At 40.3% G+C, this 72089-nt stretch overlaps 1 protein-coding gene across 1 annotated transcript; it reads right to left on the reverse strand.

The window, feature by feature from the left end:
* Nucleotides 1–12700: 12700 nt before the first annotated feature.
* On the reverse strand, nt 12701–13716 carry MC3R (melanocortin 3 receptor; the record flags this gene model as incomplete). Its single annotated transcript, XM_081323349.1, has 1 exon — nt 12701–13716. Exon 1 carries the CDS (start codon nt 13679–13681, stop codon nt 12701–12703), a length of 981 nt encoding a protein of 326 aa, XP_081179475.1. The 5' UTR covers nt 13682–13716.
* Between the last annotated feature and the right edge of the window lie 58373 nt (nt 13717–72089).

Below are 72089 nucleotides of genomic sequence, written 5' to 3' on the forward strand. Positions count from 1 at the left end.
GAAGGATATCCTCTATTTCCAACTGCCTGTTAAATCAAACAGTATATCACTAATGCAAGTGCAATAATTATTATGGTTTGTCACATAGTCGGGAAGATGTTTAGATTGGATTTGGCATTTTTATCCATCTACGGAGTCCTTACCGAGGAGACAGGATAGACAGATGTTGTTTGATGTTGTTCAAGGTACTGCCACAGGATGTAAGCTGCTCAAAGTAAAGCTGCCCTTTGCAGTTTTATTAATGCTACTGGTATCCATGTAGCACTACAGATGTTTGGTTGCATCCAAGCCCACTATTACTGTTTTGCTTTCTTTTGCCTCAGTTTTGCCTCAGTTGTTCTACTTTTATTTGCAGGTCTTTGTATTTTGTGATTTTCTCCAGTTCTTTTTCTTCTATTCTGTTGTCTCCAGATACCGCCATGTCCAGGACCAAATACATGAAACAAAAGTATGGAATATTTTTAGTCTATCAGGTTAGGTAGACCAAACACCTGCCAGTCACAACTGCATAGTCCAAAACTATACAGCCTGATCAACTTTCTTTAAATAAGATATACTGTATTTGAAATCTTGCTTTGTTCTGGAAGGCAAGTGTTTTCTCATTTTACATCAGAAAGTTTTTATTTGCCTTTCATTAAAAACACAATTAGCATATGAACTTCCTGACAGAACAATTAACCAGTGGAACAACCTGCCTCCAGAAGTGGTGAATGCTCCAACACTGGAAGTTTTTAAGAAGAGACTGGCCAGCCACTTGTTTGAAATGGTATAGGGTTTCCTGCCTGAGCAGGGGGTTGGACTAGATGACCTCCAAGGTCCCTTCCAACTACTTCTTCTTCTTCTTCTTCTTCTTCTTCTTCTTCTTCTTCTTCTTCTTCTTCTTCTTCTTCTTCTTATTATTATTATTATTATTATTATTATTATTATTATTATTATTATTATTATTATTATTATTATTATTATTATTATTATTATTATTATTATGAGAGATGGCAGTGAAAGCCTCAATATATAGGTAGCTGTCTGCATATCTCTCTCTCTCTTTCCCCATCCCTCTCTCTCTCTCTCTCTCTGTCTCTCTGTCTCTCTGTCTCTCTGTCTCTGTCTCTGTCTCTGTCTCTGTCTCTGTCTCTGTCTCTGTCTCTCTGTCTCTCTCTCTGTCTCTCTCTCTCTCTCTCTCTCTCTCTCTCTCTCTCTCTCTCTCTCTCTCTCTCTCTCTGTCCTTAAAATCACCTCTAATACATTGAGCCCGTGAAATATTAAATTTGATGCATAGAGTTTAAACTAAGTGCTATTTCACTGAGATCATGCCATTAGGCAACAGCTATTGTCTGTAGAATACCTTACAGCATTTGAAGGCATGCTATTCAGTTTGATAGCAAGTGCTAAAATTGGGGAACTGCCATCCAAAAGAGAGGACGAGTGATTGCTGAGTGTCTACTGCCAGGAACAAGAAGCATTTTCCAAGCCACCATCCTGTTCAAATATAGAGTCATTTACACTGGATTACTACAACTGCTGTATGGCAAATTTACAAGATGGTTTTAATGGTTGCACTCAAGAGAGATCACTGGAGGGTGGTTGGGTAAGGGAAGCATTTTAAAGCAGTTCCAGCTCTATTCTGATTTTTCACAAGATGTTGCTTTTCCTGCGTATCTTTTTATCTGCTTTGTTGTTTGAATGAAATGCATACCTTTTAATTCTTCTCTTATCCAATGCTTCTTCCATCTGAAAGTTGTTGACAAGTAACCATTAATGGTGGGTAGCTTTGGCTTGGTTAATAAAAGGGAGAACTTGGTTAAGTGTGGTGTAACACACCAGGAGATGGTCAAAGACTATAGTGATATATGAATAACTTTGCAAAATAATTGATTTTGGACGGATTATTTTAGAAAGGAGCTTTCCCCATAGAAATAGTCTGTAGCCTTTTAAACATAAAACAGAGACGTCAAGGAGATAAAGCTGTCATTTTCCTATGTTAGAACTACCAAATCTAAGAAACAAATCTCCAGATTATTAATAAATTTCATAAAGGGATAAAAGAAAAGCTAGTTTTTGCTGTTATCTAGTGGTTATCTGGATTTTTGCAATTCAGATATTGTAGCCCAGGGCTTTTCAACCAGTGCTACTGGTACCACCTGTGGTACATTGGCACCTGGCAGGTGGTACACGACCATCCTAGAAAAGTGGTAGCGGGGGAGGGGAATGGCAGCACCATACAAGCCTGAGCAAGAGATGGCTGGAGCTGCAGGGCTGTCAGGGCTCAGCGGAAGTGGCAAGGTTCAATGCTTCTTCAGGGCTGTCAGGTCTCAGTGGAAGCACCAGGATCAGCACCAGGCTCCAGCTGGAGCTCGGCGCTGATCCTGGCACTTCTGAGCCCAGATGTTGCAGCATCTCCAGGGTCTTGTGATTTACATTCAGATAGATGCTTGGCAACTGATTCATATTTATGATGGTCAGAGTGTCCCAGGGTCATGTGAAGTGACCAAAACCTGCTGCAACCATGCAGCAGACGGGGGGAATAAAAACCAAACACCCCCCCACCCCACAACCGCTGCCAATCCTCAACAGAAATGTTCACAACAATGAAAACCTGGGAGAAGAGGAAGAGCGCACTGGGCAGGCAGGCAGGTGTCTTGCTCGGCTGTGGCTTGGGGGGCACTTTTTTCAGTGCCATTGTAACTTTACACAGTCACTAAGCAAACTGTTGTAAGTTGAGGACTACCTGTACTTCATCACTTTTTTTCCTTTTTTTTTGGATCATCAAGTTTTTGACACCTTGCTAGGCGACTGGTGGAACTCGGATGTTGCCATATCCTAAATGTGGTACAATGGGTGAAAAGGTTGAAAAGTCCTGTTGTAGCCTATGTTATTCAGCACATTTTACAATACCTGACTTGTATTATTACCTTTCTCCCAAAGTGGCTATAAAATTAGAATTCTGATTCCAAATTAGAATGTGATTGAATGCATTGAGAGCATTTATAACAATTACAGTCTAAACCAGGGGTGTCAAACTGCTGGCCTGCAGGCCGGATGCATCATGCCAAAAACCATGCCCACCCCAGCTCTGGCAATGGGGAAAAAGTTGTGATACGTCTCAGCACATCACCTGATGTTGCGAGTTTGACACCCCTGGTTTAGACAGCTAAAAGGATACATGGAAGGGATGTTACAGATTTGAACTTTCTTATGCGGTAATGAAAAGCTCAAGGAAATAGAATCCGTTTCAACCTACAGTACGTAAACTGTTTTAATTACTATTGCATTAGTGTTATGCTCTCCTACTTGCATACATGTATGTAAATTCATGTTTAATTGTTTTGGCCAACTGATGCACGTAGATCTCCAGGATGCTCTGTTGATGACAATTGCAAATGTGGATTATGGGATTCCAAGCAAATATCTACCTAGCCTTCCTTTTATCCTTTGCTAGTCTTTTTATCCATCATGTGTCCTTCAAGTTGTCATTTTGTTGACCATTAGGTCCTGGGTCAAACATGGTTTTCTGCATGTCAGTAACCTTGCTTTTCTTAGGGTCACCTTTTGGTTTTTCTGTTCCATCTCTTACTTCTGGTTTTTAGTCCCTGTAACATGTTCCTTCCCCCAGAACCTTTTTGGCTTTATGACAAAAGGTACATCACAGTCACACATTTATTTTATTAAGAACATTCATAATAGTAAAATTGCTTTGAGGCGGCCTCATTAGTTATTGTGGTTATACAAGGATTATCATTGCTGATTACTGATTATTATTTTTGAGGTTATACAGGGAATATCAGTTACAAATACCAGGTGGTAAACAATGCAACGATTGCCTAAAGGCTATTTCAAAGTTTTAAAACATGATGGTGAAACATCTTTCTGTATCAGTTTTGCTATTTTTCCTTCGATAACCAAGAATTGTAAAGAATAATGTTTGCTTCTTAGCAGGATAAATGCTACCAATACAGCAAACCTCTTCTATCTGCTAGTAAAATATTTACGATCCTAGTAAAATAATATAGCAATGAACCCATTTTCACAAAACCCATTTATACTGAAATGTCAGGCTATATTATTCTGTGAAGTTATGATTTGGTGATGGCTTATCTTAATAAATTTTCCATTGTTTGTTTGAGTCTTATTTTCAACACGTCATATTTCATAATACTAGTCACTAGGAATACAGAACCATTATACTGTAAGAAGATTTTGTTTCCATGTAAATCTAAAAACCATTTGCAATAAGCATTCCCCAGGACCCCATTTAGGAAACCCACCCCAAATATACAGAAATGGTGACGTTTCTTTATGACAATCTTTGAAAAATGGAACAAATAGAAAGTAAACAACAAAAGTCATAAATTATCATGGCTTCAGTATTATTTATTTATTTGTTAAATTTATTTGCCGCCCATCTTGTCATGGGGCTGCTACCCCCTATCCCTGTCCACTTCCTTAGGACCAACAGGAACAAGCCTTTCCTAAATCACTGAGTAAGACCTTTCCCCAGGCATCTCACAAGGACTGTACCATGCTTGGAATCCAACTGGGAATGAATTTGAATGATTTTATCCAACAGGTGTTCAACAAATTCCTCTGCATGGTTCTGAAGATGATTATCGGAGTCCCCCTTGCAGCCCAAGAGGGACCGAGAAATTCAGGATGGGGCCAGGAGGTGTCACTCTGCAGCTGCAATAAGAGTGGAGAAATAACCTTGTTTTTGCTGCTCTTGTCACCATGAGGTAGGCCTTAATAGTGGCTCTAAGTCATGTGTATTCAGAGTCATCTTTTGTTTTTCTCCAGTGGTGCTCTAGGTATCTCTTAATCCTTTTCAGTGTTTGCTGCTACTCCTTGAACCAGCAACGGGTCAAGAGAGACTGCATGGGAGCGATCCTGCCCAGAGCCTCAGCCACCTGTGATTCCAGGCTATTACCAGGACTTCTGAGACATCCCCCAGTTTCCTCTGGAATCCATTTGGGATCATCAGTCTTTGGGGGGTGGACCGATTGAATGGGTCCATCGTCCCTGTGGAAGGGGAGGCATAAGAGACTCTCAGTGCCACTGGGGTGTGATCTGATTATAACCGGGAAGATAATGTTAAATTCCCCACCAGATCATGTTGACATTGCTCCAACAAGAATATCATACGGTATCTGGCATGTGACCACTGTCCCAAGTCAGACCCATGATTATCCGTATGCATGCATAGATTGATTTGCTCTGCTACACCCTGGCCAAATGAGGTATGGGAACTATAATTGTGGTGACATAGGAGGCAAACAAATTTAATAAATAATAATAATGATTGTCCTACCAATCACGGCTGGCTAGAGTATTCTGGGAATTGAAGTTCACACAATTGAAAGCATCCAAGGTTGAAAAATGCTGCTTCTTACCCTGACCTATATCCATTCCTGTAGATTTGATCATTTGTACCCACCCCTGTGCAGGGACGCGGTGGCTAAGTGGGTTAGGACGCTGAGCTTGTCGATCAGAAGGTCGGCAGTTTGGCAGGTCGAATCCTGAGTGCCGCATAACAGAGTGAGCGCCTGTTATTCGTCCCAGCTTCTGCCAACCTAGCAGTTCGAAAGCACGTAAAAATGCAAGTAGAAAAATAGGGACCACTACGGTGGGAAGGTAACAGCGTTCCGTGCACCTTTGGCATCTAGTCATTCCGGCCACATGACCACGGAGACATCCTCGGACAAGCTCTGGCTCTTCGGCTTTGAAACGGAGATGAGCACCGGCCCCTAGAGTCAGAAACGACTAGCACGCATGTGCAGGGGAACCTTTACCTTTACCTTTACCCACCCCTGTCTTTTACCCATGCTTCTGCTGTTGGGGAGATCTGTTCAAATTTGTTGGTATGATCCCTAGAATCAAAAATTAAGATAAAGCCAGAATTTCAATCAGCAGGAAAATGGCCCATCCCTGAATTCTACAGAAAACATCAGCATTTCAAATTGTAAGATCAGTTTTTTGTGCATTGCAGGAAAGATAACAATAGGAAACACACATATTCAGCAGCTGAATACTGGTGATAGCATGAGACAACAGAGATCCTTAGCTGATTTTGAACTGTGCCAAGACCCCATGCTGAAGTGTTCTACAATGCTACAAACAACACATCAACAGCAAGAAGTTGCTTGTTGGTGAGAAAAGAAAAAATGGTTAAAATGGTTAGAAGAATTCTTTGCAGCTTCTAGCTAATGAAGAGGAAACACAAAATGCATTAAATGAACTGATTCTGAGTTGGGATTGGAGTGCCTGTCCTAGTATTCAAAATATACTGCTCAAAAAAATAAAGGGAACACAAGATAAGACATCCTACTATTAAATACAGTACATTGTGTTGTTTAAGTGTTCCCTTTATTTTTTTTTGAGCAGTATATAAGTTTCATTTAAACAAGCATTAATATTCATGCCATACTCTAAATTTCAACAGGAATGAGGTGAATATTAATTGACTGTTTCTTTTATACCTTTATAATTCATGCACTGGGGGTACCTTGGGTTGAGCAGTGTTTTAACATCCCAATCTTTCTGAATCTACTTTAAATTCACATGAGACTGATATGGGTCTTCTGTCTAGTCTGTTTCCTACAGATACCAAGACATTACAAGAACATTTAAGGGTCTAGGAAACTGTCTACCATAGAGTGAATGATCTTTGGCGTCAATATCTGAACCAGCAGCTATTCAATATTTGTTCACCAGCAATTACTTCTATGTCTCTTCCTGCTCTTGACAACCTAACAGAATAACAGAGTTTGAAGGGACCTTGGAGGTCTTCTAGTCCAACCTCCTGCTCAAGCAGGAGACCTATACCGTTTCAGACAAATGACTATCCAATTTCTTCTTACTCATAACATGATGTAGGACATTGTGGGGAAAGCTAGGAGAGATGTGGGAAAAGCTAGGAAAGAAATGGAAGGGACAATGGACATAAATATTGATGTATTAGTGGGCAAATCAGTAGGCAGATTATCCCATAAATAGCAACATAGCTCAGATGACAAAACATCTGGGAAGACATGTTTCAAAGTCTTCAAAGCCTTAATTAACTTGCTATAGAAGAAGGTAGGGAAAAACTCTTGCAGTTTTCAGCTACTTAGAGAGAATTCCAGCCACGTTGACCTTATTGCACAACAGTGTTTTGGTATTCAGCATCTTGGACTAACCCAGCCTTATTGGTTTGTCAATGTTTCAATATGTTGTGCAAAGCTAGGAAACAGGTTAGGTCGATGTTTCTCAACCTTGGCATGTTTATACTGTGAGGATTTCACCTCCCACAATTCCTCAGTCAACACTGGGGAATTGTGGGAGTTGAAGTCCACACAACAAAAAGCTGCCAAGTTTCAGAAAGACTGGGTTAATTCATTAGGGACTAGGTTAGGTTAGTATCTGGAATATTTTAATGTGTTGTTTGTAACAGAATAGGAATACTGTAGAATAACAGATTAACAGAGTTGGAAGGGACCTTGGAGATTTTCTAATCCAACCCCTGCTCAGGCAGGAAATGGTATACCATTTCAGACAAATGGCTGTCCAATCTCTTTAAAATTTCCAATGTTTGGAGGAAAGTCATTCCACTGATTAATTGTTCTAATTGTCAGGAAATTTCTCCTTAGTCCTAGGTTGTGTCTCTCCTAGATTAGTTTCCATCCATTGCTTCTTCACGCCTTCAATGCTTTGGAGAACAGGGTGACCCTTTCTTCTTCTTCTTCTCCTTCTCCTTCTTTCTCCTCCTCCTCCTTCTCCTTCTTTCTCCTCCTCCTCCTCCTCCTCCTCCTCCTCCTCCTCCTCCTCCTCCTCCTCCTCCTCCTCATTAGTCCTTCTTTTCATTAAACTAGACAGATCCAATTCCTGCAACCATTCTTTGTAGGTTTAGCCTCTGGTTCTCTAATAACTTTTGTTGCTCTTCTCAGCACTCTTTCTAGAGTCTCAACATCTTTTTTATATTGTGGCAACCAAAAATAGATGCAGTATTCCAATGTGGTAGAAGATTACTGTCGAAGGATACAAGAATGGTAGTATTGGATGTTCTCTGGATTTATTTATTTGTATTTCATACATCTCCCTCAGATGTTTTATGATAATCAGCTTATTTGTATTTTAAATGTTGGGAAAGTTAAATTTTGCTAGAATTAAATCTTGAAGCGTAAACTCTGCTTCTTGCACCTGACATAATCACATTTTAGCTCTCTTATGTGAATGGGTAGTGATTGCTTGGCAATCAGCTTGCAATTACAATTTTGATGTCACAATGTCCTGCAGCCATGTGATCACCATTTGCAACCATTGCTGCAAGCTTCTGATGAGCAAAATCAGCGAGGAAGCAGGAAAGAAGTTGCAAATGGCAGCCATGCAACACACACTGTGGGATCAGCTTAACAACAGCAAACAGAAGTGCTGGATCTGGCACCACTAAGCAGCATGGCCACATGATCCCACACTTTACGATGGCAATCACTTAGTGATGGAAATTCCAGTCCCAATTGCCGTTGTTAATCAAGGAAGGACTATTATATGCATAGAAATAAGTGATAAATATTGTATCACGTCTAGTAGTTCTTTCTTTCAAGTATCCAGGTCCTCCCCAGGCACTATTTGTGTTATGTATGCAGGCACCTGCATAGCAACAGCCACCAGGGGGCGTTGGCCTGAACGGTTTTTGGCGGGAAACAGTTTCGCCGGGAAACCTAGGGCCAACCCCATTGGCTGTCCGCTTACCTGGCTAGGTATTTAAGGAGGCCAGGTAACCCTCATTCCCCAATGGGCCATCCCCTCCAATAAAGAGCTGAACTCACACTCTGGCTGGCGTCTCTTCCTTGCATCGGACCCACTACACAATAATTTTGCTGAGGAGAAACACTATTTAAAGCCCACAAGCCTTATGTGCATGATCCTATTTAATATGTCTGATTGGGCTTTTCTCAGTATCAGTAAAAACAGAAAGATTTTTTTCGACATGGGTGGTTTCAGACCTAGAAGTTTGTCTAGAATCTGAAGAACAGTTCTGGGTGTGTGTGTGCATATGAGTAGTTTTTATTGCATCATTGACAAAGAAAGAAACCATTAAGCCCCCGTTTTGTCTGTAGTCTGCCCAACAGTCCTCTATTTCTGCTCAGTTTTCTATGCTTCTATGTTCCTTTTCCTCCCCTCTGATCCCATTAGCTGATATTAAAAAGTGATTTTAATGATTATATTTAATGGATATGTCATTTGGGCCTTGAAGATGTTTTAGAATTTTGCAACAAAACTTTCACCTCCACGACATCTAACATTTCCATTATGCTGCTTTCAAATGGAATAATTGTTGAAAAAAGATTGCAAACAGGTTTTACAAAACCAAAAATAGATATTTTAAGGGCTAATGTGGTTGTAATGGTTCACTCTGGAAGGATTCAACGATTATAGTATTTTCCTCCCTAGGATACAAGAAAGCCTTTTGAGTGGCTAATCCATTTATAAGATCCTAATATCTTATAAAACAGAGAACACTTGTCAGGTAATTTCAGGCCCATTTTATTTAAGACATTACTACTTTTTTAAGCAGAACTGTTTCAGAGAACACAAAGTGCAATTAATTCAAAGTTGTGACAAAGTCAAATAGTTAAGAACCTGAAGCACAACATCACACTAAGTGAACAACAGTAAATTACACCAACAGAAACTTTTAAGTGACATATGCGGCTCAAATACACTTCGCTCTTCTCCTGTGTGGAATTTTCTTGGGTGCTTTTTCCAGCCAAAAGTAAGGATACAGCTATTAAACCTGAAATACCTTGTCATTAGCATGAACACCACACATTTCTATTCTCAACTAAAATAATTCATAAGTCTTCTAGAACATACATATCCTTCAGGGTGATGAACAACAATTAAAACAAATGGAAAATTAAATTCACTTAAATGAATAGTAAAAGTAAGCAGATACAACAGCTGTACTAGTTGTAGAACTAATGCTTTCTAATGCTTTCCTAGATTTTATCACGTTTAATTAATCTGGTCATCACAGAATCACTAATGCTTTCCTAGATTTTACCGCATATAATTATTTTGGTTATCACAGTAATTGCTGACAGGCTTTTTTTCAGAGAACACCAAAAACATAAATAGAAGGGAGACGCTATTTTAGAATTTCATTTAAAGTAACGTTTCTGTAAAAGATCTTCCCTGCAAACTGCATATTCACTGGTGCTCTCTGAGCTCCACTGTTTTCTTAGAGACATTTCATTGCCAAACTAGGTAACATTATCAGTGCACCATGTGTAAGAAAACAAGCAAGCTCAGAGAGTATTAAGGACTCCACAGTTCAAACCTGAAATATAAATATTCTCTTCAAAGGCATATATACAGATTAAAATTAGAGTCCTTTGTAAGTCACGATCTGTACAACTACCAATATTATCCATAATTCACTTATTGAATCAACCATTTAGATTGATTCAATATGCTAAGCTGTAACAATAAAATAAACCACATGTACGTAGACGTAGCATGTTGAATGAAATGGTGAAATGTTTGAAAAGTACTACAGTAGTTTTCAAAATTAATGCAAACTATAAAACAAATGTAAGCTATTTCCAGGTGATTGTTCTGGTTTTTCCAAAGATGCTCTTGTTAGATGGTGAGAACTGATGATAATAATCAAGTGCACAAATCATACAAAGGCATTAATCTGGATGCTCTTCAGAAGTTTAGATTCAATTCTCCACATTGGCTTGGCTGGTGAGGCCTTACAGGAGTTGAAATCCACAAAAATGAAGATGGCTATCCTTAGGTCCTGGTTTCTTGGACAAGTCTGTTAACTTACTTTATACAAGCTAAGTCATAAAACATAGTTCCCAAAGACAATAACACGGTGGGCCATATCAAAACAAAACTCACTTTATAGGATCTGTGAACTCATTTTACTTATACGTTTCAGAGCCAGAACGCCCCCCCTCTCCCCCCCGGGGGGGGGAGCTTTTCCCAACCTGGTAATCTCAGATGGACTGGACAACAATTCTCATCCTCAGGCAACACATCTGGAAATAAGTCACAATAAATTTGGTGAGGTTGGTTACATATTACAGAGCAGACAGGCATAATTTTGTCCTGCTATATTGAGAGACACAGGTTTAGAATGGGAACAGTTTCTCTTCAGTCACCAAAACTGAACCAGGAAATGTTGACACCATATATAGTATTTGATATCAGCCATGACTCTTAGAAGCTTTCTTAGAAGCTCTTTTCTGCATGTATACTTCAAGATCCTCAGAAGGCTGTCTTTCCATGGGTCAGCCTGGTTTGCAATGGATGAGAGACCACCAGGACTTCCCCAACTATACAATAAACGGGGAAACAGAAAATCACCTCAGAAGGAAGTGATTGCAATCCACCCTCATGTCTTGTCTTGAATGGACTGTAAAGTCCCAAATAGTCCACTTCCATTCACCGAAGTCTTTTTTTTTTAAAAGAATGCATTTGCTGTTAAATCACAATTCTGAATGTACACAATACAAAACCGGAAGTTACGAAAGAAGTTCTTTTCCATCGTTTCAACTGAAGAGAATCCAGAAAGTAAGGGACTGGAGGAAGCACGAAACACACGCACACACAATGCTCTGCGCTTTCTCCTCCGCAGGCTTCGGGCGGGAGGTATGAAGCACCCGGCCCCACGATCCACAACCCGAACCCCTTCCAGCTGAATGCTGAGCCCGGAGAGAAGGAAGGGCGGGGCTACGTGTGCGTCTCGTCCCTCCCCCCACCAGAACAAAATCCGAAATGCTCTATAAGAAATCTAACTTTGTTCTGAAACTGTTCTGCTGCCAATTTCCGTGCTTCTAACGAAAAAAAAAATTGCCTACATAAAGCAGAACGATGTTGGCGATCGGCGCTTGAAATAATAATAATAATAATAATAATAATAATAATAATAATAATAATAATAATAATAATAATAATAATAGATGATGATGATGATGATGATGATGATGATGATGATGATGATGCAATGGTTTGCCGGTGAAATAAAAACAACGATTAAAGTGCGATCCTAAATAGAAAAAACGCTTGATTTCAGTAAGGCTCCAAGCCAAATAAATAGCAGCGGTCCTTCTAACTGTCAAAGAGCTTATTCATAGGTAATAACAAGTCTTAACACTCGGAATAGCAGCTTTATAAAATCAAATCAATCATAAATTAATCCATTTGTATAGAGAAAGGCAGGTTTTCTGTGTCAGGCCCACACTCACCTATTTTTTTTTTAAAAATAATAATTATGCAGAGTACTCTTTAAGAACAGTTTGCCAAGTCTATGTTGTGTGGTGCATCTGTTGAACATCTTATGTAACTGAATATTCTAAAAATTATGGACTTCCTTTTAACGCAATGGGAACATGTCTCTGTTCCTTCCCAATATTTCTGAGTCTGATGTTCTTTTTCTTACCATTACGAATAGTAGGAGACATTCTTGTTACTGAAAGACAGCTGAAAAAGAAGGAAAGAAGGAAAGAAGAAGCCACTTTCTTCCAGTTTTCCATCCTTTCCTGGATCACTGCTAGCAACTGGCAATGGGAGAAAGGTATTTAGGATTTTTGCTTTGGGATAAACCATTTCATGTCTTCACCTTCCCCAATATTACACCTTCTGGACAGGTCAGACTGCAGCCGTGTTCACTCCAAGCAGTCATCATCTGGAAGGCATGAAGGTGAGCGTAGAGTTGAGTTCAGAGCATGCACTGCCCTGCGCTCATGCTGCAACAGTCACAAGCCATTTCCTTGAAGGTCTTTCTCATCTCCAGACTCCGGAAAGCATATATAAGGGGATCAATGACAGAGTTGCACATGATAAGAACCAGGTAGGTGTTGAAGTGAGAAGTATAGCAAAGGCAGTGTGGGTTGGTGGGGCAAGAAATGATGAGGATAAGGTGGAGGAAAAAAGGTGCCCAGCAGGTGATGAAGACACCCAACAGAATAGTAATAGTTACAGCCCCTTTTATGCAGGTGCGTTGGTGGGGGACCCCGTCCACCGGGAGGGCTGCAATGCGCTTGACATGTAAGCGTGCGAACAGGAACATATGAATGTAAAGCAAGGCCATGAAGAAGAGCATGGTAAAGAACATGGTGATGAGGCAAACAATGACCGTTTTGCTCTCGTAATAGGCAATGAACATGATGCCGCAAAAAACGCAGGCGAGCCAGATGACCCCAATGAGTGTCAGAGCCTTCTTCACAGTCATGATACTGTGGTACCGGAGTGCATAGAGAATGGTAATGTACCTGTCAATTGCTATGATCAAAAGGTTGCAGATGGAGGCAATCAAAGAGATGCAGATCATGGAGTCAAAAATGTTGTCCATGTTCTGGACGAAGTGGTCATCGATGGTTAAATAGCCACTGCTCAGGATGGCAATCATGAGGGTTTCCAAGGCATTGGACATACCCATTAGTATGTCTGCCACAGCCAGGCTACAGAGAAAAAAGTACATGGGTGAATGCAGGTTGCCATTCTTGATCACTGCAAGGATGACGAGGACGTTCTCTAGAAGGCTGATGATTCCCAGCATCAAAAACACCTCAGCTTTGATGAAGACTTGCTCGCAGAAGTCACCATCCCCTCTGCTGCCAAAAACTGAACTGTTGACTTCTCCAGTGTCATTGAGCAAGGCAGGCTGAAACCTCAGAATCCAGGGTACTGTTGTGTTCATTATGAAGAGCAGAAATTCAAGTTTACATGCATTTATAGGGGAAAAAAAACCCTTAAAAGATAAAATCCACCAGAAATCCTTCTGTAGTCTTTATTGAATGAGATCAGTTGTAAAAAAAAATAACAATTCCTTATTTAGTGCAGAGTTCTGAATCCACCGATCCAAAGAAGTTAGTTCACTTTGTGCCCAAAGAATGTGAGAAAACAGGAAATGCAAAATTTGAGGAAACAGCAGATATCTCTTTAAAAAAAGAGATAGGGGTTGGCAATGAGTAGTCCCTTTCAAAAGAACCCCCTAGTTGATTTAATGTGATTGGCTTTGTATTCTGCTACTTTGTCTTGAGACCCCCAGTTCAGCCAAGGCAGATCTATCTTTCATCAATAAGAATAGAGCAGGAATAGGAGACATAGACACAGACTTGCATTGGGTTTTATACTTTCATCAATGGAGAGGAAACACTCCTACTTAATCATCTGTGACTCACTGCGACCAGTAAAAAGCAACTTCAGCCTTGACTGACAGTTACCATCGCAGGCTGCAAAGACCTTATTGTTCTGCAATTCAAAACTACTTAGTGCCCTCTGGAGACCAAAGAGGGAATATGTGTACATTTTTTTTAGCCCTGTAGGAATCTGTTATACAGAGAGAAACTAAACAATTATAGAATATAAAGGAGGACATGTGACAAATATATAATTAACAGATAAACATCATACGCTCTTCAGGTGACTGCTGTCAGATCAAAACACGGTGAGGGGTTGCCAAATTTTCAAGATAATATTGCAGCTGCCTTGACTATATAAGCTCATTTGAACAATAACAGTGAGCTTGGTCATTGATATGCTAAACAAAATACATCATTTTGTTTGTATTTGTAGATTGTATTTGCTTTAGCAGCTGTAATTTTTCTAGCACCATTCTCCCCCTCTAACCCTAACCCTCAGACTCTCATGTGCTTTATTTTTATACATGCATTCAGTCAAGGCTATTTGATGCATCTGATCTGCCTTAATCATGCAGTCCCTTGGATACATCACAATTGATGCTGATTTATGTTGACTACTGATTGACTGTGGCAGGCCCTAGATTAAAAAAAAACCCCTGATTCTGAAGCCTTTGGGAGAAAAATATCCACATACTGATGTACAGCAGAAATGATAACTTTGAAAGACATCAGCAAGGCCATTGGTATTTATTTACTTCAGTACCAAAACATTGATACTAACAAGAATATTATTGTAATGAGATTTATTATAGCCACCCACTCCAAAAGACAGATGGTTGGATGGTCTACAACAGGGGTGTCAAACTGCTGGCCCATGGGCCAGACGCGTCATGAAGAAACCGTGCCCACCCCATTGCCGCCAAAGGCGAAAAAGCTCCGATATGTCACGTGACATCGCAAGTTTGGCATGTCTGGTCTACAACATCCAATATATAAATTAAAAGAATTAAAAAACAGCAAAGCATAATTTAATGAAAGTATAAATTGACAAAAATAGCCATAATAATTAAAAAATAATAATTAAAAAATGACAGGGTCCATTGACACATACCAACTGGCCAAGGAACCGAAGGTAAATCTAGAATTTAGAAATCTTCTAGAACTTAGAAATCTTAGCAACACGGTTGTTAAGTGAATCTGGCTTCGCCATTGACTGCCCTTGTTAGAAGGTTGCAAAAAGTGATCACATGACCCTGGGACACTGCAACCAAATATGAGTCAGTTGCCAAGTGTCTGAATGTTAAGCATATAACCATGGGGATGCTGCAATTGTCATAACAGTGAAAAATAGTCGTCACTTTTTCTGGTGCCATTGTAACTTCGAACAGTCACTAAATGAACTGTTGTAAGATGAAGACTATCTGAACATGGGATGGGTCAATTGTTGCCTTGGAAGCCACGAACTCTTGACCACCCTCATGCAATATTATCAGATGCGGGTTAAAGTCCCCATCAGCCTCAGGGATTCCCTTATCAACAGAATCCAGCAGCTCAAGCAAGGATGGTGCTGCTTAGCAGAGAGGGCAAAACAGTGGCAGCACTCCCAACTGTTTCCAGAGGTCCAGTCTCAACCAGAGCAACTCAGAGTCACAGACCTGTCTCTAAGTGCCCTCAACCACGTGTGAATGTTAATAGCCACTCTTGCATCCTCCATGGCCTTGTCTACTGTAAATCTCAAACCCCAGGCAGGCATATTTCAGAGAAAGGCCTACTCAAGTCTCAGCTACACATGCTATGGCAGGGGTCTTCAAACTTGACCCTTTTATGACTTGTGGACTTCAACTCCCAGAATTCCTCAGCCAGGCACACTGGCTGAAGAATTCTGGGAGTTGAAGTCCACAAGTCATAAAAGGGCCAAGTTTGAAGACTCCTGTGCTAGGGCAATACCCTCATCTACAATCAATCTGTGGATGAGGCCAATTTGTTACACCAACATCAAAAGCATCCAGAGCCCAGGGCCACCAAGAATCCAGTTAAGTGCTCCTGAGGGTGGATACTGAGGGAAAGAAGTCAAGATAGAGTTCATGGCAGCCGGCATTGAGCAATAGCAAAAGGCAAATATGAAGTGGCAGCTGACACCTAAATAATAAACCCATTCAATTGGATGGTTGTCCGGATGTAGACTGACCAAGATGTGAGAATGAAGGCAAATGGGATGTGGGTGTTTTTTCCCCTGTTTAAACTTTACTGTGAGGTTCATCATCTTAAATTCAGACTTGTCTTTCTTTCAGATAAATATAGCATTGCTTTATGCTATCTTTCAGTATATACTGCTATCTTCAGTATGAATTATCTTGCATTATAAACCACAAACAAAGAAATAATTGTCCCTATCTCAAGATTTAAACTAAGAGAAGAGAATGGATCAAAGATGAATGTTAGGCGAAGATGAACATCTGTAACTGCTGGATATGCTATAGGGAAGAAATTTGTATGAACTATACAAATTTGTATACTGCATATTTCTTCTTGTAAAACTTGTTAAGCTATTATAAATAGAAGATATTTTAAAAAGACAGATGGTAGCATGATTGCTGGGATCAAAGTGCAGCTCTTTAATGAGAGATGCACATAAGAAGGCATGGGGCAGACATTTTAACTTTTTGGATACCCTATGGATTCCCTTAGGCTGAATATCAGAACACAGAGAGGCACCAGAATCTTACTTGCAAATGAGAGTGACTTGGAAACAAAAATCTACTCAAAAGTAACTCAGCATGTCTGAATTGCCCTAGGCTTGATGAACACCATTTGATTTAGTCTTTTAATTCTATGTACCTAGATGGTCTTCTGGCCAAATTAGATTTAATGAACTCTATCTAAGAAAGAGGAATTACAGGCACAACTATATAAAAATCTCTTGAGACTAACTCAAGTCCAAAAGGATATCTTTGTGGCAGTAGTAAGCCATGAACCTTTACAATTTTTTCTTTTATCCTCCATAACCTTGATTTGTGTAGGCTTGCTTTTGACTTTGGGGCTGACTTACTGGTTAGTCTTCTCCCATCTGGTCATGAATAATTGTGGGGAAAATTATATCACTATGTTTTGCTGCTCCCAACTAGGCCTTAGGACAGTGATGGCAAACCTTTTAGAGACCGAGTGCCCAAACTGCAACCCAAAATCCACTTATGTATCATCAGGTGCCGGGTGGGTGTGGCCAATTAGCTGGGTGTGGCCCATTGGGTGGGCATGGCTGCGGTGGTAATGGCAGACTGGGTGGGACTAAAGTTCAATCAATCAATTCCCACTTTGCGAGATGTTTTTTTGCCCACGAGAAGTTGAAATTGATTGATTGAACTTTTTTTTTTGCACATGGCGGTGGAGGCCTAAAGCGAAAAGGTTTTATAACACTCAGCTGAAGGCCTAGGATTGGGGCAACGGTGCACGTGCCCACAGAGAAGGCTCTGCGTGCCACCATGGCCTAAGGATAAAATACCATGTAGCATGGGACATTTTAGATGTGTTGTTACCAAGCTAGATAACCTCATCAGATCACGGGAAAATGAAATTTGCTGATTGTTTATATATAGCTTGGTTGGGAGTTGGTTCTTCCTTGATTGTTTCTTGATGGAAATGTTTATTCCCCGATTATTGTCTGGTGCTGGTTCCTGCTTTATGTGTTAAAGGGCAATCCCTCAAATTAGAACATTACTCAACATGGGATTTCATCAATGCAGAATGAAATAAAACTGTGACTCCTTCTGATTTGGAAATTCAGTTTCTCTTTCTGTATTCATATTCAACATATGAACTACTTCCAACATTCTTGTCCCATGCTTTATTACTTAGGCGATGAAATTTCTTGATTGTTTTCCCAAGAGAAAACACTGCTGGTCCCTGGTGCATTTTATTCATTGGCCAGGATTTTTTGTATTGTAGATGTATAAGAAGTCCTCTACTTACAAACACAATTGGGACTTGAAGCTTGGTCGCTAAGTAATGTACAAGAGGTAGAATGCTTCCCACCTACAAGCAGTGGCAGTTGAATCCTGCTGGCATTTGGACAGCTTGTAGTCCCCGGTCTTCTCTTTAAAATGAAATCCTTTCTGAGCACTTTTTGAACTCCCCCCTTCATGTTTTTCACTCTGAGGAAGTCACCCCACTTCTAACTCAGTTCAGCCAAGAGGGTACTGGCACATTCACTTATAAATATCACAGTCCCCACTCAGACCAAAAGAGTCTGCAAGGGACAAAATCTAAGCAAACAACTTGCACAATCCACAGCAATAATGAATCTCTAGAGCAGACATGTCAAACACAAGGCCCGGGGGCCAGATCCGGCCCGCGAAGTGGTTTCATGCGGCCCACGAAGCCATCCTGGAAACAGTGAGGTAACGGCCCCCACTGCCTTGGCCCTGGCCCAGAGACCCTCCTTCTGCCAGAGACCCTCAGATCTGTCCCACTCCTGCCCAGGCCCCCATAGGCACCCTTGATGTGAACGATGTAGAGCTGGCCACGCCCACCCAGTAGGCCATACGCACTCTAGCCATGCCCACCCAGTAGGCCCCGCCCACCCTGGCCATACCCACCCGGCCCCTTGAGGGCAACTGCAATGCTGATGCGGCTCTCAATGAAATTGAGTTTGATACCCCTGCTCTAGAGGGAAGCCTGGTTAACTCTTTTAGTGCTCTTGTCAAACTCAAACCAGGCTGGCATCATTAAAAGGCTAGACGACCTAAGAGAAACTTTAGTGGCAACATGTAAAACAACCAAGCCACTAATAAATAGTTTTATTAATTAACCAGGACAAGAATTCCTACCAAGAAATAAGCAGATTGTGCTACCTTCAACCTTCCTACATCCTCACAGCTGCCATGAAGAATGCAGACCCTCAAAATCCAATGCTGTTCTTGATGTGGAGGACTTTTCCATTCCCAATTCAAGTTCTAATAGCCCTCTGAAATGAGCAGAATCCCAAAAATTCAAAACTTCTCCAGTTGTCCTGTTTTATCAGCTGGCTTCTGAAGACTTCAAGTCTGAATCTGCATGAGCTAATGGACAGCTATAGAAATCAATCAAAAAAGTAAGCAAGCTATGCCTCGCTAGGACCATAAAGTGGATACAGACAAATTAGGGCATGCAGTACGGAAAGCCTAAGAGCAAGGAGGCCAGTACAAGGCAAACATTTTGAAAATTCTAATATGGAATCTAGCTGGCTGGTACTGCAACAGAGGCACCAGTTTCTCCAACCCCCTGCGCAACAAGGATATAATCTTGGTGCAAGAAACATGAAAAGTTGATGATCTCTTGCTCAATGGTTACTACTCGGGCAAAGCAGAATCAACTGCAGTTAGAGAGCCAGGGTGTGTGTGAAAAGTGGTTTGGGCATCTTCATATCTACCTCTTTGAGGTCCCTAAAACAAATTACCATGGTTCTACTTCTCCCTTTGGGTACAGGTTCATTGTTACTTATGTCCCATGCCTGAAGTTAGAACAGTATATTGGTTACCTTCTATGGAACCAACGGGGTGGTATGGTACTACATATACTACGGTACTACTGGACTTTAATGCTTGGTTTGAGCCATGATGATTATATAGGTAAAGGTAAAGGTTCCCCCGCACATGTGTGCTAGTCGTTTCCGACTCTAGGGGCCGGTGCTCATCTCCGTTTCAAAGCCGAAGAGCGAGCACTTGTCCGAGGACGTCTCCGTGGTCATGTGGCCGGCATGACTGGATGCCAAAGGTGCACGGAACGCTGTTACCTTCCCACCGTAGTGGTCCCTATTTTTCTACTTGCATTTTTACGTGCTTTTGAACTGCTAGGTTGGCAGAATCTGGGACGAGTAACAGGTGCTCACTCTGCTACGCAGCACTCAGGATTTGACCCGCCAAACTGCCGAACTTCTGATCGAGAAGCTCAGCATCCTAACCCACTGAGCCACCGTGTCCCTGATGATTATATACTCTATGCTAAATTTCACCAGTATGCACCCACTCAGGACTTCAGCTCAGTTTGCAATTCTTTTTCACACCTTTCCAAAATATGCTGGATTCTGGCAAAAATTAATTAATCGTAAAGGAGATTGAACCTATGAAAAGGGTGGCATGATGGTTCAATGGTTAAGAAGCTGGGCTTGTCAGCTGGAAAGCTGACAGCCTGGGTTCAAGATCCAAGTGTCACGCACCAGCCTTTGCCTCGCTCCTGTCAACCTAGCAGTTGGAAAGCCTGCAAATGGGAGTAGATAACAGATCTGCACATAACAGATGCCAGCTATCTCACAGAGCTAGAAAGACCCAGCCATCAGAAAGCTTTCTCTTTCACCCAGGTTGGATTGGCATGAGGCAAGACCAGGAGACAGCAGGCATGGTTCAAGGATGTTTATTAGGGAAGGCACCGGCTTAAAAACACCACCGGGACTCCCGGCTATTTATACACAAACTTGCACAAGCGATAACCAATAACAGTGCGGCTTTCTCCTGCCGCGTGGCTGCGGCCAATGAGGCATGGTGACTGTTGACAGCCGCGAGCTGTCAATGAGCTGCGCCTCTGACCAGCTGGTAGCTTTTGACAGCTTGGTCGCTACTGCGCATGCGCAGCCCCCGGCAACCTGACAGCTGTCATTGAGCTGTGCCTGCATGGCCGCTTTGACAGCTGTCGTAGTCAGCCGGTCACCGCGCCTGCGTGGTAGTAAGCGGCAGCCCGTTTGACAGCTGTCAGCGGGCTGCCGCGTTTTCTCCTCACGAACTTGTGAGAGATGGGAACTTGTTTAACGCACAATTTAACAGTTAATACACAACACAGGTCATGCTCTCCTCTTTTCATTATTGGATGGTAAATATAAAAAAATGCCATGGGCTAAAATGGGTCCCCAACCTGTGGTCTGTGGCCCACTACCGGGCCGTGGGCTGTTGGCCACTGGGCCATGTGAGTGGCTGACTAGTGCATACGAGTGTGTAACCTCACCCCCCCACTCATGCTAAAGTCACAGCATCGCATGGGCGCTAGTGATGCCATGAGCACGGGTGGGTGCTAGCATCACCATGAGCACACCACCACACTCACATTATTGTTGTGTTATACTAGGGGTATTGTCATTGCAAGTGCACACAATCCCACTCGTGCTAGCATTGCGGCATTGCAGCGGTGCTAAAGTCACCCAAGCATCACACAGGTGATTGTGACCCTGTTTGCATCGCATGCATGCTTGTGGGCCCATTTATGTGTGCACACTCTTGGTCCTGTTTGTGTGTGCACACACTTGTGCATGTAAAGGCATATCCACCCTCCTCCTGACCCGGGCTGCCAACCCAAAAAGGGTTAGGGTTAGGGTTAGGCTAAAAGACCTGTCCCCTGCGATTCTGGAGATGTGGAAACCATAGAACATGTTCTTCATTGTTCCCTTTAGAGAGACACTCAAATCGGATTTATCCTTCCTCTGATTAGCAGATCTCCTCAGACTTGGTCTAAATCCAAATGAACTGTCTATTATTATGGCACATGTGCCTAAATTTTGTGCAGATGATATAAGACCCTGCAGATGGGCAAAGTTCCTGCTATACGGATGTAGTCCATGTAATTTTCAACAGCATCATTTTTTGTAACTTTAGATATTTCCCATACCGTATATATATATACAAAAAAGAGAAGGCCAAAGAACATGAGGCAGACCCAGAAGATGAGTGACAACATCAAAGACACACTACAACAAACATCAATTAACAATAGTTGAGGTTGCCAGAAGAGCAAGAACCAGAATTTTGTATCTTCCTTGACACCCAAAGCAGTAAAAGAGAAAGTAAAGATGACATATTATCACATTTTACTTAAATTTTAGATACCACTGTATCTCATTTTTGTAATTTTAGATGTTATCCCATGTTATATAATTTTAGATACTACCTTTAGATAATCTAGACATAGATTGTTCCTTTTGGACTTTGCTCATGGATTCTAGTTAGGTTGTTTTAGAAATGTATTTTATCTTTGTCTTTTTATTTGCTATCTCTAGATTTACAAGTGCTCAGAGAGTACTTATGGACACATTGCTTGTGCTGATTTAATAAACTGACTGAAATTGAAATGGATCTTTGATTCCTGAGTAGTCAAACATTTATTTCTCTCCTAAACGGCTAGCTCATTTTTTTTCTATCAACACTAATGAGAGAAGCATTGCATTTCATGCCATCTTCTAGTTTTGATTGCTCTTCTAAGGACAGAGAATAGAATGTTTCATTAGATTTACTGAATGTGTAACATACAAAACAAATCAAACAGCACCTTCTAGTGACTATAGATGTACATAAAAGTCAGCTAAACTAGGATAAAGTAAAAAAACAATAAAGAGGAATAATTAAATAAGGAACATGTTTCCAATTAAACATCAGGGATGATATCTGATTGCTTAAAAAGCAGGCTTAAGAGGAAAAAAAACTATAGTGTTAATTGATTTTGAAAAACAACATGGTTTTGCTGCAAAAATCCATTTATCTTCTGTTTAAAGTTTTCAGTTTTCAATTTCTGTAAAAAATAATTCCACAGGGATTCTCAAAAAAGTGACCAGATGGCACCCTAAGTCTTACGCATCTCTCCAGTGCTGCTGTGAGATATCAGGGAATAGTCTTGAGTGTTAGCCACTGTGTCACCCGGAACTTTCATTGGAATTTGGCAGTCCTTTCCCTGTATATGTAAAATCACCTAAAATTATGTAGGTGAGAGACATGGTGGCTCAGTGGCTTAATGACAGTGATGATGTCTTTGCTCCAGTGGTTTGAATCCTAGCACTGCATGGTGGGAGGAGCTCCCATCACTCACCACAGCTTCTGCCCACCTAGCAGTTCAAAAGTATGTTCAATGCGAGTAGATAAATAGGTACCACTTCAGTGGGAAGATGAAGCAATGCTTTGTGTGGATGGGTTAGAAACCTGTAGGCACTGAATCTTCCCAGTTGCGATGCCCATTTGTGAGGCAGCTTTACTGGAGGGAGAGGGCTTGGCTGATGCTGCAGGAAAAAGCCAATCATTTTTCTTTCTGGTGTGGAGCTAGCTCACTCTCCTGTGGTGCACCTTCAGAAGTGTGTGAACGTGTATCAAACAGAGCCAGTAAACAGGCAGCCAAACTGCTACTCTGCATTAGCAGAGTAGTCTCCTGGCTAATGTAACAATGTCTTGTGCTAAATAAATAAAACTTTATGTAGGTGTAGTATGTGGCTCTTTGGCCAGTGCTTGTAAATGAAAGATCAAAGTAAAAAGTACATTAAGTTTTTATATTTTCAAACAAAATGAGCACAGCAGGCTTGCTATTTCTTCAAAGAAGCCTTTCTTTACAGCATGATTACATCCATCTTTCCTTAGCAATATGCATTGGTGACTTCAGTGCAGTTTGCACCCAAGTTATTTACAAGACTACAGCCTCACATAGACTCATGAAATTAAAAATGCTAATCTGCTTCTGGGAGATTCAAGCATAGACGACCTGTCACATGCCACTTTTAAAGAAGAAAACACAGACATACTAAATTCGCTCGTCCTTATTGTTCTGCTGATAAGTTACTCACTTTTCCTCTTCCTGTGTTGATTTTTTTTGGAAAAGGAAAATCAAGTTATCAGGCCTAGTGCGGAGAAATTGAGGAGTCTTCTCATTATCTGAACACCAAGGTTTTGTTGAATATTGCATTCCACTGTGCGGTCATCTTTCCAATGCATTCTGCTTTCCTATGTCTCAGTGAAATTCAGAGTGAAAACACTTTGAAGAAAATTCCTGTTGCTGGCTCTTTGGATCAGGAAGCATGAGGCCTACAGAATAGAGAAACGTATATCAGAAATTCCACTACCAACACTCATCTCTGTCTCCTCAATGTGAGCTAAACACCACCACTAAAAGAAATTTGAAAATATTCTGAGCGTGACCTAGAAAACCAGAGCTTTCTACCGCAGTGAAAATCAACTTTCAAGAAACTGGAACACAGATTGTAGAAAAACATGTTAATGCCACATATCTAAAATCTTCCATGTTACTTGGGTTAAGAAGTGTCTTTTCCCTCCTTTTATGTTCTAGAAATAGTTCCTCCTGGCTTAGATCAGGCCATTAGTCATCACTTGTTCATAGAATTCCTATATTTTTATTTCCTCCCTTCAAATGTTATATGTCTGTCCCCCTTTCTTTGGGAAATAACATAGCTCATGTTTCAACACAGAAATTATTTTGAATGCAAAGATCTGGCTTTCTCCAAAGATCAGAGAGGCCAGTATGGTCTAGTGCAGGGGTAGGCAACCTTGGCTCTTTTATGACTCGTGGACTTCAACTCCCAGAATTCCTGAGCCAGCCAGGAATTCTGGGAGTTGAAGTCCTCGAGTCATAAGAGAGCCAAGGTTGCCTACTCCTGGTCTAGTGGTTAAGGCACCAGGACAGAAATTGGGAGACTCTGAGTTCTAGTCTTACCTTAGTCATGAAAACCAACTGGAGATAGATAGATAGATAGATAGATAGATAGATAGATAGATAGATAGATAGATAGATAGATAGATAGATAGATGATAGATACAGAGAGATAGAAATAGAAATAGAGAGAGAGATAGATAGATAGATAGATAGAGAGACAGATAGACAGATAAAAATCTCCATCACTGGAAATCTTTAAGTAGAGACTAGACATTCACCTGTCTGAGATGATATAGATTCTCCTGTTTGAGCAGGGGGCTGGACTAGAAGACCTCCAAGGTCTGTTCCAGATTCTATTCTATTCTATTCTATTCTATTCTATTCTATTCTATTCTATTCTATTCTATTCTATTCTATTCTATTCTATTCTATTCTATTCTATTCTATTCTATTCTATTCTATTCTATTCTATTCTATTCTATTCTATTCTATTCTATTCTATTCTATTCTATTCTATAGATAGATATGCTATCCTTTTTCAGACATTCTAAAATTGTATTTCCCTGATCCACTCTTCTTATTTTGAGTGTTAGGCAGTGGTTGGGAACCTGATTCTTTCCCCACAACACCCTCTGATCATGATACAGTCTATTGTGCCCAGGCTGTCTGTAGAAAGAAGATAAAAAAGAAAAAAAAGTCAAGATCATGTATTTGATCATGTGGGTTGTAGCATCATTTTTACCATAGATATACCCTTACTTAGAGCCCTCAATAACTCCTGTCCCTGAACTGAAAATGGCATTGTAATCACAGAATCATTTCAGAGCAATTCAAAAAGGGTATATAGCTCCATTATTTAATGTTTATCATTTAGCATGGTGTCTTAGGGGAAAAATGGTAGATTTATGCAGTCAGTACTGAAATCTATGAGTTGGTCTAAGCTTAAACTTGAGAAAGAAGATCCCTGTTAATTACTAATAGATTAAATAAAATAGCACCCTTTTTCTGGTTCAGTTTGCAATTATTATTATTTTGTCACACAGCCAGTCAGATGTTCAGACTGGATAGGCAATTTTCTTTGCTATTGAGTCCTTCCCAAGGATCTGGGATAGGCAGATGTTTGATGGTGTGACAGATATCATTGCAGGTTGTAAGCTGTACCATATTAAGCCACCTTTTGCAATTGATCAATGGTGAATTTGTCAGTGCCAATGGTGTTCAAGTGGTGCTTGAATCTTTTTGGAATTGCATACAAGGCACCTATTATGATTGGAACTACCTTTCTGACTACAAACAATGGCATGTCAAAGTAGCAACAATGGGGCATTGGAAGATCTGCAAGAAATATCATTTGCCTACAAGGAAGAACTGGTGGGACCATAAAATGGAGAAAGTCATAGAAAATGAAGAAGTTAAATAGCTCTGGGACTTTAGAATTCAGATAGATAGGCACCTGCCACACAACAAACTTAACAATTGTTGAGAAGACAAAAAAAAGTCTGGATAGTGGATGTGGCAGTGCCTGGAGAAAGCAGAAGAGAAGAGAAAGAACTGGAGAAGATAACAAAATACAAAGACCTACAAATAGAAAAGGCCAGCAAGGGTACTACCAACAGTAATAGGTATCTTGGGTGCAATCCCAAAACAACTGGAGCACCATTTGAACACTATTGGCATGGACAAATTCACCATCAGTCAATTGCAAAAGGTAAAGGACTCAGTAGGTAGACAAAAATGCCAAACCCAGTCTGAACATCTGACTGATTGTGCGATGATCAATAATAATGATAATGCTGCAAATTGAGCAATTGTGGAGAAAGAAATCAATGGTTGTACCAATAGTAATAGGAGCCCTTGGAGCAATACCCCAAGGGGGTATACATGGAAATTTTGAACTTATTAGACCTGAATATCCTGACTTTGCAAAATAACCATCTGAACTGCCTATATACTCAGACATTACCTTAACAGCTTTTAGGTCTTTGGTTAGGACTTGAACTGTTAAGTTCTTACGAGTCTCAGACTGTGAATTGAACATTAAATCTTTAAAAATAATAATAAAAAATGTTATCTTCTCCAGATAAGGGGATAGATAGGGAACTCATCAAATTTGCAGATGACACCAAGCTGGCAGGAATAGCCAACATTCCAGAAGACAGGCTTAAGATACAGGATGATCTGGACAGACTTGAACACTGGGCGCTATCTAACAAAATGAAATTCAATGGTGAAAAAAGTAAGGTTCTACATTTAGGCAAGAAAAACCAAATCTACAGGTATAGTATAGGGGGTACCTTGATCAATAGTAGTAACTGTGAGAGTGATCTCGGAGTCCTAGTGGACAATCACTTAAATATGAGCCAGCAGTGTGCTGCAGCTGCCAAAAAAGCCAACACAGTGCTAGGCTGCATTAACAGAGGGATAGGGATAGAATCAAGATCACACGAAGTATTAATACCACTTTACAATGCCTTGGTAAGACCACACTTGGAATACTATATCCAGTTTTGTTCACCACAATGTAAAAAAGATGTTGAGACTCTAGAAAGAATACAGAGAAGAGCAACAAAGATGATTAGGGGACTGGAGGCTAAAACATACAAGGAACGGTTGCTGGAATTGGGTATGTCTAGTTTAATGAAGAGAAGGACGAAGGGAGACATGATAGTGGTGTTCCAATATCTCAGGGGCTGCCACAAAGAAGAGGGAGTCAAGCTATTCTCCAAAGCACATGAAAGCAGGACAAGAAGCAACAGATGGAAACTAATCAAGGAGAGAAGCAACCTGGAACTAAGGAGAAACTTCTTGACAGTTAGAACAATTAACCAGTGGAGCAACCTGCTTCCAGAAGCTGTGAATGCTCCAACACTGGAAGTTTTTAAGAAGAGACTGGACAGCCATTTTTCTGAAATGGTATGGGGTTTCCTGCCTGAGCAGGGGGTTGGACTAGAAGACCTCCAAGGTCCCTTCCAACTCTAATATTATTATAAAACGTTTATTCATAAAACATGAAACTGAACACTCAAATTGACTGGCACTAATGGTTGACATGGGTTGCTCACAGCATCCTAGGTATCATCATCATCATCATCATCATCATCATCATTATTATCATCATCATCATCATCATCATCATCATCATCATCATCATCATTATTATTATTATATAAATCAGATTAAGAGGAGGAGAACCTACACCATTTCAGACAAGAGGCTGTCTAGTCTCTAGTCTCTTCTTAAAGACCTCCAGTGATGGAATGCCCACAATTTCTGAAGGCAAGTTTTTCCACTGGTTAATTGTCCTCACTGTCAGGAAGTTTCTCCTTAATTCCAGGTTGCTTCTCTCTTTGATCAGTTTCCATCCATTGTTTCTTGTCCTGCCTTCTGGTGCTTTGGAGAATAATTTGACCCCCTCTTCTTTGTGGCAGCCTCTCAAATACTGGAATACTGCTATCATGTTACCCCTATTTCTTCTTTTCTTTAGACCAGCCAAACCTAAGTCCTGCAGCTGTTCTTCAATCCTTTGATCATTTTAGTTGCTCTTCTCTGATCTTCCTTGTTGCTAAGTAGTATTTCTTGATTAGGTCTTCTTTGGTCTTTTTCTTCTTCAGCTTCTTTTCTTTCATCTGTTCTAACTTTCTTGCGTATTATCTCAACTTGCTGATCTTATTTTCCAGTCTAATCTTCCATTTTTGTGGTGCACTGTTTGGTGTTTTTTTCTTCTTCTTTGTTGATTTTGCATCCCAGGTATTTATTTATAACTGCAGCTGTGCTGTACATTAGTTGATTTGTTTCTTGCAGTGAGTTGGTACTTATACTTGATATTGCAGTATTTGCATCTTTTAATGCTTGTGTTAGATGTTTCTTTGGAATAAGCTTCAATGCAGGCAGCCTTGTTCTGATGTTTTTGTGCTGCTCTAGATGCTCATGTTATTCTTTGTTTCAATTCTTTTACTTAGTTAGAGGGCTTTGTTCTTCCTAAGGCAGAGAGGGTTGGTGCCTGGTTTCAAAATAAAAAGTTTTATATCTCTGCCAGATTCTACTACTGCCAACTCCCCCTGGTTTGCCTCTACATTCTGAGTTACTTCTGGCAAGGCTTTGATTTTTTTGCCTTGGGTAAACTTTGCAGTTCTTCCAATCCTGCTTCTCTGAATATTTTATTTCGTATTATAAATCAATGTTGATCTGCTAGCCTCTGCTCTGTTATTTCTGATTCTGGATGTTGTTCTTTCTAGAACTGGTACATTCATTTCAAATATACTCTTCTTGTTGGCCTTGATCTGTAATAATGGATCATAACAGATCAGCGAACACCTTGATGCAAACAAAGTCATCACTAAAAGTCAACATGGGTTTGTCAAAAACAGATTATGCCAGACAAATCTTATTACATTCTTTGACCAAGTGACAAAACTAGTGGACCAGAGGAATGCTGTAGATATAATTTACTTGGACTTCAGTAAGGCATTCAATAAAGTAGATCACAACCTACTACTTGATAAGATAGAAAAATGTGGGTTAGATAGCATTACCACCAGATGGATTCATAGCTGGCTGACAGGCCGTACTCAGCATGTGGTCCTCAATGGAACCGCATCTACATGGAAGGAAGTGTGTAGTGGGGTGCCCCAGGGCTCTGTTCTGGGCCCAGTGTTCTTCAATATCTTCATTAATGATTTGGATGAGGGGATAGATGGGGAACTCATCAAATTTGCAGATGACACCAAGCTGGCAGGAATAGCCAATACTCCAGAAGATAGGCTTAAGATACAGAAGGATCTGGACAGACTCGAACACTGGGCGCTATCTAACAAAATGAAATTCAATTGTGAAAAAAGTAAGGTTCTACATTTAGGCAGGAAAAATCAAATGCATAGGTATAGTATAGGTGGTACCTTGCTCAATAGTAGTAACTGTGAGAGGGATCTCGGAGTCTTAGTAGACAATCACTTCAATATGAGCCAGCAGTGCGCTGCAGCTGCCAAAAAAGCCAACACAGTGCTAGGCTGCATTAACAGAAGGATAGAATCAAGATCAAGTGAAGTACTAATACCACTTTACAATGCTTTGGTAAGGCCACACCTGGAATACTGCATCCAGTTTTGGTCACCACGATGTAAAAAAGATGTCGAGACTCTAGAAAGGGTACAGAGAAGAGCAACAAAGATGATTGGGGGACTGGAGGCTAAAACATATAGGGAACGGTTGCTGGAATTGGGTATGTGTAGTTTAATGAAGAGAAGGGTGAGGGGTGACATGATAGCAGTGTTCCAATGTCTCAGGGGCCGCCACAAAGAAGAGGGAGCCAAGCTATTCTCCAAAGCACCTGAAAGCAGGACAAGAAGCAACGGATGGAAACTAGTCATGGAGAGAAGCAACCTGGAACTAAGGAGAAACTTCCTGACAGTTAGAACAATTAACCAGTGGAACAACCTGCCTCCAGAGGTGGTGAATGCTCCAACACTGGAGGTTTTTAAAAAGAGACTGGACAGCCATTTGCCTGAAATGGTATAAGGTTTCCTGCCTGAGCAGGGGGTTGGACTAGATGACCTCCAAGGTCCCTTCCAACATTATTATTATTATTATTATTATTATTATTATTATTATTATTATTATTATTATTATTATTATTATTATTATGTGAAGTGTCAATACCACTTTATAACACCTTGGTAAGGCCACACTAGGAATACTACATCCAGTTTTGGTCACTATGATGTAAAAAAGATGTTGAGACTCTAGAAAGAGTACAAAGAAGAGCAACAAAGATGATCAGAGGACTGGAGGCTAAAACATATAAGGAATGGTTGCTGGAATTGGGTAATGTTTAGTTTAATGAAGAGAAGGACTAGGGGTGACATGATAGCAGTGTTCCAATATCTCAAGGGTTGCCACAAAGAAGAGGGAGTCAGGCATTTCTCCAAAGTACATGAAGGAACGACAAGAAGCAATGGATGGAAATTAATCAAGGAGAGAAGCAACCTAGAGCTAAGGAGAAATTTCCTGACACTGAGAAACATTAATTAGCAGAACAACCTGCCTCCAGAAGTTGTGAATGCACCAACACTGGAAGTTTTTAAGAATAGACTGGACAACCATTTGTCTGAAATGGTATAGGATTTCCTACCTGAGCAGGGGGACTAGATGACCTCCAAGGTCCCTTCCAACTCTATTATTATTATAAAACTTTTATTCATAAAATATGAAACTCAGTCAACTGAACACTCAAATTGACTGGCACTAATGGTTGAGGGATGCAGTGGCTCAGTGGGTTAGGACACTGAGCTTGTCGATCAGAAGATCGGCAGCTTGGCGGGTCGAATCCCAAGGTCCGCGTAGCAGAGTGCGCGTCTGTTACTTGTCCCAGCTTCTGCGAACCTAGCAGTTCGAAAGCACATAAAAATGCAAGTAGAAAAATAGGGACCACTACGGTGGGAAGGTAACAGCACTCCGTGCGCCTTTGGCATCTAGTCATGCCGGCCACATGACCACGGAGATGTCCTCGGACAAGCGCTGGCTCTTCGGCTTTGAAACGGAGATATATTTATATTTATATTTATTAAATTTTTATACCGCCCTTCTCCCGAAGGACTCAGGGCGGTGTACAGGGCAATAAATATTAAAAACGAAGTACAAAAGTTAAAAAAAACAATTAAATATTATGCCCAATATAAACAGTAATTAAAACCATTAAAACCAGATCAGCACCGCCCCCTAGAGTTGGAAACGACTAGCATGCATGTGCGGGGGAACCTTTACCTTTACCTTTTAATGGTTGATATGGGTTGCTGCCAGTATCTTAGGTATTATTATTATTATTATTATTATTATTATTATTATTATTATTATTATTATTATTATTATTATTATTATTATTATTATTATTATACAAATCAGATTAAGAGGTGTTTCAAGCCCCATGAAGGTGTGAGCTTATTATTTCTTTGTTTTTAATCACTGTATATTTGCGACAGGTAAACACCTTTGCTTGCCCTTGTTGCTTAGCTGAAAATCCTGAGTCCTGTTACTCATTTTTCTCCAGATATCCAGAAACTCCCAACATTTAGTGTGGACCTTTTCAACCTGGGTGACATCCGAGCCAGTATAGCTTCCTGAGATTTAGGTCTGACCATATTTTTTTATGGGAGAGACGCTCTTTGTCTGACTCCTCTGATGAGACCTGTTCAGTATGGTTGAACCTCTGGCAAAATTCTCATTTTCCTCAGAGCACACAAACCCCACAACCATGTCAAGGTAGTGTGTCCCTGAGGTATTATTATTATTATTGTTGTTGTTATTGTTGTTGTTGTTTTTGGTACCCTCAAGTTCAGTTGGTTGCTAACAACTGCCTGGACAGATTCCTGCAGTTTTCTTGGTAAGATTTCCCTTCCCTCCTTCCTAGATTGAAAAAGAATGACTGGCTCAAAGTCACACAGTTGGCTTCATGGCTAAAATGGGACTAGAACCCACCATCTCCTAGTTTCTAGCTGGTTCCCTTAACCCAGGGCTCTTCAAACTTGGCCCTTTTATGACTTGTGGACTTCAACTCCCAGAATTCCTCAGCCAGCGTGCCTGGCTGAAGAATTTTGGGAGTTGAAGTCCACAAGTCATAAAAGGGCCAAGTTTGAAGAGCCCTGCCTTAACCACTAGATTAAACTGGTTCTCATTTTGCAGTCAGTCACTTTTTGATATGACTTTAAAAAATATAGCAGATGAGATCCACTAGATGTCTCTGTTCACATTCTGTATTCATTCCCATAAACTATAAACATTTAAGAAGTTTTTAAAGAAAAAAAACACCCAAACAATGAAATAATTGACTGCATTTTTTCTCTCTTTCCCTTCCTCCCTGCCTCCCTCCCTCTTTCTCCCTCTTTCTGCAATACACGCGAGTTGCACTGCAAAGTATTTCTTGTTTTTTTATTTAAAAAAAAGTGGGACCCAAATCTGGTTGGTTTTATGAAGGTGATTTTCCTGACATCTACATTTTGAATGTTCACTAAAAGAGGGTGTTTTTTTTAGAAAATAAAAGCTATGTTATTGTATGTTATTATGATAGTTTCCAAAGAGGTAGCAAGTATGCCTGTTTTGCAGCAAAAGTAACACCTTTAACTCTAATCAATTTTTTTATAGTGTATATTGATCAAGCCTATTTCATCACCTGAATGAAGTAAATTCTGTGAGATGGGCTTTATCAGGCAGTTGTAAGATGTAGAGGAAAGGAGAAAGAGGTGCTAAGAATAGGCAGGACAAACAAAATCATTTTGGTAGGGGTAATAAATAAAATCAAGGTATGTGTCAGTTCTATGCAGCCGAATAAAAGAATTCTGTGTTTCATCAAAGGTAATAACTCCCTGATTACATGAGATTTATAGCTTTATAAAAGTTTATACTTATGCCATTTTGTAGTTTGGAGAAAAAAAGAATGGGAGGGGGTATGTGTGCTGCAGAAATGCTTTAGAAATAACTAAAAGAAAGAGCCCCAATATTTGACATGGATATTTTAGTATTAAATGGCTTGTTCCTTAATGAAAGATCCCAAGAAATCTTGGTCTCCATTTCAATAGAGATATTGTGCAAACTGTAGATAGATGATAGATAGATGATAGATGATAATAGATAGATAGATGATAGATAGATAGATAGGTAGATAGATAGATAGATAGATAGATAGATAGATAGATAGGTTTAGATAGATAGATAGATAGATAGATAGATAGATAGATAGATAGATAGATAGATGCCAGATGATAGATAGATAGATAGATAGACGCCAGATGATAGATAGATAGATAGATAGATAGATAGATAGATAGATGCCAGATGATAGATAGATAGATTGATAGACGCCAGATGATAGATAGATAGATAGATAGATAGATGCCAGATGATAGATAGATAGATAGATAGACGCCAGATGATAGATAGATAGATAGATAGATAGATAGATAGATAGATAGATAGATAGATAGATAGATAGATAGATAGATAGATTATATATAGAGAGAGACTTTAAATGGCAAGCCAACTCAAACTCCGGGTAACAGAGCAAGGAAAGATAATGGTAAAATGCACTTGGGTTGACTTTGGTAGTTAAGTGTAGCTATGTGTAGGCCATACATATTGAAAATGTGATCATAACTAGTCTTACAGGAGTCCAAATTTAGGCAGGAGTCATGAGTATTGCTTGATTTACTTCAAAAAGCCTAAAGGTGCCGTCCTTCAGAATATATTCAAGATACTGAGGAAAGAAAACATCGGACAAAAGCTTTGCTTTTTTGGAAACATCAGGGGAACACTACACCTTCTTTCATTTCAGGGTTTGGGTATTCAAGTCAGGTTTCATAATTCTTTCTTCCCAGCCTTAAGATGCCAATACTGTTTCCAGTTTGCAGAAGTTTAAGCTAAATGCACATATTTCATTTTTGGGCATTTCAAAAAGTGTTTGGAAATTGTCTGTTTCAGATAACAATATTGCATCCTACAATCTTCCAGGCAGGAGCCAAGTGCATGATATTTGGACCAAAACAAAGGTCTTCTGCTTTCCTTATTGTTTTTGAAGGACCTAAAGGGCTCTTACTTTCAGATAAGATAGTCTGCCTAAGGAAATTATAGGTTTGCAGGAGTATTTGCATAGATCCTTGACTTACAACCACTAGAATTTCCATTGCTAAGCATTTTACGACCTATTTGAGCAGGAATTGCAATCTTATTGGTATGCATATATTGATAAATACATTGAATGGTGAAAAAAGTAAGGTTCTACATTTAGGCAAGAAAAACCAAATGCACAGGTAGCTTGCTCAATAGTAGCAACTGTGAGAGGGATCTTGGAGTCCTAGTGCAGGGCTTTTCAACCTTTTCAGAGATTGTACCACTTTTAGGATATGGCAATATTTGAGTACCACCAGTTGCCTAGCAGGTGGGCATGGCCTGCTCGGTGTCACTCCCTGGACACAGCTGACTCGAGACAGCTGGGTTGGAACAGAACAAGTCGCACCAGCTAACTCAATGTGGGGACAACTCAGTGCCACACAAACTCCTCATCTCCCCAAACTGCTAGCAGCCAAGCGTATGCGCGCGTGCACAAACACACACACTGCATTCCAGGTTTGGGGACTTTTATCCACAGAGGAAGGCAGTGGTGGGTTTCAAATAATTTAACAACCAGTTCTCTGCCTTGCCTTCCCTTCATCTTGGTCGGGGTGGGCTGCTCGGGGGTTGGCTGGAGTGGAGTCAGGAGGTCCCAGTGGGGTGGGGTGGGGAAGGAACTCCTAGTTGCAGAAATGCTGGAGGTCCCAGCTGGGGGGGCAGGAGGGTACGGTTGGGGGCGGGCTTTGAATGCTCCAATACTGGAAGTTTTTAAGAAGAGACTGGACAGCCATTTGTCTGAGCAGGGCGTTGGACTAGAAGACCTCCAAGGTACCTTCAAACTTTATTATGGTTATTGTTGTTGTTATTGTTATGTAGTCCTCAACTTACAATTCATTTAGCAAGTGTTCAAAGTTACAGTGGCACTGATAAAAGTGACTTATGCTCAGTTTGGACACTTACGACTGTTGCAGCACTCCATGGTCATGTGATCAAAATTTGGTTGCTTGGTAACTGCCTCATATTTATGACGGCTGTAATGTCCCAGGGTCATGTGATCAACGTTTGCGACCTTCTGGCAGACAAAGTCTATGGGGAAGCCAGGTTCACTTAACAAACATGTTAGAAACTTAACAACTGCAGGGATTCACTTAAAAACTGTGGCAAGAAGGGTTGTAAAATAGGGCAAAATTTGCTTAACAACTCTTTCACCTAGCAACAGAAATTTGGGGCTCAAAGTCGAGGATTACCCGTACGTTGTCTGAAAATGATTACTATATTTGGATTGTACCTTTTCAGATTTCAGAAGAAGCTCATTAATAGAGTGGGCCTTTTCAAAGTAAATAACTTTCTTTCTTCCAAATAAAGAGGAGAAGATGATAAACAGGAGAAATCTCGGAAAACAGTGATTCTAACCTTCTGCCCAGGAACTCAACTTTCCATCTGTGGGAAGTCTGATTTATAGAAAGAAAAGTCACTGAACTTCATCTGCCGTTGTAGCTGTACACGCAGCCAGTGGTTTACAATCTGAGAACTAGGCCAAGATTTTTGCAGCTTGGAGTCAGATCCTTCTATTGTAGCAATTGAATACAACAGAGTCAGAGCATGGAAGAAATTTTATTTTCGTCTTTTTCTTCCTGTAAATGTTCCTTTAAGCTGCCTCTTTATCTTGCCCTGGAGATTTATAGCCGCTAAATGTATTGTTTGCCTCTCCTTTGTGTGCTGCTGTTCAATGCTACAAGCTCTGCTTTATTTGCTGTGCTGAGCATGCCGATCCTTCCTTGTGATATTACCTTCCTTGGAAATCCCACGTGTCAATTTACTCCTTTCCAGCATCCCAGCAAGTATCCATTAGGCTAGGCTGACTCGGGCGTTCTTTCAAGCACCATGTGCATTTTGCTTTGCTATATGTAAGCTCTTCATCTGGATTTTAGTTAGCTGAGTTTTAATTTTCCTCACTGTGCTGGGAAACAAGATATAGCCAACCAGCCCTCACTTACTGCTCTAGGCTTCTCAATTTTTCTCTCTTCGGCAGTCTCTCTTCACTTGCACTACATAATAGTGGTGGCTAGGCAAAATGAATAAACCACTTTACCAGAGGAACAGAAAGGAGCAGGAAATAAAAAAGTAACTGCTTCAAAATTGTCATGGCTACCATTGCACGCTGGGGGTATCCACAATAACATTAAAAAAAGGGCTGGGCTTTGATTGCACGGTCCTGATGGCCATCTTGACTTTTTTTTGACCTTCTCCCTGTGGATATCTCTCATATATGTGCACGTCTAAGCTGCCACCTACCTTCTTTGACATTCTCAGTGGAAATGTTGCTTGTGTATACATATACAACACACTCCCAGGCATGCACATACAGACAACTGGGGAACACTGTCAGAAGAATAATCTGGGGTTCCAACTTGAACCAGGGTTGCACAAGAATAAATAAAAATGAGATCCAGACAGCTGTGAGGAAAGAAGAAATACTTAGTAGGCTGCCGAGAAATGGGTTACAGCAGCGTATTTTTATAGGGGGAGCTTGTCCGGGGTGTCATGTGTTGATTCTAGGTTGACACTTGAGGGGCATGGGTATGTGCGTATGTTTATTCTTGTGAACATGCAGTACCGCTGGGAGACATAATTTAACTAACTCTTTGTTTGTAGATCTTATCCTTTGATATGTGGATTAGGTCTGAGTAACTTGTTTGGGGGAGGGGCTGAGGAAGTTTGAGACAAGGATTAACCCCTATTTGCTATTTTTACTTGATTAATTTAGTTTCTTGACCATCAATTATCTAGTGGAGACACTGATTCTCAGACTGTTGTAGATTCTGTGATAATAATAATAATAATAATAATAATAATAATAATAATAATAATAATAATAATAATAATAATAATAATAATAATAATAATAATAATAATAATAAAAGTTGGAAGGGATCTTGGAGGTCATGTAGTCCAATCCTGTGCTCAGGCAGGAAACCCTATACCTTTTCAGACAAATGGCTGTCCAGTCTCTTCTTAAAAACTTCCAGCGTTGGAGCATTCACAGCTTCCGGAGGCAGGTTGTTCCACTGGTTAAATGTTCTAACTGTCAGGAAGTTTCTCCTTAGTTCTAGGTTGCCTCTCTCCTTGATTAGTTTCCATTCATTGCTTCTTGTCCTGCCTTCAGGTGCTTTGGAGAATAGCTTGACTCCTTCTCTGGGGAAGCCCCTGAGATATTGGAACACTGCTATCATGTCCCCCCCTTGTATACTGTAAACAGTATAAAGAATAAAATATATTTGGATATAAAACTTCTCACAATGCTTTCAAAGCAGCCATGTTTTGCAAATGACATGGCTGCCTTAATGCTTCAAAAAGAGATGCTTCCTTTACACACTGTGAAACACCTGCGGCTTTAATGTAAGACTGAGCACATGGCGAAGTGATCTCATTCATGTAGCTGTTTGGATGTTTGTGTTTTATCTTTTGCTTATAGAAGTGGTTCAGCATGGAGGAAGGAAGCTTAGATTTGTCACCCTGGATCTCTCTTGTTGATTGCTTTATACTGTTTTATTTATTGTAATTTTAAAATGGTATACAACATCAGTGGGGTAGATGGAGTAAAAAAGACAGTAAGAAAGAAGATTTTTTTTACCTTTTTCAAAGATTTGAAGAAGCTTCATCTATTTCATTAAATGGTATTCTATATTATATCACAACGTCAGGAAAGAGATCTGCTTTCTAGCTGGTTAGAACAGGCCAGACTTCCTATTGATCTGGAAATCCCAAACATGCTTTTTCAAAAGGATTGAAGATGTTTGACAGAGGATCTTCTATCCTGTGGAGGATAGAAGGATTTATATTCCAGAAATCTCTTCATACTCCTGCACCATTTGAAGGGTATTCATACCAAAGCGCATAGCTAGATTTCTATGGAGAATCTCAGTTATCCAGATCATGTTTGTCCCAAAGATGCTCTTTCAAAATCTCCATAGAATACATTGTACGTGTAGACAGTTGGACCTTTCAGTATGGCAAGATTTTGTCTATAGGTAAAAGTAAAGATTTCCCCTTTCCAGTCGTGTCTGCTTCTCATCTCCATTACTTAGCTGAGAGAGCCAGTGTTGTCCAAAAACATTTCCATGGTCCTGTGGCCAGCATGACAATATGCTGAGGCACATGGAACGCTGTTCTCTTCCCACCAAATTGATACCTATTTATCTACTTACATTTGCATGCTTTCAAACTGCTAGGTGGGCAGGACATGAGCCAGACTTAGTCATCTACACTGCAACTCTTCCTCCTGTGTCCTAAGATCATTTTTGTGTATCATTACATGCTCACTGCCAACTGAAACTGATCAGGGACAGAGTTCCATATTTGAATTTGAATTTGAATTTTATTGAATTTATATACCGCCCTTTCCCGTAGGACTCAGGGCGGTTTACAGGGTATATAAAACATCAATACAAAAATTAAGAGCAATTAAAAAGATTAAATTAAATCCCTGAAAAAATATAAAACCCCAGTTTTAAAGCAAGACACGTGAACCAAGAATAAGGGTTTTAAACCCCAGTTTTAAAGCAAGACACGTGAACCAAGAATAAGGGTTTTTTTTGGGGGGGGGGGAAAGTACAACATAACCAACCTTTAGCAGACATGCAACTGAAAAGTGGGCAATCCCACATCTTAGCTGATGGGCAGGTTCCTTTTGGAGAATGCATTAGTTACGTTTGCTCAATATGTTGCTTCAGCAAGAACAGCCACTGCTTTCACATATAAGCTTTGCTTCATCATTGCTTGCAGCTTTGATTAGTCAGTTTATCAAAAGGCAAAAAAAAAAAGATTGCCCCCTTTTTGGTGGGTTGGGGGAATCAGAAAAAATAAAGCACACAACTTCTCATCCTGTCTTCTCTTTGGAGATAAATTGCCAGAGGGAAACAGGGATAACTTGCTTTTCTTCCTGAGATCTAAGCATACAAAGAATTAGCAGTCACTTAATTAATAATTGTAGTTGTTGAAAGACTGTGAGCCCTAGAGGGGAAGGTAGGTAGAACTCTATGGCAGAAAAGCAGGTGTTGCTTATGAATAAACAATGGTGTGTATGAAACCCTTAAGGGATGCTGTTGAAGTAAAGGGAAGCTATAGAAAATGCCAAATAATAATAATGTTGGAAGGGACCTTGGAGGTCATCTAGTCCAACCCCCTGATCAGGCAGGAAACCCTATACCATTACAGGCAACTGGCTGTCCAGTCTCTTCTTAAAAACTTCCAGTGTTGGAGCATTCACAGCTTCCGGAGGCAGGTTGTTCCACTGGTTAATTGTTCTAACTGTGTTGTGGCCCTGACCCCTGAGCCTGTCCTGCCCGAGGAAGAGGACTCTGAGGATTATGAGGAGGAACTGGCAAGGCCTCCTTCTCTGGCACCCTCCCCTCTGGCAAGGCCTCTGTCTCCATCTGAAGGCCAACAGGAGCAGCCTGTGATTAGCCAGGCTGGGAGTGAGCCAGAGCAGCTGCAGCAGATGGAGAGCAGTGGAGATGAATCATGGCTAGATCCCTGAGAACGGCACAGAGCCAAGCGTGTACAGCAGCGTAGGAAGAGTAGGAGGGTCAGGGATTAGCTGAGTCACTGAGCCACACCCCACAAGGAACAAAAGGTGGTGTGGCTGCTCTCAGGACTTTGTGATGAACAATAATTTAATCAACTTCTGGTCACATCTTTGGAAGTCTGTCAGATTTATTACCTGTTTGAAACCCTGGCCCGAATTCTTGACAACACTTCTGTACTTCTGTTTCTGGACTGTTTGCTTGGACTCATTTTGAGTAATTGTTTGGAAGTTATCTCATTCCAGCGGACGCTTGAGGTAACGAGCCTATTTTGGCTGACTGTATTTTGCTGCCAAGGCTTTATCAGAAGGCAATTACTAAAGCCTGAGGGATTAACCCTTGCTACTTGTGCCTGCTTGTCTGTCTGTTTGTACCCCGGGTGGGGGGGGAACAGAAAAAACTGTCAGGAAGTTTCTCCTTAGTTCTAGGTTGCTTCTCTCCTTGACTGGTTTCCATCCATTGCTTCTTGTCCTGCTTTCAGGTGCTTTGGAGAATAGCTTGACTCCCTCTTCTTTGTGACAGCCCCTGAGAGATTGGAACACTGCTATCATGTCACCCCTTACCCTTCTCTTCGTTAAACTACACATACCCAATTCCAGCAACCATTCCCTATATGTTTTAGCAACTGAGGGTTGTTCATTATGTATTGTACTTACAGGTAGTCCTTGAGTTATGATCACAATTTGGAGCAGAATTTCAGCTGCTAAGCAAGGTGATTGTTAAGTGAGCAGTGTCCAATTTTACAAACTTTTCTTTGCCATGGTTGTTAAGTGAACCACTACAGTTAGGTGAGTCATGAGGTTGTTAAGCGAATCCAGCTTCCTCCATTGACTTTGCTTGTTAGAAGCTGGCTGAGAAGGTTGCAAATGGCAGTCAGATAACCCCAGGATGCTGCAACCATCCCAAATCCCTGCTAGTTAAGAGGCGCAGTGGCTTAATGATGCTGGAGATGGTCTCTGCTCCAGCGGTTCGAGTCCTATCATTGTTAAAAAGTATGTTCTATGAAAGTAAATAAATAAGTACCACTGGTGAGAGAAGTTGGTGCTCCGTGCAGGCAGTCAGACTCCTGTCAGCTCTGAACCTTTCCAGTTTGATTTTGATTTTATTAGACTTATATACCGCCCTTCTCCCGTAGGACTCAGGGTGGTTCACAAGGTTTTTTAAAAACAATACAACAAATTACAAAAATTAAAATCAATTAAAATGATTACACTAACCTTGAACTAAAAACCCCAATTACAATTAAAATACAATTAAAACCCTGGTTAATACTCTCAGTCCAGGCCAGAAAGCTCGAAGAGCCAGGTCTTCAGGTCCCGGCGGAATGAGCGAAGGTCAGGGGCAGTCCTAAGCTCTACAGGCAGCTGGTTCCAAAGGGCCGGTGCACCCACAGAGAAGGCCCTCCCCCTGGGTATTGTCTGCCAGCAATCTTTTACCGGCGGTACCCTGAGAAGACCCTCCCTGTGGGGAGTGCACAGGACGAAGGGAGCTTGATGCCGGCAGCAGGTGTTCCCTCAGATATCCCAGACCCAAGCCATTTAGGGCTTTATAGGTCATCACCAGCACCTTGAATCTCACCCGGAGGGCAACTGGAAGCCAATGCAGCTCACGGAGTAGAGGTGTTACATGGGAGTATCGGGAAACTCCCATCACAACCCGCGCGGCTGCATTCTGCACCAGCTGAAGCCTCCGAGTGGTCCTCAAGGGCAGCCCCATGTAGAGAGCATTGCAGTAGTCCAATCAGGAGGTCACGAGCGCATGAGTGACTGTGTGCAGGGCATCTCGGTCCAGGTAGGGCCGCAACTGGCGTACCAGGCGAACCTGGGCAAAGGCCCCCCCTGGTCACAGCTCCTATATGGTCTTCAAAACTGAGCCACGAATCCAGGAGGACGCCCAAGTTGCGAGCCCTATCGACGGGGTAACACCTCACCCCCCATCATTAAAGATGGAATGGACTGGTTAGTCTGAGATGCCGGTATGCACAGCCACTCAGTCTTGGCAGGATTGAGACGAAGCCTGTTTCTCCCCATCCAGACCTGGACCACCTCCAGGCAACGGGACATCACGGCGAGGGAATCACTGGGTTGGTTTGGGGTGGAGAAAAAAAGTTGGGTGTCATGAGCATACTGATGATACCCCACCCCGAAACCATGAATGATCTCGCCCAGCGGCTTCATATAGATGTTGAACAGGAGGGGAGAGAGAACCGACCCCTGAGGAACTCCACAAATGAGAGGCCTCAGGGCAGACCTCTGCCCTCCTGTCAATACCGATTGCGAGCGGCCCAGGAGATAGGAGGAGAACCACTGCAAGACAGTGCCTCCCACTCCCAACCCCCTGAGACGCCGCAATAGGATACCATGGTCGATGGTATCAAAAGCCGCTGAGAGATCTAATAGATCTAAGACAGAGGAGCAACCCCTGTCCCGAGCCCACCAGAGATCATTCACCAGTGCGACCAATGCCATCTCCATGCTGTACCTGGGCCTGAAACCCGATTGCTACAGGTTGTAGCACCTGTTGACAAGGAACCTCCAGGACCTTAGATGATGCTACAGATAGAGCTGCTCGTCTTTCTTTCTGGTGCAAAGCCAGCTTGCCCTCCTGTAAGTGCACCTTGGGAAGCACGCGAACATGTCCCACAGCAGAACTGGTAAGTTGGCAGCCAAACTACTACCCTGCAATAGCATTGCAATCTCCCGGCTAATGTAACAAAGCCTACGCTAACCTGCCAATTGCCAAGTACCTCAATTTTGAACATGTGACATTGCTGCAATTGTTGCAAGTACGAGGACCAGTCTAAGTCACTTTTTCAATGCTGTTGTAACTTTGACCACTAAACAAATGGTTGTTAAGTTGAGGATTACCTGTATTAGGTATTAAAAAGGTAAAGGTTCCCCCCCCACATGAGTGCTAGTCGTTTCCAACTCTAGGGGCCGGTGCTCATCTCCGTTTCAAAACTGAAGAGTCAGCACTTGTCCGAGGACATCTCTGTGGTCATGTGGCCAGCATGACTAGATGCCAGAGGCCCATGGAACGCTGTTACCTTCCCACTGTAGTGGTCCCTATTTTTCTACTTGCATTTTTACGTGCTTTCGAACTGCTAGGTTGGCAGAAGCTGGGACGAGTAACAGGTGCTCACTCTGTTACATGGCACTCGGGATTTGACCCACCAAACTGCTGACCTTCTGATCAACAAGCTCAGCATCCTAACCCACTGAGCCACCACATCCCCATGTATTAGGTATTAGGAATCTATTAATGGGCAGTATTACTGTCTGGTTTGGAAGCATCACTGCTTCAGACAGGAAGGCAGTGCAGAGTGTTGAGGATGGCAGAAAAGATTATTGGCAGTTCCCTCCCTTCCATTTAGGACATAGCATATAAATAATAATAATAATAATAATAATAATAATAATAATAATAATAATAATAATAATAATAATAATAATAATAATAATAATAATAATAATAATTTGGAAGGGACCTTGGAGGTCATCTAGTCCAACCCCCTGCTAAGGCAGGAAACCCTATACCATTTCAGACAAAAGGCTGTCCAGTCTCTTCTTAAAAACTTCCAGTGTTGGAGCATTCACCACTTCTGGAGGCAGGTTGTTCCACTGGTTAGTTGTTCTAACTGTCAGGAAGTTTCTCCTTAGTTCTAGGTTGCTTCTCTGCTTGACTAGTTTCCATCCATTGCTTCTTGTCCTGCTTTCAGGTGCTTTGGAGAATAGCTTGGCTCCCTCTTCTTTGTGGCGGCCCCTGAGACATTGGAACACTGCTATCATGTCACCCCTCACCCTTCTCTTCATTAAACTACACATACCCAATTCCAGCAACCGTTCCCTATATGTTTTAGCCTCCAGTCCCCCAATCATCTTTGTTGCTCTTCTCTGTACTCTTTCTAGAGTCTCGACATGTTTTTTACATCGTGGTGACCAAAACTGGATGCATTATTGCAGGTGTGGCCTTACCAAGGCATTGTAAAGTGGTATTAGTACTTCATGTGATCTTGATTCTATCCCTCTGTTAATGCAGCCTAGCACTGTGTTGGCTTTTTTGGCAGCTGCAGCACACTGCTGGCTCATATTTAAGTGATTGTCCACTAGGACTCCGAGATCTCTCTCACAGTTAGTTACTACTATCGAGCAAGGTACCACCTATACTATACCTGTGCATTTGATTTTTCCTGCCTAAATGTAGAACCTTACTTTTTTCACAATTGAACTTCATTTTGTTAGATAGTGCCCAGTGTTCGAGTCTGTCCAGATCCTCCTGTATCTTAAGCCTATCTTCTGGAGTATTGGCTATTCCCTGTTTGAGCAAGGTCTGCAGGATTGTCTGGGATGCTCACATCCTCTTCCTGACCTGTTTTCCTTGTTACCTTCTGGGAGGAGGCTCTGTAGTATCCAGAGCATAACATCCAGATTCAGTCATAGTTTTGTTCCATGTAGCATCAACTGTGTGAACTCTCAATTTTTCTCTTTCTGCTATGTATTCAAAATGGACAATGATTAATATTTATGTGTGTGTGTATAACAACAACAACAACAACAATAATAATAATAATCAAAGGCGGTCTTACTAGGAACTGCTTCCATCCTGTGATGATATCTGTAATACCACCAAACATCTGCCTATCCCAGGTCTTTGGTAAGGACTTGATAGGTAGACAAAAATGCCAAATCCAGTCTGAACATCTGGCTGACTGTGCGATGATCAATAATAATATTAATAATAAAGTTGGAAGGGACCTTGGAGGTCATCTAGTTCTTTTGAGAGCATGCAACAGAATTTCATTTTTAATGTGGGCCAGTGTGCTCATAGTAAAAAATGACAATAAAGGTTATTTTAAATCTAAATCTTAAAATCTATTACACAGAAACACTTCTTCTTCTTCTTCTTCTTCTTCTTCTTCTTCTTCTTCTTCTTCTTCTTCTTCTTCTTCTTCTTCTTCTTCTTCATCATCATCATCATCATCATCATCATAACAACAACAACAACAACAACAACAACAACAACAACAACAACAACAACAACAACAACAACAACAACAATAATAATAATAATAATAATAATAATAATAATAATAATAATAATAATAATAATAATAATAATAATAATAATAATAATAATAATAATAATAATAATAATATTCGCACAGTCAGCCAGATGTTCAGACTGGATTTGGCATTTTTGTCTACATTTTGTCTTACATTAACAGAATCAGGATGCCACCCAAGGAAAGTCTTCAAAAAGGTATCCAAAATTAGAAGGAGGTTGGAATCTCAAATTGGTAGGCTAAGGATGCTGTTAGACAGATAGTCACTGTGTCAACTGTCCAGTTGGCATTTTTGAAAAAAGAAACTCCTGAAACATGATTTTACCAAGAATATAATATTTTACTGAAAATTTACATTGGCATAGAAGTAGTGAAACCAGCTCTGGTTTTCCCACTGAAAAGCTTATTTAATTAAACAATAGATTCTCTCACCCCTACCCACTGGGTGTTCACATTGTCCAATAGTAATGCTTCTTCTTGTTATGGAAAAACTCCACTTCTCCATAGCACCTGCATTATTGACCTCGGAGTTATCAGCACCAAGCTCTCAAAGCCACCTTGGTTGCCTACATACCACCCTTTCCACCTCTGCATACCAAAATCTTGTCAAGCTATGAGCAAGGGAGAAAATGTAGGTGAAAGGGTGAATTAGTCTTGACACACTGATTCAAAGAATATCAGACAAAGATGGAAGAACTATATTGAGATTCTGTACGCTGATTATTTTTGTATCCTACCATTTAATACTTAGCCATTTTGCTATTCCTCAGTCTGCTTAAAACCTATTAATGCTAATGGTGCTTAAACAGCCTAGTTTTTAAGTAGGACTATAATAAAATGAAATTGTGATTACAATGTTTACTTTGGGGAGCAATTTGGCAACAACTGACCATTCTGGGAAATAATAATAATAAAAAAGACAAATAGGTCATGTTCACATTTTCATTTATTTCCAAAGGTAGCAGGTTGTACTGATTCACTGATCTATCACGATGACCTTGAATTATCAGAAAAGAGAGAGAGAGATGATAAGGCAGCAACTACTACGTCTCTGTGAGTGTGGCATTTCTCACAAATGCATACATACTTTGAAGACTGCAAAGCAATTAATAAATTGTGAACCAAGCAATAGAATATAAAATGTACTCAAAAATGCTTTGTGAGATACTTATATTATTGCCTAACTTTAAGTAATTCATCTAATATTGAAATTCTTCCATTGCCAACCTTTTCCAAAATATGTAAGAGAATCCCCTGTAGAAAGTAGTGGCATTATTGGATCATAGGCTATGTTGCTCAGCTGTATGGAGCTTTATAATGATGTTGGTGCAACCATCCTGAGGTTTTTGTAGCCTATACTTATCCAATTATTCTTACTGCAAAGTCCAGCTTATATGTTGCTGAACATTCCGTTTGCTCTTTTTGTGTCTTATTTTCTTGTTCTGCATGTGGATATGAGACTACTTTTACAGAACAGCATTTTCACCATCATAATTCACTGCTATATTTCTTGAAAGCACTGTGAAGATGGCTTGCAAATATCCCTCCAAACTTGAAGCACTGAGAACAATACTATGGCAAGACCACTAGACAGCAGCAAAGAGATATTATGAAAATGAAAATTCTTTGCTGCCATCTAGTGGTCAGTCAGATTTTTGTAGTTCAAATATGGCAGCCCTCAGCTGGAGCAAACAGCTGGACAAAATAAGACAACAATTTCTGCTTCTTATATGGGAAAATATTATATTTTTCTAGCATATCATTAGTTAATTATGAATAATGGAATACATGATACAATTTTAAAGTTTAAATATTGTTATTAAACTCGAAACTAAACAGGAATATCAGGAATATACAGAAAATCAAGACAGCATAGTATAAATGTCAATTATGTGCTGCAGTAACTTCAATCCATGTTGCTAAGACTCTGTTCTAATTTAGATATTTAGTTATTATGCAAAACTGAAGTTGAAGTGAATTCTGTATAAAGACTGATTGTTAAGATAAGTCTTAATGTCAAACATTCAAGTTTCCTTCTAGGGTTTAGCTATGCATCCAATGAAAGGATCAATCAACCTTCCCAATAAATGTACAGAATATCCCTGCAGCAATTAACACATACAAAACTAGTATACTGAAGGTGTCTTGGATATGTTCACTGCCTTGAGTTATTTGTAGAAATAATAAAGAGGGATACAAACCAACAAACTAACAAATATATTTCTACCTGGCTTAGATCATATGTAGTATGTTTGCATATGTATGTTTTCCCTGGTTATGGCCATAATTTTAAAAACTGATTTGATGTCTTGGGTTTGATTTCTATTTTGTTTGCTGCCCTAAGTTGCTATGAATCAGGCACCTTATAAATTTAATGATAAACAAAAGACAGTTCTTGTTATGTCGCGGGTTCTTTGCTCAGGAAAGAAGACGAGGCAAGTGAGTTCAGGCAAACTCATGGTTTATTGCTTGCAGAATGTGAACTGAGAATTGGGCTGCAACTAGCAGCACTTTATAGTCTAGCTCCTAGGCAGCAGCCAATAGGTTTAAAGCAATCATTGCCACCTAGGGACAGCCAATAGCAGCACTGGAGACCTGGAGTCTGGGTTGCTGGAGAGCCGTTAGCTGCTCCAGCTAACCATGTGGTATTACAAGTGAGCCCAATACATAACACCCCTCCCCTCTTAGATCAGACAACATCATAGCAATAGTTGGCCGTAATACAATTAACAAGGCTAAACATCATAGCAACCTTAAGTAAAAACAATACAAGTTACTAGGGTTAACATTATAGCATCTGAATGAATAAGCTTTCATTGACAGCACACTAGACAGTTAAACATCATAGCATCTGAATGAATAGGCTCTCATTGACAGTACACTAGTCAGTTAATATCATAGCTCCAGTTTTTTTCAGTACAGTGACAAGTTACAGTACATACAACATTATAGTTCTTTATTTTACAACGTAATCAGCAAAATAAGAAGGAGGCTTGCGTGCCCTTGTGGAACGCCTCGGAGTTCCAGTCACCTTGTGGTCTACCAGCTTACCCAGCGGGCCAGGTAGACCATTGTCCTTCGATGCACCTGAGTCAAAGGAATTAGATGCTCTTTGGCTGGCCTCTCCAGGTTGGCCCACCCCAGAGTCAGACTGATCAGCAGAGTAGGCACAGCAGCTGTTGAAGTCTGGTTGGCTTGCTCCTTCAGGGGATCTGTGTTGCATTTCTGGACTCCCCTCTTCTATGCCCAGTTCCTCATTGGTTATGAAGGAAGAGTCTTGAGAGTCCGTGTATGGGCTGTCTTGACTGCAAGTTTGGGGACCTTGGGAGGGACTTATGATGCAGTCCTCGCTTAGTGGCCGTTCTGGAAACCATTTTCTGAGTTGATCAATGTGGCGTCTGACAACTCGCCCTCCCTCCAGCCCCACTTCATAAGACAGGGGCCCAGATGATTTGGTAATTTTACCAGGAACCCACAGATTCCCATGTCCATAGTTTCTGGCCCATACCCAATCACCCATTTGCAGCCCCCTAGAGGGTTTTGGTCGAGAGGCCTCTGCTGCCACTCTATCTGGATGTAACCTGTCCAGTTTAGTGATCAGTCGCCTCCCCCAAAGTAGTTCTGCAGGACTTTTGCCTGTAGCAGTGCAGGGCGTAGAATGCTGGCAGAGTAGAAAATCTGCCAATCTGTGATACCAGTCACCTGTGACAATGCGCTTGAGTGATTTCTTCATTGTCCTCACCATAAGTTCAGCTTGACCATTAGTGGACGGGTGAAAAGGGGCAGATGTTGCATGTCTGATAAGATTTGCTCTGAGAAAGGCCTGAAATTCAGCAGCAGTGAATTGGGCCCCATTGTCTGAAACTAAGACATCTGGCAACCCGTGTGTGGCAAAGAGTTTTCTCAGCACCTGGATGGTCCTAGCAGTAGTCATGTTAGCTACTGGAATTACTTCCAGCCATTTGGAGTGGCTGTCCACCACTATGAGGAAGAGCTGTCCCTGAAAGGGCCCAGCGTAATCTATATGAATTTTAGACCAGGGAGTGTGCGTCTCCTCCACCTGTGAACTGAAGCCTGTGGCATTTCAGGCCTAGATTGCTGGCACATATAACAACCATGGACTTGTGCCTCAATGTCCTTGTCAAGGCCAGGCCACCAAAGGTAGCTTCTTGCTAAAGCTTTGATTCTGACAATGCCTGGATGACCTTCATGTAATGACTGTAAAACCCGGTCTCTCAGGGAAGAGGGAATTATGACTCTGTTTCCCCATAATATGCACCCTTTGTGGGCTGATAGCTCATGCCTTCTGACAAAGTAATTCTGAAACTCAGAACCTGGGCTGTTAAATTCGGCCTGGCAAAAAGTCTTTGTTGAAGTGTTCGGTTCTGCAGGCCACAGACGAGCTGGTCTCACAGTTGCTCTTCTAGTTTTGGAAATTTACAAAGACGTGCAGCCTGCCTCAAGGCCGCGATGAATTCCAATGCTGATTCGCCTGGTTGCTGCACTTGCTGATCAAACGTGAAGCACCAGGCTATTTCTGACATCTTGGGCTGAAAATGTTCTGGCAGCTTTTTCTTGAGATCTGCGTAGGAAATTGATTCTAGTGGTGTCGGAGTGAAGAGGTTTTCGGCCAAGTTGAAGGTGGCTGGGCTGCACACACAGAGCAGCCGTCAGCCCATCTTCAGTAATTTGGTTTGCCCAGAGGTAGTTTTCTACCTGGGACAAGTAGGAAGGCCATCCCTCTGGGTGCTTGACGTCGAATTCATGAAGTCTTCCAACCTTTGGCATTCTGTCTTCGGCTGGTTCCTGCAGTTTTCGATCCTGCTTCCCAGGGAGTGAATCTGCTGAGCACGAGGTCGCTAGTGTGGCTTGCTAGCCAACCATGGGGGGGAATGCCTTTTCCCTCCAGGCGTGAGCTGCCTCTCCCCTAGTGGACTTCAGCTCTTTTTGGGAAGCAGGATCCCACCTTCGTCGCCAGTGTTATGTCGTGGGTTCTTCACGCAGGAAAGAAGACGAAGCAAGTGAGTTCAGGGAGGCTCATGGTTTATTGCTTGCAGAATCTGAACTGAGAATTGGGCTGCAACTAGCAGCAATTTATAGCCTAGCCCCTAAGCGGCAGCCAATAGGTTTAAAGCAACCATTGCCGCCTAGGGACAGCCAATAGCAGCACTGGAGACCTGGAGTCTGGGTTGCTGGAGAGCCGTTAGCTGCTGCAGCTAACCACGTGGTATTACAAGTGAGCCCAATACATAACAGTTCTTGTCTTTTCATCTGTCAGAGACAGTTGGAGTAGCAAATAGGGATACAATGCATTGTTAACCATTCCCACTTACTGAATTTATGTGGCAAGCCTTATTTACAGTTTGCTCTTGTCCAAAGCAGAAGAACATCAAAATGGCACATTTGTGGAAAAAGTGACTGTGGTTTTGAGCCAAAAAAAGGGAAAAAGAAGCCCCATAAATATACACTCGACAGATATGGATAGCATTTGTCTTATTTAAATGCAATTGATCACTTGATATATCAACCCCAAACTGCTTTGGAAAAGACCAGGGGGAAAAGATCAATTGTATTGGAGGGTAGGATAACTCAAAAGTCTAACAGAATTGATAAGAAGCCTGGGGAATGCAATACTGTAAAGTGGTTGATTAAGATAAAGTGAATCACAGAGGGAGGAGGAATTGGCACACAACCTTAACATCAAACGCAACTATAAAGCATTTGAACAATAGTTAGTTAAAATCAGCAGGGGATAAATCTACAAAGAAGACTTGGAAACATGTTTAACATCTGGGTCATAGTTACAAAATACCATGTTTCCCCGAAAAATAAGACCAGCTCTTATATTAATTTTTGCTCGAAAAGATGCATTAATGCTTAGTTTCCAGTTAGATCTTATATTCGGGGGAAATACATTACTAAATGTGTCCCTCTGGCTGACTATCTTAACTGGGGCTTATTTTTGGGGTGGCTTATATTATAAGTGTCCTGGAAAATCATGCTGTGGCTTATTTTCCAGTTGGGTCTTATTGTTGGGGAAACAGGCTATGAGCTGTAATTATCAGGGGGTCTTTCATTAGCTGTGATACTTGAGTAGCTTGGCAAGTCCTACATAATTCTGTTGAAGGTTAAATGTGGGCCTTTCTGCATGGAGTGGCATATTTTACTGCCAAGCAATGCTGCCTTTCCTTCTGTAAATCTGCCCAAAATGCCTCTGTTCATCTAATTACACTGGGGTGGGGAACCATGACCCTTTTATGACTTGTGGACTTCAACTCCCAGAATTCCTCAGCCAGCAATTCTGGAAGTTGAAGTCCACAAGTCATAAAAAGGCCATGGTTCTCCATCCCTGAATTACACAATGACACCTTTATGCAGTGCTTTTTTTGTAAAAGAAAAAGGTGCCGGAACTCACACATGTCATACAACCTCCCTTGCCTACCCTACAAGGTTCCATCCAAAAAAGGTGCCAGAACTCCGTTCTGAGCGTTCTACGAGAAAAAAAGCCCTGCCTTTATGAAAAAGATATGTTAGCTCTTTTTTACAATGTCGTTCTGCTGCATTTTTTAAAAAAAAGGATTACTGAGTTTAAGTGGTTCACATTTAGTGCTGGAACAATTATATGATGTTTTCAGTGGAATAGTGGAATCCTACCAGTAGGTGTTCTGAAAAATGAGTTGAGTATGCAGGTGGAACTTGAAATGCACTTTAATTCTGTGACAAAATGAAGGCATTTCTTTGGAAACTATTTGCCAGGAGGAGAATATGAATTCCTCTGGATGTTATCAGTGGCAGAAAGAGATAATTTGGTCTCCTGAAACAACTTGTGTGCTGATGCCTGCTGATGCACTGTTCACAGACTGCTGGTTAAAAGTCATTGAGGTCATTGTAAAGCTGAGTTGTTTAAAGCTTTGAAACAAAATCCAAAAAGCCTGTTTTTGTTAGATGTACCTGCTATAAAAGCAACTAAAGCTCAATTGGAAGTGCCTCCATGGATGTCGGCGGGTCCAAATAAGGTTTTCACAGGTAGGGTTCCAATTTAGTAATCTTTTCAAGGCATCTGGAGTGCATTGCCAAGGGGAGGCAATAACTGAGAAATACAGCCAAGGCTGGAGTACTTTAAACAGCCAGGTTTAATGTGCAGTAATAGGATGTTGACAAAGCAAAAACCCCAGTTCACTACTGTGGTAGAATTTAACTGTGTTGACGTGGCAACAGTGATCAAAATTAGGAGATGGTATACTTGTATAGCATGTAGAAATCTGTGATGGAAAGTCTAAATTAATATTTGTTTTCCAATTTCTTAGAAGTTTCTTTTGCTGGGGAAGAGGCTTTTCTTTTTCTTCCTCAGGATGCTTTTTTTCAGTTTCTTTTGGTGATATTTTTTTGAGTTCATTGTTAGGAGGCATTGTTGTTTCTGTTACACATCTTTTAATTAACCTGTGATCTTGCTGGATGGCCTTTCTCCCCCAATCTCAAAATCCCATGGAAAGACTTCCTATCATCTGTTAGGATCTAACAGATGAACTCTGACAAGATTACTAATGGGATATTTAATGTATCTCCAAAAACAGAAGAAGTAAAATGTAACATCCACCACATTGAAGGCAACTGCACACACAAAAAATCAAGCACTAGGAGTGCTTGCCCTTTGTCCCTATTTCGGCAGTGTTCACGAGACAAGGAGATTGTAAATATCACTGACAAAGTGTCAGGAGATCTTTTGAAGCAGCCTTGTTCCATGAGCGGTGTTAGATGGCCAGTCTAGTTCAATGGCTCCACTTCATCAAAGTGTGTGGCAGCTAAAGTGCTTGGTCAAACTAAGCAAGACGTAATGATCAAACAACTCCTCAGAAATTACTTACCATGGGTGTCAAAGAGGCAAAGACTGAAACACAGCAAAGAAAGTTCTGTGTGTGTCCAAACCTGCTTCAACAGATGACAATGTTCTCATTTTATTACTGCTCCTGAATTATCTTAGCTTTGATCCACTAACAAAAAGCCAGGTGAGCCCTGTTACTCCATTATTTATTTATTTATTTGTTTGTTTTATATACCGCCCTTCTCCCAGAGGACTCAGGGCGGTGTACAGAGCAATAAAGTAGGAATACAATAAAGTAACAGAGTGAGAAAATTGTAAAACCCAAATCCATCAGGCCAGGCCGGCTTGTTGGAATAGATAAGTTGTTAGATCACGCCGGAAGGAGCGAAGGTCGGGGGCCATCCGGATTTCAGCTGGTAAGCGGTTCCAAAGGATTGGCGCACCCACCGAGAATGCTCTCCCCCTGGGGGTCACCAGCTGACATTCTCTGACCGGTGGCACCCTGAGGAGGCCCTCTCTGTGGGAGCGCATAGGACGGAGGGATGTTGACGCTGGCAGTAGGTGCTCCCGTAGGTAATCCGGACCCATGCCATGTAGGGCTTTGTATGTCATCACTAGCACCTTGAATTTCACCCGGAAGGCAACTGGAAGCCAGTGCAGCTCACGGAGCAGAGGTGTAATATGGGAGTATCGGGATAAGTTGATCCTAGTTCTGGCTCAGGTAACTAAGTATTCATAAAGGGAACAGTAAAATTGCATGCTCCCACCTACTTTTATTTTGGTGTGCAAATTCCTCTGACTTGCTTTAGCAATAGTTAAACAATCCATGATTAAACAACAATATGGACCATATCAAGTTGAACTGAATTTTCAAAATATTTTTCAGATACCAACTGCTGGGGATGAAGGTTGCCTTTTAAAAATCTTTCCTGGGGAATTGTGTTTTGGAGCTATTGGTTTAGCCCAGGGTAGGCAACCTTGGCTCTTTATGACTTGTGGACTTCAAGGGATTCCTGAGCCAGCCATGGTGAAGTCCACGAGTCATAAAAGAGCCAAGGTTGCCTACCCCTGGTTTAGCCAATGAAATAAAACAGGATTTATCCACCTGGGAATGTACAGTGATGGGTCAGCCTGTGAAAAGAAAATGACTAACAAATATGATGCACTGAACTGTGTCTGTTCCTAGATGCAACAACAATTGAGTAAATACACACTGCAACTACAAACTGGTTGATCTGAAGATACCATATTAGATTACAAATTCAGAATGGCTGAGCACTGACTCTCTTTACGTTTGGTATCCATCCAGATTGGTAGCTATAGAGTAATTTTTTTTCTATCTGGAATTTAACTGGCATTTGGGTTACAATGGCTTTGCCTGCTAAACTGGGAAGGGTCATGAGAGAAATTGGGTTGGGGATGCAGTTTATACATTATAAGATTATACATGCCTCAAAATGATTTGGGGTAAGTAAGTAAAAAAGATGTTGAGACCCTAGAAAGAGTACAGAGAAGAGCAACAAAGATAATTAGGGGACTGGAGGCTAAAACATATAAGGAACAGTTGCTGGAAATGGATATGTCTAGTTTAATGAAGAGAAGGGTGAGGGGTGACATGATAGCAGTGTTCCAATATCTCAGGGGTTGCCACAAAGAAGAGGGAGTCAAGCTATTCTCCAAAGCACCTGAAGGCAGAACAAGAAGCATCGGATGGAAACTAATCAAGAGAGAAGCAACCTAGAACTAAGGAGAAACTTCCTGACAGAACAATTAACCAGTGGAACAACCTGCCTCCAGAAGCGGTGAATGCTCCAACACTGGAAGTTTTTAAGAAGAGACTGGAGAGCCATTTGTCTGAAATGGTATGGGGTTTCCTGCCTGAGCAGTGGGTTGGACTAGATGATCTCCAAGTTCCCTTCCAATTATTATTATTATTATTATTATTATTATTATTATTATTATTATTATTATTATTGTTGTTGTTGTTGTTGTTGTTGTTGTTGTTGTTGTTGTTGCTGCTGCTGTTGCTGTTGTTGTTGTTTGGGGGCCTTGTGTGAATATAAGCTGATTGCTCATTAAAATAGCTACCCTTTTTCTCAGGTTGCTGCATGAGCCTGAAAAAGATACTCTTTATGTGACTCTCAAAGCAGCTCAATCTTTCCTTCAGGCTGGCATGGAAGATTGAAATTAAAGGCTGGGTGCTTTAATGAGAAGACCTGGACTTGCAGAAAGTGCAAAATACTTGTTCTGAATCAGGTTTGGTGTGTGCATAGTCTTAAATAAATAGATAGAGCTGATGTCATGACCTAAATGGTTAATTCCTCATTCTCTTAGTATAATATTGTCTATTAAGATGAATAGGGCAGCGTGATTACTTAGTGGTGAAAGATGCTGTGCTTGTTAGCTGAAAACCGACAGCTTGGGGTTTGAGACCCAGGCATTGTAGGATAGGGTGAGCTCCAATTACCTGTCCCAGCTCCTGCTAACCTAGCAGTCTGAAAGCATGCAAATGCAAGCAGATAAATAGGTACCACTTGGAGCGGGGGAAGGTTACTGCATTCCCTACTTTTATGCTGGCCACACGATGTTGGAAGCATCTCTCAGACAATTGCAGGCTCCCTCAGCTGAGAATCAAAGATGAGCACTGCCCCCTTGAGTTGGTCATGACTGGACAGGGGAAGCCTTTAAACCTCTTAATTTAGATGGATAATAGCTGATTTCAAGGCAAAACCATGGGCTACATGAAGAGTCTTCAAGCATGAGCTATACCAGGGAATTCTCGGAGTTGAAGTCCACAAGTCTTAAAGCTGTCAAGGTTGAGGACCCTTCAGCTATACCCCTCAGCCATAGCCATCCTTTGCCAAGCAACATTACTAGGAAATGTTTAATGAGAACAAGAAATTCTTCGAACACATGGCAACAGGCAGTCAAATGAAAGTGTGATCACTTGCCATTAGATCAGTTCTAAATAGCCTTACCAATGGATTGCTGAACCCTAATCAGGCAGAATGTTTTGCCCTTCAGGTTGAAGAAAGCTTTCATAGATAAGATCCATATAGGATGCCCCTGTTCTGCATGTTTCACTATTATTTGCACTGATTTATAATGGTTCTCCGGGATTTCAGAATTTATTCCCAGTTCTGCCTAGAGATACAGAGAATTGAACACAAAACACAAAGAAACATATGCTCTATCAAGGACCTATGGCTTTTTTTTAATAACAGCTTTAATGGTCTATTTACCTGATATGTGTCGAGATAAACTGTAAATGAGCCTTTGGGGCAATTAAAAGGATAGGTCGAAGGTCAGTGAGGTGAACTGTGGCTTCCTTTCTTCTGGTGTGACTGAGGCAAAAGCTTCTTATGAAAGCCTTAAATGGATCTCTAAGGAGCTCCATGTTTAACGATCTCTTCTTAACTCGCGAGGCAAAAATAAGAATAGGAGGACCCTGAACTGTCTCTAAAATAATTAAGTGCCACCATTTAACAGGCTGATAATCATTGTTTCAGCACAGGGCTAATTGGATTATCATGTTAATAAGCAGTATGATTATACAGTTCTTACTACACTGGATAATTTTAATTACTCATTAAAAGGCACAGGACATTATTACCTTGGTAATGAACAGATGCAGTCATATGTCAACAGCTTTCTATATTATTTTATGCATAGTTCATTAAGTAATAAACATTTATAATTACACAGGGGAACCCTGCAATGGCACTAAAAATGGCAGTGCCAGAAGGTCTGTCATTTTGCAAACAATTACAGAGCAACAGTTTGAGATGGAGTTAAAATGTATAAAAATAAGGGGAATGGTAGATGCTGCGATGGTTCTGTTAACAATTCCTAGGATGGAGGGAAGGAGGAATCTACAATTCAGAATAGAATAATCTCAGCTATTTTCAACATTTGAATTCAATGATCTATTGTGGGTTTATGATTTAATCCTTAGGGATAAATTCATTAATAAGGTTTTCTTTTTATTTTATGTTCCATAGCTGCAATCCTATGAGATACGTTAGGCAGAGAGTAGCTGGCCTAAAGTCACCCAATGAATTTTCTATGACTGAAGATGGAGTTTGTCCAGGGTCTCCCTTATCATCACCATAAGCCAATTTTCCCAACCATGGAAATTCAAGGGGTGCACTTTAGCTGCCAGAATACTCAGCAATGACTATGCAGGCTATGGAATTCTGAGATTTGAACTTCACATACCTGGAAGTTGTCAAGGTTGGAGAACACTTACATCACTACATCATCCTGGCTCTCTTACATGTCTTATCTCTCCTGTTATATCCCAAAGACTGTGAATAAGATTCTTTTTAACCTTTATCTAAAATGACTGGGGATGAAGTGGTATAAAAATACCTCTGCCTGAGATCCTTGAGAGTTACTGACAATAATAATAGACGGTGGAAGGAGGTAGTTTTATGGGCAAGAGAAAGATTGGGACAGTTTGTACTGTTCTTATCCTTCTATGCAGCTCTTCTCACCCCATCATTTCTCTGCCTGTGGAGAGCTTGTTTTTAAATAGACCACTGCTATAAATTGCATGACACAGAACAGAGTTGTCTTGGGAGCCAAACACCATACAATATTTTAAGAAATGAAGTAAGTAAGTTGGGGGCATCTGGCTTCTCCTCTCTTCCCTCCTGGCTGGCTGATTTTTCACACCATGTACAGATGGAATCTGTTTTGTGCAGAATAAAAGTTGGGGAGAAGAGGACTTCCGCTGGCGGCGCGGCGCTGAAGACAGCCTCCCCTGGCTGCCCGCGGCTCAGCTGTTTGTTTTTTCGCCCGAAACAGCGCCGATCAGCTGTTCGGGCGAAATTGAAGCCCCCTCCTCGGGAGAAGAGGAGGGGGTGAGGCCCCAGGTAGGGGTAGAGTTCTCCGAGGCCGCCTGAGCTTCGAGCTTGGGTGGCTGAAGGATCGAACTCCCCCGAAGCCTGGGTTGCTCCCAGCTGGCCGTCGTCTCTGCTCCGAACTTCCTGGAGCAGAGCCAGGCGTCTGCGAACCATCCCTGCCTGAAGAAAGGACTATGATTTAAAGGAGCAGGCAGAGCGGTACAAGAGGAAAAGGTGAAGAGGACTATTTTACTGTACTCTCTAACTTGTTGGACTTTTTAAACTTTAATTGAAAGTGCGTCATAATTGAGGATTAAAAGATGGCGGCTAAACCTCCCTCTAAAACTCTTCGGAGTGGAGGATCCTCGCCGGTGCAACAATCATCACTACAGGCATTGCACCCTCCTGAAGTGCTGACATCGAAGGATTTGCGAGATGCCTTGGATAAACATGCCCAGGTACTTTTGGAATCAATTAATCAATCAATTGCTGATAAATTTGCACAGATGGAGGAGAAATTGGAGAAATTTGAGGAAAGAATGGAAGAGAGGATGGAACAGAAGTACAGCGTGATGAAGGTAGACATTTTGACTTCAGTGCATAAAGTGGCGGAATGTGTGGAAGATTTAGATGAAAAAGTGGATGATTTGGCTCAAAGGAATGCTATACTAGAAGTAAAAGCACGGGAGAATGAAATTGAAAGAGGCAAGTTGGAAAGGGAGTTAAGCCATGCCCAATATTACCAGATGCAGTTTGCTGTCAGAATTAGAGGCTTAAAAGAGAATGTTAAAGAAGATTTAAAGCAGCTGATCTCTGAGGCTCTCGAAGGGGTATTGAACCAGCCAGCATCTGAAATAAGAGCAGCTATGGATAAAGTGTTTCGGGTGAATTCATGGATTGCCAGACAGAGAAAGTTGCCTAGAGATGTGGTGGTTTATTTTGCAAAAAGAGAAATTAGAGATCAAGTTATACAAGCTGCCTATGATGCTAAGGTTGTGATTGCTGAACAAGAAGTCTTGGTTTTAAAAGAAATTCCTCCAAGGATTTTAAGGGGAAGAAAGGACTATACATTTCTTGTGCAAGAGCTCAGGCAAAGAGATATAAGGTTCAGATGGGAGATTCCAGAGGGGCTGATGGTGATGTATGAAGGTAAAAGGTATAGGCTGATTACTGTGAAACAAGCACGTGATTTCTACAATAATGTCTTAAAAGCAACCCCATTAACGCTCCTGGAAGCTGGAAAGGGATCTGGAGAAGAAGAACAACAAGAGGAGGAAACAGAGGAAAATGGTGCTGGAGGAGATCAAGCTACAATCTCTTTGGATGATCCTAGAGAGCAAAGAGTGACGCGTGCTGCTTTAAAACGAGCAAAGAAAATAAAAGAACAAGATCAGCAAAAGTCTTCAGATTCTTCACATCGCATTCATAGCCAAGCTGTGGGAGGAGCACGGCCTAAAGTAACCAGTCCTATCAAAGCTGTGGTCCAAGAGCTTCTCGAGGATATACATGGCAACTAAATTTTTAACCTGGAATGTTAATGGACTAAACTCACCGCAGAAGAGGAAGAAAGTTTTTCAATATTTAAAACAATTTAAGATAGATGTTATATGCCTGCAAGAAACGCATATTAGAGTTTTGGATCAAAAGTATTTATTGAACTCGAGGCTGGGTACGCAATTTGTTGCTTCTGCAGAGAATAAGAAAAATGGAGTGGTTGTTTATGTTAAAAGTGCCTTAACAGCGGACCTAATTGAAGCAGATAAGCATGGAAGATATGTTATGATCGAGCTGTTGTTTGAAGGTAAAAAGACGCTTTTAGTTGGATTATATGCTCCAAATCAACAACAAGCTGACTTTTTTAGTTTACTTCATACAAAGCTTACCCAGTTGGATTATAAATCCTTTATTTTTATGGGGGACTGGAATGGAGTTATGGATGTACAGTTGGATAAGGCTGGAGCCTTTAAACGCATTCCAAGTCACGCTAGACTGCCTAAATCTTTTTTTGAAATGAAGGATGACCTGGAATTGCGAGATATTTGGCGTGAGAGACATTTGCGGGAGAAGGATTATACATTTTATTCTGATAGACACCAATCTTTTTCGAGGATTGATTTTATTTTGTTGACTAATGATCTTCTTTTGAGAACTAAAAAGGTGAAAATCTGCGCAAGAATTATCTCTGATCACAGTCCAGTGTGGTTGGAGATTGATAAGGAAAGAGGAGATAGACGCTCATGGCGCGTAAATGAGAATTTGTTTAGAAATCAGAGAAATGTGGAAGAATGCAAACAGCGGATGAAGGATTTTTTTGAGATGAATATGAATAAGGGTACCTCTATGGATATGGTTTGGGATGCTAGCAAGGCCTATATGAGAGGGGTGTTGATATATATGAATAATAGACATAGACGTGCAGTGGAAACTAGAAGGAAAGAACTGGAGAATGAAATAAAGGAAAAAGAAAAGGCTTTGATTTTGAACCCAGAGGAGGTGAAGATCAAGGAGGCTATTAGACTGTTACGAGGACAATTTGATAAATTAATGGCTGATCAAGTGGCGACCAATCTGCGGTTTGCTAGGCATAATACTTTTTGCAATGCTAATAAGCCAGGCAGATGGTTGGCTTATAGACTGAGGAAAAAACAAAGGGCATCTAATATAGATAAGATTGAGCATAAAGGAAGGGTTGTGTATCAACAGAATCTTATTAAGGATGCCTTTGTGGATTTTTATTCGAAATTATATACTAAAGAGGACATTAATGCAAAAGATATTGATACGTATTTGGAGAAGGCTAGCATCCCGGTTCTTACGCAAGTACAAAAAGAGGGGATTAACCAACTGATTACAGAAGAAGAAATTTTTACAGCTATTAAGGAACTGAAGGTGGATAAAGCACCAGGCACTGATGGCTTGACTGTGGCCTATTATAAAAACTTACAATTAGAGATGATAAAACCGTTAAAGGAACTGTTCCAGACAATCCAGAGGGGGGGAAAGGTGCCCCCGTCTTGGAGAACAGCTTTTATCTCTTTGATTCCGAAGGAAGACCAGGATGCTACTTTAGTTAAAAATTACAGACCGATATCGCTTTTAAATACAGATTATAAGATATTTGCTAAGGTTTTGGCTAATAGACTGATGAGGGTTCTGCAACAGGTGATTCATGGGGACCAAACGGGGTTTATTAGTGGAAGACAAATGAAAACTAATGTGAGACATATAGTTGATGTGTTAGAGTTTTTGGAAAGGCACAACCAGATCTCTGCTGCGCTAATCTTTTTAGATGCTGAAAAGGCTTTTGATCAATTGAACTGGCAATTTTTGTTGAAAGTTTTAGACAAAATGGATTTTGGGGAAAAAATTTTACAACCGATTAGGGCATTATACCAAAAACAAACTGCCCGAATTATAGTTAACAATAGTTTGACAACAGTATGTAATATTGAGAAGGGCACAAGGCAAGGGTGTCCGCTATCGCCCTTGTTATTTATATTAACATTAGAGATATTATTGGTTAAGATTCGGAATTCGGAAAAAATTAAGGGGATACAAGTTGGAGATCAGGATTACAGATTGAGAGCATTTGCAGATGATCTGGTTGTTACAGTGACCCAGCCAGAGAACTCTGTTGTGGACCTGATGGAGATAATAACACAATATGGGAAGGTTTCTGGATTTAAAGTAAATATACAGAAAACTAAAATTTTGGCTAGAAATATGACAGTTTCGCAGAAGGCTCTCCTAGAAGGATTAACTGGATTTGAGATTGTTAAAAGGGTTAAATATTTGGGGGTGATTTTGTCGCCCTCTAATACAAAGCTATATAAAAATAATTATGAAAAGTTATGGGGGAAAATTCAAAAAGAACTGGAGAGTTGGGAAAAATTGCAATTGTCTTTGTTGGGACGGATTGCAGCAGTGAAAATGAATGTCCTGCCCAAATTTTTATTCTTATTTCAAATGATACCGATTCTTAAGAAAGACTCTAACTTGGAGGAATGGCAGCGTGGTATCAATAAATTTGTGTGGGCAGGGAAAAAGCCACGAGTTAAACTTAAGATTATGCAGGATACTCGTGAGAGAGGTGGCCTTAAAATGCCTAATTTTAAATTATATTATGAAGCTGCTGCACTAGTAGGAATAAGTGATTGGATTAATTTGACACAATCGAGGTTATTAAATCTTGAGGGCCATGATCTGTTGTTTGGCTGGCATGCATATTTGTTGTATGATAAGAAGGTAGATACTGTGTTTAGGATGCATATTTTAAGACAGGCATTGCTGAGAGTTTGGAAGAAGTATAGACATAAGTTAAGCAGCAAGATACCATTGTGGGCAATCCCAAAACACGCAATAGAAAATATACATGCTGGTTTCAAACATGATGAGACTACTTACAAGGAAATTTTAAGTTTGGAAAGGAATATTTGGTGCTTGAAATCATATAGTTTCTTGCGAGAAGAGAAGGTTGTTCAGACTTGGTTTCAATATATTCAGTTACAGGCCAGGTGGAAAGAAGACCAAAAAAATGGATTTGCAACGACTGATGAAAATTTGATAAAGCAAATTAGAAATCAAGGACCAGCACATATTAAACGGATATATCTTGCATTGATAGAGATCGATTCAGAAACAGAGCTTGTTAAGGATTGTATGATAAAATGGGCCCAAAACATTCAGGAAGTTATTACAATGGACACGTGGGAAAAGATCTGGGTGAGGAATGTAAAATTCACTCAAGCTCAAAGTTTAAGAGAGAACTTTTACAAAATGTTTTATAGATGGCATCTAGATCCTAAAAAGCTTGCAAGTATGTATCCGAATTATCAGCCTAAATGTTGGAGGTGTGGTGATGAAGAGGCAACATATTTTCACATATGGTGGACATGTAAAAAGGTCAAGGCTTTTTGGATAAAAGTCTGGTGGAATATGCAGAAGATTTTTAAACGGAGGATAAAGTTTTGTCCGCAATTTTTTTTGTTGGGAATAATTGTTGACGCTACAGTTGTGGACTCTAAGTTGATGTTGAATTTAGTTACGGCAGCAAGACTTTTGATAGGTCAATATTGGAAGAAAGAGGAACTGCCGACTATACAAGAGTGGATTTTAAAGGTTTCCGACTTGGCAGAGATGGCGAAGATTTCGGCCTATTTGAAAGATTACTCGCAAGAACATTATATTATGGAATGGAGAAAATGGATTGAGTTTATCCAGAATAAGTATAGGGTCAAGAAGTTTTATCTAGCATTTGAATAAGTCTTCTTTCGTTTTCTTTTTTCTTTTTTTATTTTGTCTTCTATATATATTTAAGAATGCTAAGTTTTGTTTGATCCTATATAAGTTAGAGAGTGATGGATTTTAGAATTTATAGTTGTTAGTATATGGTTGTTTATGATTGCTTTTTTATATATATATACCTTGTATTTAGCTCTGGGAAGTCCGGGGGGGGAGGGGGGTTGGGGGGAGGGGGGGGGAGGAGGGAGGGGGGGAGGAGGGAGGGGGGGAGGGGGGGAAGGGGGGAGGTAGGGAGGGGAGGAGGGAGGGGGAAGGGGGTTTCTTAAAGGAAAACTGTATTTTTAAAACTTTTCAATAAAAAAAAAAAAAGTTGGGGAGAAGATTGTTTCAATATATTTCTCACAACAGTTTTGATAGATAGATAGATAGATAGATAGATAGATAGATAGATAGATAGATAGATAGATAGATAGACAGACAGACAGACAGACAGACAGACAGACAAGTTAAAGGTTTTCTGACTTCAGAGTAAAAATGATACTAAGGAAATAGAGGACACTTTTATATCCAAACAAGGAAAATTCCATGTACTACCAAAAACACGCCTGATAGGTTTACTAGCCACTCTCTCTCAAGAACTGGAATGAAAGCCAAGATCTGCAATCCTTCTGGAACACCATCAGGGTGGGATTCACACAGATCTTTTGGGAGATGCTATTTTAGAGAGTAGATGCCATTATAAATCAATGGGACCCCAAGGGCTCTGTTGCTGCAAGGAGATATTTTTTGAGGGTCTTGTTTATTCCATCATGCCAATATTGCTTTCTTTATTCATGATAGAAGTACCTTCAAATTATAGACATATGACCTTCAAGACTGAGCTAATGAAATAGGTTGTAGCACATCTAAAAAGTATGTAAAATAAATAGGATTAAAACCAGTATCGGGCCACATTGACAGCATTTTCTCCTGCCAACATGAGATCTTCCTCCATACATGCTGAAGGATATTGTATGCACCATAGCATATGTGAGATGGATTGTTCTTCTCTGGATTCACACAGAATATCCTTTAAACCTCCTACCCTGAATTTAGCGATTTCCATACAGGCCAAGGTTGTCCTTGACCAGACAGCAGAACCTGCATAACTCCCCATCAATTATCAATTTTAATGAAACGGCGTGTGGCTCAAATTTCAACTAGCCAGCAATTTGCTTCTTCCTTTTAATCCTGTATCCTATTGTTGTAGAGAATATTACTTTTATTCCACTCGGACACCATGTGCTACTTAGAGAGAACATAGACTGGTTTTGTATATGAAGGGAAATTCCTTCAGAAGTTTTGCTTGAAAAAGCTGTTCCCAATATGATTATAGTAAAGTCCCTGGATTTGTGATTTCCTTCAAGAAGTCCCAGAAATCACTCCAGGGATTTGCCACTGGTGATAAAACTGTCTTTGCTTTCCTTTGAAAAGAGAAGAGAGAGACAACTCTTGGTGGAGCAGTGGGCTAATGCCTCCTTAAGTAACACCAGCTGCCTGCAATTAGTGCAGGTTCGAGTCCCAAGGTTGACTCAGCCTTCCATCCTTCTGAGGTAGGTAAAATGAGGACCCAGATTGTTGGGGGCAATTAAGCTGACTTTGTAATAATGCCGCTTGGGGGTGTGTGTGAAAGCCCTAATAAGCAGGCATATACATAGAATGAAGGCTACTGCTAAGTTTGTAAGCCGCCCTGAGTCTTCGGAGAAGGGCGGGATATAAATGGAATTTAAAAAAAACACCAACTAATAGAAATACCCTTGATGTGCCCTATTGCTGGGGCAAATGTTTCATCATGGTCCTTACAATAATTGCGAATATATTCTTTAGTCTCATCAGCCTTGGTTTATACCACCCAGCAATCTCTTCTGCTTATAATTGGTCTTGAAAACCAATTTGCACCTGAAGTTTGTATTTCTCGCAAGTAATTTGGCAAATTTCCTTGTATCGTTTGCACAGAGTGCTTGTCTTCTCTTTTGTAGCATTTCTCCATTTTTTCTTCTTTAGTAGAAGAAATTAATAATCAGAATTATTAATTCTAATTAAAATTAGTATAATTTTATCTACTTCCATATGTGGACTTCTTCCTCTTACTCTCTCTTGGCGGTATATGACATTGTTGGATTTCTTGGAGCATTTGAGCTATTGTATCTCTTTTTCCTCTCTTGCTGTGATATACAATCAAGTTGTGCAGTTTGTTTGCCATTTGTCTAGATGTGGGGGACAAAATCTAGCACCTTGTGGTTATTCTTTTTCCTTTTCATCAAACTAAGCAATGCTTGTCTTAATGGTTTATCTTGGCTCACACACTCCAGATGCATGTAGCACAACTTTTTGCAAAGATTTTTTTTCCCCTGGAGATCAGGTACTTTTTTTTAGTATGTCTGAGAAGTTGAAAATTGAAATTGAAACAAGCTTGGAAAGCAAACCACTGCCAAAATCTAAACCCCCCAAGCTACAAGTATTTTCCATTATTTCTAAGTCTGAGAAGGCTTCCCAAAGATCTTTCACTTAATTTAAATTCTTTACATACACAAGAATGGAGTCACACACCACTGGCCAGATCATCCCAGATGCTCTGTCATTTGCAGGATTCCAGTCTTTTTGATCTTCTCCTGCTCTTATGACTCTTTCTTTGTCCAATAGAAAGGTTATTAATTGAGATTTCAGGAGCATTTTCATCTTGAACTACCAAACTGAAAATTCTTGTCTTGCTTCTTCTCCTTAGTTTTCTCTGTAACTTTCCTGATTCTGTGTCTGCAGGTTTTCTGATTTTCTAATTCTAATTCCCCAGGAGATTCAACCTCTTCACCACCTTCCTTATGGAACCTCTTTGCACATTCAATTCAGACCCTGGACCCATACCCCTGTTGGAGGTGAAGGTTTCTTCTGAGAGTGGGAATCTAACCTGAGCAATGATTGGTGAAGCAAATGTTACAATATAAGAAAAAGAAGATTTCTTTGCAGAAAACACATGGTAGAGATTGGCAAAACATAGCACCTGGTTTAATTATCATGAGAAGACTCAGAAAGAATATGCTGTCTACAAGTACCAGGTAGGCACAAGCAGATACAACAAGAGCAAACACACCTAAGCAACTAGTTTTAATTTCCGGTCAGACTTCTGTATTATGTGGAAATAGGAGTCTGCACTTGAAGATAGACTTAGCTGAAAGAGAAAACAAGAAGAAATGTGCTACCAGTACCAGCAGTATTTAGTGGTAAGCTCCAAAATGGGCAATCCATTATGGCATCCGGAGGCATCTTAAGAGTGAAGACAGAATGACACAAAGATGGGACACCCAGTAGATCCTTAGCTATCTATATTACACTGCCCCCTTGTGGTCAGTAAGTAATGAGATGAAGCGTTAGGGCCACTGAATTCTCACTTCCAACAAAAAATGAATTGGAGACAAAATGTAATGGTAGGATTACTTCTAAACAATTCAGTTATTTATCCACAAAATAAAACTGCTGAATTATTTAGCTCTTGAAAGCCTACCCACAAAGAACAATTTCTTGCAATCACTTCTCAACAGATTATCAAGTTTAAAGTAGCGTGTGTAAAGCAGAACAAAAGCAACACATTGGTTCTCCTATCCTTCCTTCCTTCCTTCCTTCCTTCCTTCCTTCCTTCCTTCCTTCCTTCCTTCCTTCCTTCCTTCCTTCCTTCCTTCCTTCCTTTCCCCAGACACATACATACAAACTCCTATATTGAGGAAGTAGCAGGCAAGTAGAGAAAGAAGAAATTTATTTATACATTTGATTTTTATCTTGCCTTTATTTTGTACAAGTCAAGCCTGTGCACATAATACACATATGATATTTGGAATTGGTTAAAAACTTGTAGCTTCATAAGAATAAAATCTACAGTTATTTTGATGCCAGGCATTGCACCTAGTTTGCATAAGTCTTCCTTCCTGGGGTAGAAATCAACTACGTAATAAGGTTGTTTGTCACTTTTATTTTTATTTATTTTTATTTTAATTCCATTTATACCCCGCCCTTCTCTGAAGACTCAGGGCGGCTTACAAGCTTAGCATTGATGGAGCTTAAATTGTTTCTCAGTAGTTGAAAAGAGACAGCAATGTGCCAGTTGAACAAGCATCCTTGCCTTGATTGTGTATTCTCATTGCACATTTGTGAGTTGTGCAGGTTCTGTTTGGTTTTGCTACTGCAGACAAACTAGAAAATTATTCAAGATGAGAGTGGAGTAGAAAAAGCAACTGTGCAAGGATGCTTCTATTGTACCATGCTAAAGCCTCTTAGAACAATTGTTCGCTTGCAGCTTAGTTTCCTGGTTATCAGGTTTGATCCAGACATATGTCTCTATAAACATATGGAAATTATTTTTCTCTGCCTAGGGGATAAATCCTTGAGCAGGATGAATACCTGTAAATAAAGTAACTCAAATAGACTGTGGCAGCAGCTTTCAGTTTGGGGAGTGGAGAGTGATGGACGTCTGGAATCTTGAGAATGTGAGTGTAGCAAGAAAATAGCTACCACAAGGGTTTTGCCCATTCATCAAATAGTTGCCAGAATAAACATATCTCAAGATCTTCAATCTTGGATACAGCATAGTTTGGAAACTGAAAGAAAACAACTGCCAAAAGGATCTTGCCAGTGGTGGGATTTAGCCAGTTTGCACCAGTTCGGGAGAACTGATAGCTAATTTTTTGTTGCCTGGGCCCAGAACAGACTTCCAGAAGCGGCATCCACACAGAGAACCAGTTGTTCACATATTTGAATCTCATCACTGGATCTTGCTCATTGACAAAATGGCCGTCTCCGTAAATTTATACCACAGATTTACATTCACTAGAAAGTAAGGTGGAAATGTATGTTTGTTATCTTCTGCAGCCTCCAGGATCCCAGGATTAACCCAGCCTTCTCTTTTTGGAATAGATATTTTTTTACTATTCTTTTACTCTTTGGCCGATATTTTTTTTTACAAATAAAGCAGCCCATCATCATCTTTTAAGAATGAATATGAGATCTGTGAGAATTGAAGGTGTTTTGACTTATGACTACAACTGGGATCAGAATTTCCATTGTTAAGCAAGGTAATTGTTCAATGAGATATGCCTAATTTTTCAACCTTTCTGTCACAGGTGTTAAGTGAAACACTGCATTTGTGCAGAATCAGGCAGTCATTAAGTGAATCCAACTTCACTCATTGACTTTGCTTGCCTGAAAGATGCTGGGAAAGTCACAAATGGCGATTATGTGACTGGGTTGCTACAATCATCATAAATATATGCCAATTGCTAAGCACTCAAATTTTGATCATGTGACTGTATGGATGCTGCAATGGTCGTAAATCAGTTGTAAGTCAGTTGTAAGGACCGGTTGTAAGTCACTATTTTTAGTGCTGTTGTAACTTTGAATGGTCACTAAATGAATGGCTGTAAGTTGAGAACTACCTGGAAATCTCACCTGCAATGGTATTTTGGATACTTCATTTGGATTTTCCACACTAGACAGTTAAGCCTATTCTCATAAATATTTTGGGGGCATATTTCCATAATAAAGTAGACTATGTTTTCGATTAAAGATAGAATACACTTTCTGCATTTAATTTGTCAGTTACACTTTATTAGAGTACAGACAGAGTTAATTCTGAAACTGTATAAGGATCTGATCAAAATGCCAGTAAGTGACAAATTAAATGCAGAAAGTGTATTTAATGGACTAAACTGTCTTAATAACAAAGTGGGAGGTATTTTTTATGTATGTGAGTCACTCACTTGGCATGAACGTTTTTTCCTTGTATCGCCTTGGATCTGAAAAACAATGTTTATTAAAAAAAATTCACATGGTTTATTTAGATGCTGTTGACTTTGTTTGTTGGCTTAAAAAGCTGGTTAATATTAATGATGTTGCTTTGCCAAATTATTCTAAGGAAATTTTATTGAGCATCACAATTAGAAAGATAAGAACTAATATAACAACAACAACAAAAAAGAAGAAATAGAAAGTGCAGAAGAGAAAGAAGAAAAAAAGGTATATAAAAATGACTTCCCCATTAAGAACAGCAAGTATAAACAATTTTAATAACTTACCACCTTCCCTTAAAATGCAACAAATGATGTCTTCTTCCTATATCCCATCTCTTATCTATAAATAAAACCTTGCAATATCATCATTCAATCCTGGTCAGCAAAAGTCCATTAAGGGCTACCAGAGATAACCTATTTCTCTTAGTCTTGATCAAATAAATCAACTTTTTATTCCTTCCTTATACTTCTAACAGCCTTGATCTTGATATATTCCTTCCTTTGGTTTTAAAATCTCTCCCCCTCAAATAAAGCCTTGGAATTGGATTTCTTCTCATTTTTTTTGCCCCTGCTCATAAAATTCTTCACCTTTAAACAGCTCTCTTTGGTAAATCCAGTATAAGAAAGTTATCCAGATCACTCTTTTCATCTGGTAAAATATCAACTGGCTTCAATTAATATCCAGTGTGGCATCTCTGTCCATATCATTATCATAGCCCATCATTTTTAGATCCAGTTTCAAGTCAAAGTCAATCTTAACCAGTAAAACATGTTCCCGCTCCATATTATCTTCCGAACAGTTTGTCTATAATGTCAGACATTATTAACATTAACTTCTGAGTCCAGTTCTCAAATATCCTTCAATATAACCAAAGACAGAAAAAAAGACTCTGATTGGGAGAATCTTTGGAAGAATCAGCTCTCTAATTCAGAATTGGCTTCTATACTGATAGCTGTAGCTCAGGGATGAACTGAGGGGTCCTTGGTTTACTCATTGGCTGTTTTCTTGCAAACTTTTCATTACCAAACTAGGTAACATAATCAGTGCCCAACCCAAGCTCAGGAGTACCAAGGACCCTGTGTTACAAGAGATGCATTTTTCTATCCCTCTGAAGTTTCCTTCTCTATCTACATATCTCTGTTTGGAAAAGCCCCAAATGGAAGAGTAAATGGAAACCAGGACTCCTAGTTCTGAAGGCAGGACTGCACAGTAAAGGAAAGGCAGCACATTTATTGGTTAAAGTATTGTACTAGATTTAGGGTTCCTAGAAGCTCACTGACTTTGGAACATTTATATCACTCAGCTCAACCTGCCTCATGAGATTATTTTTGTGGGAAATTGAAAAGAGAATACCCTATGAGCTGTCTTAAAATTCTAGATGAAGGGTGGATAAATTTAACATTAACAACGATTATATAACAATAAAAACAGTCAACATTCAGGTATACTACTTCTAATTGAACAATTGCAAGAATATCAGTAGTGAGAATTTCACTACTATTCTCCTTCGAAAGCTTTTTCAAAAACAAATTCTCTTTCAATAAATTAGTAATATGCAGAAGTATTTTCTACAGGTGTCCGTTTGACTTTTTTTTTAAAGGTCTATGTGGTGGCCATCCCATAAACAGGCTTCCTTAGGTCATACATGAGTTGCAAAAATCCCAATGACCACAAGATGGCAGCAAGAAGCTAGAGGTTATGCATTTTTTATTGCAGTTTAGCAGTCAATTGTTTACTTGTACTTAGATACAGATATAGTAGCCCTATTAAGTGGATCCTGGTGCAGATGTTAATGATGCACTTTAGGACACAACCACTCAGTAAACTAGAAGTAATTACCATCTTGCATTAGTAGTAACTGAAGAGGTAAATCCACTTGGGTACCATTGAGGTTGAAGCCAATAACCACTGAAACATAGGAATAAATAATTGTAATGAGATCCATTTAAATGCTGGTTATATCTTGTTTTGTTCACTATTTTCCTCTTAGAATTTCTTAGCTCTACATGCTTCCTGAGTTAGATAAATCTGCTTCAAAGAAGTTCCTGGAGATTTAGTTTCCGAGAACTTACTTCATTGTATAACACAATTGCTTTATTTATTTGTTTTGAAGTGTGTGGCTTTGAACAGAAGTAGATCTTACAGAAGAAATTATCTTGGTCTCTCAGTTTCATTTTTGCTTTTGGACATAATATTGGTATTTGGAAGAGTGGAATGTGAGGAATATTAGGTCTGAGAGTATCACACTGAATTCAAAGAGACTTTCTTCTGCCTGAATAAACCATCATAGCATTGCACTGTGATTTCAGTGCAAAATATGACTTATTATTTGCCAGGAAGGACTGGGTTACTTTCTCCAAAGCTGCAAATGAAATTCAATTTGGAGGAGAAAATCTGACACATTCTTAACCAGATTCCCAAGTGTGGATCATTCTAATGCTAGAAAACTTTGATATAGCAAACTCTCATGGTGACAAGATTTGGGCATAAGTGGCCTGTGGATCTCAAAGTTCCAAAGCCCACCCCTCTTTTGGCCCTGGCAAAAAGTCAGAACAGTCCAAATGCTTAGAAAGATGCATCACACACCACAGTATTCTTCACATCAAGCATGCTAGTCTGTCCCTAGTATGGCATTAGATACCTTGGAGATGCTGAGGTCAGAGCACTTCAAGGTAAACAATCAACTTGCCCATAACTGTTGGGAATGTCACTGCAACATTTGTATAAAGAGACCATCCAATGGATACTGGATCCAATCATTAATGCAACAGTAATTTTTCAAGTCATCTTACATACAGAATTTTGCAAAGACACAATTCCTTTAAAAGGCCTCCACCTAGATATTATAAATTAAGAGTAGCACATCATGTACACACACTGTTTTTAGTAGCTTCCTCCTCATCCTATCAGGCACGTGATATACATCCTACTAACTCACCAATTTATGTATAACAGGTGGCTGTAACATCTTGCTGCAACTTTTCCAGAAATGATCAGAGACTGAAAATCCTGGAATTAATACATCTTCATACACAACCCACCCAAGCTCATTCTACATATCTGATGTTGCCAGTTTAGCTTCTTCCTATTTGCTTCATAGGGTTTTGTGTTTGAAGTGAGAGTTCAGGCATTCAGAACTGATATTTTTAAATGCTTCTTCTTATACTCAACTAAGGCAGAGAGATCTTTCTTTTACTGAGTGCCAAATATGATAACCCTATATATATATTTAAAAAACATACAAAGCTCTGTGTATTTGATATGTTATATTTTCTTGTATGGTTTCAAAGGTAGTTTGTATTTACTGCACAGATTTTCAATAAGCAGAAAATATGAATGATATTGCAGATGTAGCTGTCAAGAGTTTTGCTAAAATCTAACTTGCTTGGTAAGAGAGGAAAGCTCCATGAATTTTGCTTTAACTTTTGTTAATTTATTTCAAGCTAAGCCATGGAAATATTCTGAAAACTATAATGAATGTGACAGAGCACCAGAGAACCTTAAATTTAGCAGAAAAAAAGAAGACAGTTTAGGCTGTTTAGAAACTGTTCTCAAGTTTCTATTCTTTTCTTATAAAAGTGAAGAGCAATGGCTGATGCCTGTATTTTTGTCAGG

This window comes from Vipera berus (genome assembly GCF_964194415.1).
Source record: "Vipera berus genome assembly, chromosome: 3".
Classification (NCBI taxonomy): Eukaryota; Metazoa; Chordata; class Lepidosauria; order Squamata; family Viperidae; genus Vipera; species Vipera berus.